Consider the following 69635-nt stretch of genomic DNA (forward strand, 5'->3'; position numbering starts at 1 on the left):
TTCTAACCAGCATGAAGGTGCCCAAGGGCCCTGCAGCCACTTGGTGAAACTGCTGTGACACGTCTCTCTTGAGGCAGGAAGGCTGGGACATGCCCCTCCTGAGCTAGGCAGAAGCAAGAGCCAGGATGCTAATGCTGAGGAGTTGATGGGAAGGCCCTAGACTCAGAGAGAGGTGCTTGTGGAGAGACGCCCAGGAGTGCTGCTAGAAAGTTCTAGGACCAGCTGCGCTGAGGGAACCGCCACTAGGTGTCAGATCACTAAGCATCCTCTCATAAGCTTGAACAAGCAGAGCTCACTGTGCAACGTCTTGACACTAATGTGGCTCTGGTGGGGATTTAATGAAATCAGACTACCCTCTGGGATTTCACTCAGCACAGCGCCTGTGTTTAATTAGTGAGAGTGAAATTGAATTTAAGTGGATGAGGTCCAGCTACCAGTTTTCTTAATAATCTGGAGGATTCATGTTAACATGACTGTGTAAAAGTGGGCATGGGGAAGAGGGACTAAAGGGATGAAGAGACTTCAATAACCACTACACACTCCTGGGGAATCTGGGACTCTGCACTCTGCAATAGAAAGGGTGACAGGGTGATCAGCCACCCAGGTCATAGCACTGGACAAGTTGCCAATCCTGGGAAGTTGGGCCAGGTGGTCAGAGCCATGGACTGCAGTGATGGCTCTGCCCTACTGCTTGGTGCATCTCCTATTTGATGTGGGATTTGACAAGTCAGGACTCAGAGAATTTCATGCCAGGAAGGTGTATGGTGTTGGGAGGGAGTTGGTAAAGGAATGGAAGAAAAGCTGATGAATCTATTGTTTAAGCTAACTTTGGACGAGGATGGAAAAACAGGCTCCTTTCAAACTGGTTCAGACAGGCAGAGAGCTTTAGATTTCTGCACTGAGCTCATTTTCAAATGATCAGATAACTCAGTTTCAAGTCCTTTCAGATTCCAAGGTGCTGTGGTTTATCACCAAATCTTGTCACCAGAAAGTTAGCCCAAAAACTCTTCAAGCTTCTTACTCTTTCCATTAATGACCTTGATCTACAGAATGCTGGTTCCCTAGACTATGGCTAAGAGTAGCCAAAAAACCAGTGAGCTAGGGGAAAAATGACCATCAGCATCCATTCTCCAGCCAAGAAGACATGACTTTGGATGTGTCCATTTGGGATTATTCATGGCACTACTTTCTATTTACCTCCAGGGTAGTGTGCTCGGCTAAAAGGGACTTTTACCCTCCAGGAATTCCCTTAACTCATGGCAGGAGATCATGAAGCAAATGGACTTGGCTCCTTCAGGTTTTTTCCGGGTTTTGTCTCTCTCACAGTTCTGCTTGTGTAACATGGAATCTGTTCTTTAACCCAAAGCCCTGGCTCAGTGATGTTTCTTCCCCACATGACCCTCCTACAATTCCACACTGTCTGCATGCAGGGATGAGGAAACCGTCTTAGCCACCATTTTTCTCCCATTGACCACCCCTCCCCAAGTCAAACCTCTCCCTCAGTCCACCTGGGCTGCTCATGGCCTTTCAGATGCAATGCACTTGTCCAGTCTGGATCACCTTCCAGGTCTCAAACCTTACCTCCCAGAGCCCAATGTATTTTATTTTGATTTTTTTAAATCAGGATTTTAATAACAGCTTATCTAAGTCATCCAGTTAAGCACATTATTGAATATAAGCATGTGGAATTAAACAGCAAAACAACTCTTATCGGCTTATATTTTTTCTCCTCCAGTTCAATTTCCATTTCTTAGGGGGAAAAGATAAAGCCGTAGAAGTCTCCCTCCCTCAGTGTCCAGCATTGAGCACTCCACACAATAGGCACTCAATTTTACACTCATTGAATAAGCCAATCTCTTCAGGCTTTGGGACATTCACTAGTCCAATGAATTCAAAGACTGGGATGTGGAGTGTGATGACTAATTAAAGGGTAGCCAACAAGGTGAAAATTGGGGCTGTCAGAGATCTGACTGTGTAGGCCAGTGGTTCTCAACCTTTCTAATGCCCTTTAATCGTAATGTAAATATCTGTGTTTTCTGATGATCTTAGGTGACCCCAATAGTGGTTCTCAACCTGTCAAAACCCACAGGTTGAGAACCGCTAGCGGGGTGACCTAAGACCATCGGAAAACACAGATATTTACATTATGATTCATAACAGTAGCAAAATTACAGTTATGAAGTAGCAACGAAAATGATTTTATGGTTTGGGGTCACCACAACATGAGGAACTGTATTAAAGGGTCGCGGCATTAGAAAGGTTGAGAACTACTGGTGTAAGCCAAAGAAAGGAAATCACCTGCAATTGCATTCCCTAGGAATCAGCTGGTGTGTGTGGGGGATGGGGTGGGGGTGGGGGTGGGGGCTGTGTATAGCCACAGTCACAACACTGTTGTCTGGAAACCCTCCTCTGCCTCCTTTCTTCTGCATCACAACTACCATCACCACTGTCATCATCACCACCAGCACTATCACTGAGCCCTTACTTGCCAGCCCCTAGAACAAGACCTGGCACAGAGAGGCAGTATGTGTGGAATACACACTGAAAGGTGCCAGGACCCCAGCCCTAGTCCTGGCTCTCCCCAGCCCATCACTTTGGAACATGGATGAGCTTAGTTCATTTCCAGCATTTTCCCAGGCACCTGAAACTGTTTTTTAACCATCCTACGTCTTCTTTAGATTTGAAGATCTAGCTTTGAACTTTTCCTACTTTGTAAATGTTCTTCTGAGAAGGTCTTTGGTAAGAGGTCCAGCTCTTCTAGCAGATGGAGCTCACACTCAGCCCCACAGTGGAGGTGCAGACTTGGTCCAGGAGACTCAGCCCACCAGAACCATGTGTATTTCCCATAGGGAGCCCCTCAGAGGTGGCGACTGGAGAAGGGGTCTAGAATAAAATAGCCCTGCTGAAAAGTGACTCTTTTCCTTCCCCTGCCCACCCCCATTTTGAGTGACTCTCTGAATTAGAGAAACATGGCCCAAAGAACTCAGAAGACCGTGGTTGACTCTCCTACCTCATATCAGAAAGTCTTTGCATTTCTGACTAATCTCTATGACATTATGTGGTGATGATGGTTAGAAGCAGGGACTGTGAAACCGGACACTCTTGAATTCCATCCCCAGCTCTGGTTTACTAGCTGAGTGACCTTAGGCAAGTTCCTGAATATCTCTAAGCCTCGGTTTCTTCAACTGTAAAGTGAAGTAGGTAAAATGAGAGTTAAATTAGAAATCTTTGTAGTGCTTGGCACAACGTTTAGCATGTGCAAAGTGAACATAAACATTGACTTCTATTGTTGTGATTGTCACTATGACCACAACTGATTGTATTGCTGCTACCATGGCTCCTCCTACTTCAGGTCATACTTCAATCCCCCCTGCCTGGGAGTGGCTACTCTGAGTCAGCTTCTGCGGCGGTTGCTGTTGGGGGTATAAAACTGGACTTCTGGAGACCCCTAAAATGCCAGTTAGATTTAGCCCCTCCTCCCCTGTGGACCTCTAATCCCTGTTTGCAATACATTCTTTTTGTTATTCTGGAACTTTGGCCCCAGATTTAAGTTCTTTTTGTGAATTCTGTTCATGGGTCTTCAGGTTCCTTGGGGGTTGGAGCCATATGTTAGTCATTCCCAATCAAGGGACTCTAGTTTGTTGATATTCAGAACATTAGGCTCACACACAATCTTTTTTAGAAAAGCACAAAACCCAGCTTCAGTTATGCCCTCTTATGCTCTCTCATCCTGGGCCCTGCCAGGAAGGTTGAGAGGCAGGGTCCCTGGAGAAGGAGCTTCCACTGCTGCCTCTGGGCTGAGAGGAGAACATGATGAAGGGAAAACCCTCTGAGGCAGCCAGGCCTATAGGCATCCTGGTGCCCAGCTCACTATCTCCCTCTTTCCCTTCCAGCAGCCAGAGCAGTTGTCTATTACCTTCTGGCTAATCCAAATGGGTCCAGGCTCCCCAACTTAGTTATAGAAATGGTCAGAGTCCTGCATTAGGGCAGCTACCAGGTGCCTGTTTTTAAAATAATTTTTAGCACTTTTAACTTACCACCACCCATTCTCAGAACTACCTGAACTTTATTATAAAGGACTGGTTTTTCTGTTCCAAGATTGAGTGGCTTCCTAAAATGATCAGGAAACTGGCAGAATAGCCCACCCTGAGCCCAGGAGTGAGCCTCAGGGTCTTCTGTACCTTGGGCACTGGGCATGGAGTGTTTCCCTAGGAAGTGTGAGGGCAGATGTTATCCCTGGAGAGAGAAGAGTGAATGTCCCAGCTCCTGAGGCTGCTCTATGGCCCAGCCTCCTAGGAAGGAAAGCTCACCCTGCCCAGGAGAAAAAAATTCAGCTGCAGGAACCGCCAGTTCCCTGGAAAGGTTCTCACTATTGAAAAGGCAACATCCAAGTCACCACTACCCAGGCCCTGCCCAGGATAGAAAGCCCCAGACAGCACCACTGCTGGAGGCCATACAGTCATTTCCACTATTTTCTTGGTTTCTGTTTATTGCTGGACAGCTGTGGTCCTTAGAGTGACCCAGAGAGTGGACCCTGGGATTTCTTTCTTGGGTCCAGATCTTTGAAGACCCACCATATTCTTTTCCAGTCTCTTCATCCCCTGCATGGACATCCCAGCTCCTCAATAAGACCAGCTTATAAGGAGATGGGGCCTCTGGGAGTTTGGGATGAGCCCTCTTGGAAAAAAGCCAGGCATTTCCCCTGCTGCTTGGTAATAGATAAGCTAGAGGGAGGCAGCACTGGAAAAGTGAAGGTAGGAGATCTGTGAAGGGGATAACTCTCCAGGTCCCTAATTAGGAGTACAGATAAATTTCTGATTAGACCCCTCCTGTCTGCAAGGGCAGCATATTCCTCTTGCTATCAGAGGTGCTTTGTTGCGGCAAAGGGCTTGGCGATCTCTGTTCCACAAATTGCCCATGGCCCCTGGCCCTTTAGCTGGAGAAAAGGATATGGTGGAGAGACGCCCTTTTCCGGTGTCCAGGGCTTGACAGGATAAAAGGAGCCAATGCTGTGGGCGTCCCTTCGTGTTCTCTATCAGTTGGTGACTGCTGTTCTCCAGCTCTATCAACTCCCTCTCTCCCATCATGAGTCGGCAACTGAGCATCACGTCTGGTGGTGACAAGGGTGGCTTCAGTGGGTACTCGGCAGTAGTGCTGAGGAAGGCTGTGGGCAGTGTGGCCTCTCACCGCAGAGCTGGCAAAGGAGCTGGGGCTGGCTTCGGAAGTCGGAGCCTCTACAGTCTCAGAGGGGATCGGTGTAGTTCCCTCCACTTGGCTGGTGGTGATGTTCGGACAGGAGGTTACAGCTTCTGCCCTGGCTCTGGGTATGGAAGAGGCCGGGCCCCTGGCTTTGCTGACAGCATGTTCGGTAGCGTTGCCCTGGGGCCAGTGTGCCCTTCCATGTGCCTACCTGGTGGCATCCACCAAGTCACTGTCAACAAGAGCCTCCTGGCACCCCTCAATGTGGAGCTGGACCCCAAGATCCAGAAAGTACGTGCCCAGGAGCGGGAACAGATCAAGGCGCTGAACAACAAGTTTGCCTCCTTCATTGATAAGGTAGGTCTCACAGGAGGAGGATAAGACAGTCGAGTAAGATATGAGTGGTTCCTGCTGCCTGGGGGTGGACAGGGCATTGCAAATAAAAAGGTTGCAGATGGGCCTCAAGAAGGACTCCCTGATCATAACAAAGAGAATAGGGCTGGAAGTTGGGTGGCACAAAGAAATAAATGAATGTGTTGCCCTCTTTGGGTATTTTACAGAGAAGGGTGGGAAATTGGGTAAGGGTAGCCATTTAGAAACCTTGAGAAACAAGTGATGGTTTTCTAAAGGATGGCGGATGAACCTCCAGGTCTTTAAAAAAGAAAAGGGGTTAACAGGCTCAGAATTATTCAGAGGAAGGACTCATGGTACAGAAGAAACATGTACAGACACAAGGAAGAGCAGCTCCTGGGTGCTGGCTCAGGTGACAGAAGAAAGCTATGGACTCACCTTTTTCAGTGGCTGATTTTGTACAGAAGGCTGTGGAATGAACACGCAAAGGGTCTAGTTTATGTGGAATTCCATGAGTAGAGTCAGGACTTGAGTCAAATGACTTTAGGAAAAATCTATATAACCTGGGGAGTCAATGGTGTATGTCCATGGGACATGATAGCATTTATTATGGTTGCAGGTGCGGTTCCTGGAACAGCAGAACCAGGTGCTGGAGACCAAGTGGGAGTTGTTACAGCAGCTGGACCTGAGCAATTGTCAGAAGAACCTGGAGCCCATCCTGGAGGGTTACATCAGTACCCAGCGGAAGCATCTGGAGATGCTGTTAGGGGACAGGGTGAGGCTGGACTCAGAGCTGAAGAGCATGCAGGTCCTGGTGGAGGACTACAAGAAGAGGTGAGCAGGTACCACCAAAGATCATGTTCACAGAAGCTCCTGGGCTCAGTCAATTTTTTGAGCCACTTTAGGAAGGAAGGGTCATGGCTCATACCCCTTCTCTGGTTGTGGGGGAAAGACCCTGTTTGATAACTTCCTATCTGGTTGATAGGAAAAGTTCCTATGTTCATTGATTCTCTGACTGGTTCAGTGGCCAGTTTGGGGAGCCTAATAGACACCTGTGTGAGAACCCCTTTCATGTCCAGCATGGTTCAGGGTTCAGGTTCAGGGTTTGGGTTCTGGAGGAGGCCACACACAAATGAAAGAGACTAGAAAAATATTAATTTGGCAATATTGAGGGCCAGGTGGGAGCCCAACTCTAGTGGGAGGATTACCCCCTTCCAGCCTTGCTACCCCTTTTATTAAGGTTTGGGATCCACTCATAGAGGCAGGCAATTCCAGTAATAACCAATCAGCAAGGATTTACATAAAAGACTGATAGGTGGAAGTAGCTTCAGCTACCATTGTTTCAACTATACAGTGAGTGGTTGACTCTGACCTTTCAGAGCTTCCAAGATTAAATAGCCTTCCAGGTTCCTTGTCCACACCTTTCTGCTAGTGGGGACAATGGTCGGTTTCTGACATACCTGAATGTTTTCCAGCAAGTGAAATGTAGATGAGGTATTCAGGGACATAGCACTGCCACCACCAGCTTCTGCACTGCTCACCTTTAGATCTTGTGGGGACTCTATATCCTGAGCACTTGCTCGATCAGAGGGAAGACAAGGCTACTTGGCTATTTGGACTGAGGTTTCCTCTATCTTCTTTCCTGGCCCACAGGTATGAGGTGGAGATTAATCGGCGCACAGCAGCTGAGAATGAATTTGTGGTGCTCAAGAAGGTAAGAGAGAGAAGAGTCTCCTTCTCTCTCCTTCTCTTTCCTTCTCTCTCCTTCTCTCTCCTTATAACCAGCTCTGCTCAGGACTTCAACCCAGGCCTCCTAAGGAGAGGCTGGTGCCTGAATGGGGATGGAGTCATAGTTCTGGTCTCCAGCAAATTGAAGAAACAGGGCATGCATCCAGGAAATGGACAAAGTCAAACAGGAGAGAATTCTGGTCTGGGAACTGGGAAACTTTGGTTCAGTTCAGCCTTTCTGTGTGACTTGAAGAAACTCACTCCACCTCCCTGGGCTTTTTTTTTTTTTCCTCCAGGTATAGCAGAGATTGAGTAGGCCTCATTCTCCTTTCCCTATTCCCAAAGATTCAGTGAGTCTGAGAGAAAAGCAATATTGAGTGATTGTATTCGTCAACGTGCTTTCCTTTGTGGGAAAAAAATACAGGAAATCAGATAGCTTTGGTCAGGGATAAGACAGCTGATGGGAAGGGGGTTATATTGACCAATGGCTTTGGTGCCTCTTGGCAGGATGCAGATGCAGCCTACATGGCCAAGGTGGAGCTCCAGGCCAAAGTGGACTCTCTGGAAAAAGACATTAAGTTCCTCAAGTGTCTGTATGATGAGGTAAGGACACTCCTCTTCTTCCCCATCCTAGCTCTCTCCAGCTGAGAATATCACCTGGCTCTTCCAGGAAGATGCCAATAGGAGGGTTTTAGGATAAACAGCATGAAGGCTGTTTTAATGGAAGAGTGCAAAACCCTGCACTGGGAGACTATGACAGTGTAGAATCCTGGTCCCTAGAGCCCATAGACACAGGAGACAATCTCATCTGAGCATTGAAAGTGACCTTGCTCACAGGCAGAAAAAAATGACCCCATGAAGTTCTGCTAAAGCATAATTTCTTGTGTCTGTAAATCATAGGATTTATGATTTACAGACTCAAGAAATGGCTCTCACTACCTGTTGCCTGTGTGTGGGAGGGGGGGGCAGGAGGGCAGGGGGTGTCCTGCTCCTGTGAGCCTTCTCCCTCGGCTCCACAGACAGATCTCCAGCAGGCACTTCCTGCCTCCACCTTAGCCCGTTCTGCCAGGGCTGCAGGCCCAGAGACTGATGAGCACAGTAGAGAAGTTGGGGGACCCTGACTCTGTCCTCACTTCCCAACTTAGGAGATAGCCCAGATCCAGACTCACGCCAGTGAGACCTCCATCATCCTGTCCATGGACAACAACCGGGACCTGAACTTGGACAGCATCATTGCTGAGGTCCGCACTCAGTATGAAAAGATTGCCCTGAAGAGCAAAGCCGAGGCTGAGGCCTTGTATCAGAGCAAGGTGGGCACTGGGGTGGGAATCTCCCTTTTCCACCAGCCCCTTCTTTCTTGGGAAGGTACAACTCCACCAGTGAATGGGAGAAATATCTTTGGAGATGTGCTGAATGAAAAAAAAAAAAAAAAAAAAAAAAAGAAGGTTATTACCAATGGCTTAGCGACATTCTATCCAAAAAGAATAACTGGCAGAGACCATCGTCAAAGATAATTTTTAAAAATGGTATGGATGGGAATATCCAATAGAAGATAGGTGATCCTCTGTTGGAATAAAAAAAGTGAGGTGTTCTTGTTATAAAACAAAGGTATTTCCAGGAGGTAGAACATGTTGTCATGGAGCAGAAGGAGAGTAACAGATATAAGGCACAGTGTATATGGGTGAACTGGGGTGGGCAGAGAAGAAGAGGAAGCCTAGAGCTCTTTTCTTTCTTTTTTAAAAAAATAATGAATAGGATTTTTTATTTGTTACATTATAAGTCTGAATTTTAAGTAGATTCTTGAAGGGGGAACTGATGTCTATCAGCTCAATCAACTTTAACATCTGGCTCATCCCCAATAGCTTTTCCAGAACTCTGCCTTCCCCATGAAGCTCCATGAGTTTTCACAATCCAAACTTGGGCTTCTTCAGAATTTGACTTTCTAACAAAGACATCATGGAGTGGATAAATACATTGTCAAGTCTTTTCTGTCTTTTCCAATGCTATCTCAAATTAACTGACCACTTTTTTTAGTCTTTTGCACTTCTGGGGTCATGAATTCCATCATCTTCTTCCAAATTTGGTGGACCTGTTGATCCTGAGAAAAATAGGTTTTCCTAATCTGATTGTTGTTTTAGTAAAACCAACACAGAATAGATGAAGCGAATACTCACTAGTAGTCTTGACATCAACATGAGCTTCAATCATGGCCTGCCATTTATTGACCAGGGAGCACATTTTGTCATGGATAAGAGCCATTCTGTGCAAATTGTTCAGGCAGTTTTTGTCCTGAACATCCTCATAATACTTCTATTGTAGAGGCATCTTTGCATGGCTTTAGTTTTCTAAGTGCAGTTCCACAATTCTGCAGATCAGCTAGTGTCACTTCAAAAACATGACCCTTGACACCATCAGATGCGATTTTGGTTCCTTGAGTTCTTGTGACTAGTGTTTTTCCAATATTCTTATATTGAATATATCTGGTGTTTTCACATCATACCAATTTTTCTTAGAAAATAGAGCACCCACTTTCTTCTTGGCTCTCTTTGTGCTGCCTTTCATGAGGTGCTCATTCTTGTCAATCACTGTGGTGGTGGTGTTCAGAGAGCAAAAAGGCCGGGAGCTCTTTTCTGTTCAGTGAAGGAGGGCTGCCAAGAGAAGAGAGGAGAGTGCTAGGTGCTTTCTAGGTAAGAGGAGCTCTGCTTTGGAGTAAAATGCTTTGAGGCTATCACTGAGAAGAAACTTCCCAGGGCTCTCAGCACTCACTCCTATCAGGTTCAGCACTCCCTTCTACAGTCATTAAAGCCCAAGAACAGCAAGGATACAGGTTCACTTGTCTCCATCCATAGCCACTTCAGCCCCTCTTCTCTGAAGAACTGGCCAAAGGGAAAGGGAAAGATTTGAGCTACAAGTCCTGAGCCCCAAATCACATCACCCCAAGCATATGTCCTGCCTCGGCTTCCTATCTACACGAAAGGGCTGTAGGACAATGTATGGTTCATGGGGGCAGAGACCTCTCTTCTATCCTGTTTACAGCTGTATCCCCAGTACCTGAACAGAACCTAGCCTTTAAAAGATGCCTCTACATAGAAGTATTAAATGAATGGAAAGAGTCAGAGCTCTTCATATATATATATATATATATATATATATATATATATATATTTTATTGATTTTTTCCAGAGAGGAAGGGAGAGAGATAGAGAGCTAGAAACATCGATGAGAGAAACATCGACCAGCTGCCTCTTGCACACCCCCTACCGGGGATGTGCCCGCAACCAATGTACATGCCCTTGCCCGGAATCGAACCTAGGACCTTTCAGTCCACAGACCGACGCTCTACCACTGAGCCAAACCGGCTTTGGCTCTTCTTATATTTTGGAAGTGCTTAATAAATAATATGAACTGCCTCTTTCCTTTATCCAACCCAAGACTGTATGCAGGATGGTGAGAAGGGAGGTTAGGCCCAGCAAACAGGTTCTGCTTAGAGAAGCAGGTGGACTTCTCAGTCAGAACCATCACCAAACAGCTAGAAGGATGCTCAGGTTCTGTCTCCATCACCTTCTGAAGCCACAACTCCTGGCTCGATTCAGAGGTGGAAATGTTTACTCGGGACCCTTCTCCTACCTTGAATGGGTTGAGAAGTCCTATCTTATCACCAACTTCCTATCTCTGGGAAACCAGATCCAGGAGCTGCAGCTGGCAGTGGGACGGCACGGTGATGACCTTAAGAAGACCAAGAACGAGATGTCAGAGCTGAACCGGCTTGTGCAGAGGATCCGCTGTGAGGTTGTCAATGTGAGGAAGCAGGTGGGCAGCAACCCCGCAGAGAACACCAGGGTCAATCTCACCCTCTGTGATGGAGAAATTGGAGTGCACCCTTCAATAAAAATCAAATCTTCCCCGCCTGGGCTTAGGAGCCCCTCAGCCATCCACAGTCTCTCCTTCCCACCCACCATCAGAGCAGGCACCTGCTCAGAATTTGGAGGGGCCTTGAGCTTATTTCATTTGATTCCTGGGCTGGAGAGAGAAGTGACTTATCCTGGATCCTCAACTGATTATTTTTTATTTTATTTTATTGATTGCTTTGCGAGAGAGAAACAAACAATGATTTGCTATTCTATTTATTTATGCATTCATTGGTTGATTGTTATATGTGCTCTGACTAGGGAACAAGTCTACAACTTTGTCATATCAGGATGACAACTCTAGCCAACTGTGCTGACAGCCAGGGCCCCAGCTGGTTATTAATAGAGCCAGGATTAAAATCCATGTTTTCCCTTTCTTTTTCCCTCTTTCTCAGATTTTTTCTGTGTGCAATGAACCTGGCCCATGTCCCCTCCAAGTATGACCCTCTGAGGGCAGCCCCCATGCCTCTTCCTCTCACTAGGCACTCAATACATGTGGGATGTGTGGGTGTGCATTCAGGGCCCCTCGGGGTGAGACAGGGTCTTGGTGGCTGAGTGAGATTGACAGCAGATGAAGCCCTCCGGGTCCCCTACCCTATGCCAAAGCTGTTTCTATTTCACAGGAGGGATCCTGTCTTACCTGGAAGCAGCAAACCTTAAGCACTGTCAGTGGGAAGACGATTTTAAGGGGTGGAAAATCCTTCCTGTGTTCTCCACAGAGAACAAACAATGATTTGCTATTCTCCACAGAGAACCAGGTCAACTCTGATAGTGACAGACTTGCCAAACTGAAAGACCAGAGCCCGCTCTCCTCCCCACACCTCACATCCTTCCACACCAGGCACAGGCTCCACGGAGTGCTCCTCCTTTGTTAGCACCTGTCATCACAGGACTGCCGGATGTCTGTCAGAGCCCAGTTTCTGGGGCCATGGCCTGATTTCAGGCCAGACCTGGGGACCATCTAGACAGACCATCCTCACAGAGTGCTCACTCTATTGCTAAATGGTAGAAAGGGTTTCCGATGAGAGCTGTCCTACAAGCAGAAATCCTATCACAATGGCATGGCACTTGGCTATCTTATCCTTAGAGGTATCCTGGCTGGCTCTCAGCTAGATTCTCTGGACTTGGCACACTTGGAACCTACAGCCATTGGTGGCTCCAACCCCAGGTGTTAGACAACTTTTCAAACATCGAAGTCTCTGCTTGCATTCCTGAAAGGCAACCACTCTGACAACTTTTCACAACAACTTTAAATATCCATCTGCAACAGAAAATAGGGGAGACCCGGCTTTTGGTGTTGGCTCTGCAGCTATTCCCTTTTGTCACTTGGGCCTCATCTGAAAAGTGAGGGGGTTTTGCTACCAAACCTTTAAGACCTAAAAATTATTTTGTGTGCTGATAATCTCCCTGTTCTTTGCCCTTTAGTGTGCCAATCTGGAGATGGCCATTGCCAATGCTGAGCAGAAGGGGGACAGTGCCCTGAAGGATGCCTGGGCCAAGCTTGACGAGCTGGAGGCTGCCCTGCACCAGGGCAAGGAGGAGCTGGCCCGGATGCTTCGTGAGTACCAGGAGCTCATGAGTCTGAAGCTGGCCCTGGACATGGAGATCGCCACCTACCGCAAGCTGCTGGAGGGCGAGGAGTGCCGGTGAGGGGGCAAAGGTGCCAGGAGAAAAGGGGCTGTGGGTGGCTCTTGGCTAGGCTGAGGGCCGTTTGGAAGCTTCCTGTAAGGGAGGGTCAGGTGTGAGCCATGAAGCACAAGTGGTTAGTGGTGCTGTGAAAAGAGCTAGTGGGGTCAGAGAGGCCTGGGTTTAATTGCTAGCTTTGCCGCTTACAGCTCTTTGGTTCTGGTAAATCATTTATTGTCCCTAGGTCTCTATTTTCTCATCTATAAAATGAGGATTATGAGCTGCATTTTATGGGTTGTTATACGGATGAATTAAAACAATATACACATAAAAGCAGGAGCCCGTTAAGGCTTAGCTGAATCTAGACATACCCCTGAGGTTTTCTCCTCTAACTTTCTGTCCTTCAGAATGTCTGGTGAGAATCCATCCTCTGTCAGCATCTGTGAGTATCCCTGTGAGATGGGTTGGGTGGGGATTCTGGTTGGATGGAAAGGCGGGGACCCCAGGATAAGGTGATGTCCCTTCTCCACTCACTGTTTCCTCCTAGCTGGGAGTTTCTGGAAATGTCTTGTGAAGCTTCTCTGGCTTCAAAGGAAACCTAGTCCCCTTTTGTCCCATGGAAATAGTGAATGAAGTAATGCCCACCCCATGTCCTTTCTAGCTCTCCCCTGGGCATCATCATTGAGAGAAAGAGTTGAGAATATGGCCTTTGGAGCCAATGGTTCTAGACTCTCCAGAAGGGTCTGTCCTGAGTGGTCCTTACCTCAGAGCACACTGGGCTCACCAGAGGGTCTCTCTTTATCTTTATGGTGTTTCTTGATGCTGAGGGTTGCTGTGGGACTAAGCGGGATGGCTCAGTTGCTGATGGACTCTGCTGCCCTCCTTTCCCGCTCTTGTCTCTGCCTCCTCAGCCTTCATCAGCAGTGCAAGCAGCTACCACCTTGGCTCCTCTGCCAGTACCACCCTTGGTGCCAGCAGTGTGGCGGGAAACTCTGGCAGCACCTGGAGTGAGCAGACCAGGACCAGAGAGGCACCAGGGGCAGACCCCAAGGACTCTCAAGGCAAGAGCATCCCAGTCAGTGCCTCAGCCAGGAAAGACACTCGATGAGCCAAATGGCCTCTTGCTTCAGCACCTCAGAGAAGAAATGCCCTTGTCCATGCCCTGCCTGAAGACAATTGCCACACCCCCAACCCTCTACCCTAAGGCCTAGAACCCTGGGCCATCATATCATGGCTTGTCTTACTGTCAAATTCTGATTAGAACCGTTACCTCCCTGTTTCCTCAGGTCCTGTGTACACTTTGTGACTTCTTGTTTTCTTTGCTGCCTTCAACTGGTGGGGATCTTAGCTAGAATTATCTTCCTGGTCTTAGCTCTGATCATCCCTCAGAGAGAGGAGAATCGGGAGAGGCAGAGGATGGAGGAGAGGGAGGGAGGGAGAAAGGTCTTTGCAGAACCACTCCATTATTTAGGAGAAAATTTGTCTAGTCTCAGACAGCAGCTGTGCCAATAGTCACAGGGCCAAGTGAAGGAGAATTGGGGATCTTCTGCCACCCACCACCTACCCTCTACCTTTATTCTCAGTAATAGCTTCTTCCACATGTCAAGAACCTACTACATGCCAAGCTCCCTACATGCCTTTCATTCTCATCCCTCTTGCAAGATGCAATAAGCATCCTTGGGACAGATGAGAAGACTCATTCTCTGAGAGGCTGCAGAACTTGCCTCCATCTACTCACTAAGCGTCAGGGTCTAGAGATGAGCCAGATCAGGCTGACCCCAGGATCTGTGTTATTTCCATGGCACAACACTGCCTGTTTAACAAAGGGAATGTCAAATTCATTATTCTTTTTGTGATTTGTGTTTGGTCTTCTCTCTGGGCTGTATCCTGCAGTAGTTTCTGACTCAGTTCTTCTTGCTATGAGTTGTGAGTTGTAAGTTGGCGCGGGAAGCTTGATCTGTTTCTGGTGGTACCTCCCAGCCCAGAAGCTATGGCCTTTGATGTAAATATGTCTAAGAATGGCAACACCCAGTTCCTCCTTTGTATGAGTCAGGGCTCTTGAATGTCTGCTGTATATTCAATAAATTGCCCTCGATTAATGTCAGAGCTGCACTCCTGCCAGTGTGTCAATTTCTCCAAATTGCCCACCCCATAATGATAATGTACCCCACCTAGCACATGTGCAAAAACCTTCTGGGAGGCTAGAGGCAGACCAGAACAGCCTTCTCCGGAGGTGAGGTCAGGCTGATAAAAGATATAGACACACATGCAAAACCACACACTTGTACAAATCAGGAATGGCAGTCCCATGCAGAAATGCTGAGAAGTGATCAGAATGGATGAGCTAAGCAAGGAAGACTTCCTGGAGGAAGAGGAGAGTTTAATCAAATAACCAGAAAGGTAGACACATAGATTCCTGGAGAGAGAACTTGCATTACTCCATTGCAGTAGGTTTGAGTGTTGTGAGCTTGTTTTGGCGAGGGGTGGGAGGGCTCAGATTTCTTGATGTCAGTAATGGGGTTGATTGAGTTTCCAAGTTCCTCAGATTTGGCTCGAAGAATTCAGCCTGTTAGTCAGCTTTCTTATTTGTCTAGTGTTACGAGCATGCACGCAGTTGTTCCCCCAACCCCCCTCAGGGCAACAGGGATGGGGCCTAGTAAGCACAGGGCCTCTGGTCCCAAGCTGCTGCCTCCATTGACCTCATTGTGCTTTCCAAGTATTAAGGAGGTCCTCTTCTGTGTGTCCCAGGATGCAATAAACCTTGGGAAGGACAAGATCCCAGGAGTCTGGTGGGCTTTCTGCCCAAATGCCTCTCTTTGATGTTTCTGGGTCATCTCTGTGGGTTTTTAGAACAGTGAGTGTACTGGGAGTTATGGGGGTTCTATTGCAATTTGGCCACTAGCCAGTCCTCTGCTATGCTCAGAGCAAATCCGTGGTTCTTAACCTGATGGGTCATGACATAATGAGATTTTATGAAAGCTATGGACCTTTTCCCTTAGAAAGTATACAGAATTATGTCTATATGTTCAGAAGTTTACAGCCTCCCCCCCGCCCCCCCCCCCCCAATCCAAAGCCTCCCTGGGTCATGAACTCCAGGACCAGATATCCTAAAGTCCTTCCTAGCACTGATGCTCTGCGTTTCACAAAAGGCCAAATTCCCAGTGACCCAGTAAGAGGGACTGGGTGTAGTAGAGTAGATGGGATCCACTTCTTGAAATAGGCTTTAGCAGAATCCATGAGCATCCATGGAATTGCCTCTTCCAGGGCCGTAATGCAGACACGCTTCTGACCCCTGAGCTGTGAGGCCTGAGTGCTATGTCCAGGCCTGGATGCACAGTGAAGGACCCAGACGTTACGTGGATGTGATCTTGGGGGAGAGAGATAATGTGTCCTGTGCTGGGATATGGAAGATGGCAGAGGGGCAGCTCTCCTGGTTGCAGCTTACTTCCATCAGAAATGGGGAGATTCTTTATCATATCGGGCTTAAGATCCTAAGAAGTGTACAGTGGTGACCATGTTATTGATTTAGGATTCAGTTTGAAGATGTTTTTGAAATCCAAAAGGGGAATGCATGGAATCAGGCCCAGTGGTGACCAACTTCAGTTCCATAGGTCAAGCTTCAGCATGCAAGGCAGAGACTAGAAGAAACAGAGGTGTGTGGGAGCTTGGGTTGGAGAGCAGCCCAGGGGAGTGAGGGAGCACCCATACTGTCTAGGAGGGTAAGTATCTGGTTCACTTGTTCTTTGGAGACCTCCAGTGAAGTTTCCAGTTAGGGTTGGGGTCATCTGGCTGAGTGATGTTCATGCTCACACAGTCCCTGTACATGGATTGTTATTTACATCTTTTATTGCCTGGACATTTTCTGCTTCTTTGAGACACTCCTTCTCCTGGAAGCCTTTGTGGACCCCCAGGCTGAATTGAGTGACCTTAAAAAGTCAGTTTGGCCATCCTTCTACCATTTGAAAGGATATTCTTACAGACCCAACTAGTCAGAACCTTTCCTGCTCTTATGTACTCAGAGATGTTGAATGAATGGATGACTCTGATTCCCTTACTTGATCACCAGCTGTGTTTCACCACATCCCTTCATGACTATTATTAAAAATGAATATAGTGAAAACAAGACAATTGGCTCTTGCTTGTTTGCCACTAGTAGAGAAGAATGGAAATATGGAGGTCTGCAAGCAATAGCTAATTCAAGATGGGGCCCATTGTCTGGTCGATGGTCATCAGAAACCTGTATACACATGCATAGACATGTGCTCATTGTCTCACCAGTTCATGTTTATAGAAGATATTGAAAATTTTAACAATTGGCGAAACCAGTTTAGCTCAATGGATAGAGCGTCGGCCTGCGAACTGAAAGGTCCCAGGTTCGATTCCGGTCAAGGGCATGTACTTTGGTTGTGGGCACAACCCCAGTAGGGGGTGTGCAAGAGGCAGCTGATTGATGATTCTCTCTCATCGATGTTTCTAACTCTCTCTTCCTCTCTGTAAAAAATCAATAAAATATATTTTTTTAAAAAGAAAGAAAATATTTAACAATTGGTATTCTGCTCATGTCCATGTTCAGGTCCATCCAATATAGATTTGTATTCACACACGTACTCCAACATGTTGGGGCATCTGTCAGCTGGGAGAAGTCAGAGTAGACCTGCAGGATGAGGGTCAGATGGACAGACAGGAGAGGACTGCCCAAGAGGCTACTGCCTGAATTCCAGAGGGAGAGAGGATCGGGTGCATCCTGAGCCATGGCAGTGGTGATAGATACAGAGGAGCTGGGGCAAAAGAGGACAGGTGACTTCTTGAGGGCGGGGAGCACCTGCAAGGATGGCCATGAGCACGTATCTCATGACAGAGCTCATGTGGGATAGGAAGCATGAACTCAGTTTTCCACACTGTGGTGCAGATGTAGGAAGGACAGCAGGAAATCAGAACTGGAGCTTGTGGAAAGCTAGAGTTGAGCATATGCACCTGGAATTGGACAGGCACCTGCTGGGCATTTGTACGTGAGGAAGCCAGGATGGTGTGGAGACTAATAGTACACATTGCAGGCAGGCTGCCTGGGTTGAACCCTAGCTCAGCTACTCACTAACTGTGCGACCTTGGGTAAGTTACTTAACTTCCTGTGCCTCAGTATCTTCATCTGTAAAATGGGGATAATAACACTACCTGCCTCATAGGGCTGTTGTGAGAATTAAATGAGCTAATATAGGTGAAGTGCTCAGAGCAGCGCCTGGCAGAGCTCACACTGTGTGTTAGCTACTACTACTATCATCATCATCATCATCATCATCATCATCATCATCATTATTTACAAGCTGTCTGCCATCCTCCTTGGGGAGTAGGTGGAATAGGTATTAGTATCCTCCTTTTTAGAGATGTGAAAACAGAGGTTTAGGAAGTTGCGAGACCTTCCCTTGGTCACGCGGCAGGCCCAATGGTCAGAGCCCTTAAGGGTATACACTTTGCCAGAGGCTTGGAGTGAGGATGGAGGAAGGAGATGGCCAGCAAAGTTCAAAGGAGGTGCTTCCAGCCTCAGAACTGAGCGAGGGGCTGGCTGCTTTGGAGGGCACCTCTGGCAGCCACACTGCAGCATGGGAGCAGAGCTGAGTGCCTGGCAGGACGGCGCTCCTCTGTCCCTTATATCCCAGCTCCTCTGGGGTGAGCTCACATTTGGCCGTGGCGGCTGCCAACCTGCTGAACAGCTGTTCTGCCCCTGGATGAGCGGCTCTGATTATGGCCACGTCCCCCAGGGACTGTGCTCTCTTCAGCTGGTTTGGGGCTGAGCACCCTGCCTGCCTGCAACTCCAGGAGGATGTGGGGGCACAAGGAGGGGGTTTGTGGGTGTTCACATACAGCATGCTCCTTTCCTGGGTCTGTGTGCTGAGGAGGGCTGGCAGGGCTTGAGATGATGTCATCCAAATCGCCCAGCTCATTCTCTCTAATTTTGGAGACAATTATTTCCTTAGTGCACCACCTGCCACTCTCGGCACCTTCAGCCTCTCCCCACCCCCATTGCTTCTACCCACACAGCAGTTAGATTCTGCTTCCTCGAGCATGTGTGGTTCAGACTCTGCCTGGCTCACAAGCCCTCAGTGGCCCCCTCCCACTTGCCCCATCCCATGTACTGCTTGGGACCTAGGGTCCCTCCCCACCATGGTCACCCTTCAATCTTATGATGGCTTCAGCCCAAAGGGCCCTTTTCCTCAATACACTTCCTCCTGCCAGCCTGGGCCATTCTCACATTTCCTCTTCGCCAGTCCACCCATGCCTTCTCCCTGTAAAGGACCCTTTCCTTTGGGCAGCCCTTGTGGACTTAGTGTCCTCAGGTCTTGCCTCTCTTCTGAGCATTCCCTTTTCTTCTTACTCAGCCATTACCGTATGGACTAAATGACTAAATGTTCTTGCCTAGCACTTTTCAAGACCTTTTCTGGAGACTTCTCAGACCCCAGAAGACTGAGGTGGTGCAAGTGGGCCCCTATTGGGTCCAAGGGATCACAACAAATGTGGCAAAGTGATCATCACCATAGAGGTAGAAATAAAATTTCAAAGTTACAAATTGTGTGAACCAAATAAAACATTTTGCCTATGAAACCAAAAGACATACAAAACATAATTTATTTAATACACAATTTAAATTTTCCCTTGAATGTTCAAACTAGATGATCCTGGTAGCTCAGACACACTCCCATCCACTGTTTCACAGATGAGTTAAACTGCAGTTCAGTGATTTCCATGCCTGGCCAAGGATCGCTCAGAATTTCATTCCCACCTAGCATTTGGGAGAACCTAAATACAGTAGATCCCATTGTCCACCAGCCCAAGAGGACTCCCAAAGCAAGGGCCTCTGTCTCCTTCTGCCCTGAGGCTCCCCAAATCTCAGTTAAGGCCTTGGAAACCTCAGCGAACTGTGGCCCTGCCCCGGTTTCCTTCTGTCCCTCCTCTTTCCCTCCAGCAAAAAACCAAGCAGCCCAGGAGCCCCACCTGGGCCCACCCTTCCTGTGGGTGGCCTAGAACTCTCCTCCTTCCTGTTCTATCATCATCCCCATCAACAACATTGGGTGTTTCTCACCTAACAGCCAGGATCCGATTAATTCATGATAAGGTGTTAATGACTTGTTAATAGCTTGATGAGATGCTTTTCCCTGGAACACAGTATTTGGAGGGATGCAGAAACCAAATCTTTGAGGGCAGGGTACTTTGCATCACCCCCTCAGCACTTGGTAAGTGCTAGTAAATATTTGACAAGTGGATCATACCAAGAGACTTGGCTCAACAGAGGTTTAGCAAAGGGAGAACATAAGAGTGGGAGGGAAGGAAGGAGGAATATGGTAGATGGTCTCTGATCTGGAGAACCTCTACTTTTCTTACAAAAAAAACTGAAATGACATGTGACACAACCTTCAGAGGAACTTCATGGCAGCTGCCACAGAGTCACTATCTTTCCAGCACATACCAAGACCATGCTGAGGGCTGAGGCAGAGGAGGAGAGTGCAGACCTGGGCTAGGCTGACCCAGAAAGACCCCTGGGAAGAGGGCAGGTAGGGGAGCAATAAAAGGAGAGGTGGAAAAAGAGATGGGGAAGGATGGATAGAAGATGGAGAGGAGCGATGAGGAGGGATGGAGAGAGAAGGCAGGAAATAGAAATTCTGATGGTTTCGATAAGAGCCATGAAGACAAAATGGTAGGGGAAAGGGATTCCAGGTCAACCCCTAGGCAAAGTGAGAGAGAATCCCACTTCAGCCTGTCTCCAAATTATCCTCCCTCCTGTGACCACTGCCAGTCAGGAGTCACAGGGCCCAGCAGGGATCTCTGGGCAAGGGCAATCTCCAGGGGAAGAAAAGGGGCCACAGCAGTCACGTGGGAGAACCAGGACCACCCCAGAGCCGGGGACACAGGATAGAGGCAGCAGGCAGAATGTAGGACAGGGATCACAGGGACCACAGGACCATTTGGAGCAGGATGGCACCATGCTCATTGGGTCACCTTCTTCGGGAGGCCCGCACTGCCCCCCCACCCCTTCCATCCCCCGCAAGCCTGTATTCCTGGCTCCCATGGGTCTGGGGAAATGCAGCAGTTCAGTCTCAAGTTGACAAGTTTCTTCTATTTGAACTCTAAACACAGGTTCCTGTCCTACACATTGAAGGGAAGACAAATGGTCAAATGGGACCTGTCCCCCTTGAAACCTCCAGGCTCTGAGCGAGCCTCTCTTTGTCCTCCCATTTCTCCTCCCAGATGACTCCCTGAATTTCTCGGCCACCTTCCCCAACTCCATCCTCCTTTCCTCTTCCTCTTTCTGTCTAGTGCTTGAAGGACCAGACATCAATTGTCACTTGCCTCATTGCGGGAGTTTGAGAGACGTAAAGTGTGGACACCCTTTCTCTGGGGAACTTGCAGAAGCACATGGCCCCCCTGTGTCCATGGCTGACTGTGGCCTGGGCTGTTCATGTCTCATGCAGGGGAGAGGGCTCACTCCACCCCAATAGCCCAGCAGAGAGAACTGCTGTCTCTGTGGGTTAGGAGAAGAGGCCATGGGTGGGTTGTGCCTCCAGGATGTGTGGGCGAAGGGTGCCTGACTGAATGGCCTGCCCCTTTTTGGGAAAGAGGAGGACACTGCTATGGCTGGAGTCCCCACATATTCTATCTACCCTGTGGCCTTCTCTGTCCAGAGCAGCTCATCTCTTCCCACCCTCCTGAGTCCCTGAGAGGAAGCCCACAACCCAGAGATGAATCAGGATAGGGATAAAGGGCCAGCAACATCCCCCTGGAGAGGCTGGGCCTGTGGCAAATTGCCCTATGACAACAGGTTAATTAGATAAGACCCAAATTACATGAGCAAGGCTTGCAAGCCCAGCACTTTGAAGGTTTCATGTTGTCTCAGAGGTGGGGAGGGCTTGGTCTCTAGCTCAGCATAGAGAAAATGACTTCTTGCTCCCAGGCACGCCAAACCCACGAATTAAGCTCTTGACTGCCCATCCACAAGCCCCAGTGCCAAGCACATATAAGGAAGAGCACCTGTTGGTCTTCGCAGCAACCTGTGGAACCCGTGTGGGATTTTGCCTTCCTCCCTCCTGAGTCTGCGTTCCGCCTCCATCAGCAGCATGAGCCGCCAGTTCACCTGCAAGTCTGGAGCTGCCGCCAAGGGGGGCTTCAGCGGCTGCTCCGCTGTGCTCTCAGGGGGTAGCTCACCCTCCTTCCGGGCAGGGGGCAAAGGGCTCAGCGGGGGCTTTGGCAGCCGGAGCCTCTACAGCCTGGGGGGCTCCCGGGGCATCTCCTACAACGTGACCAGTGTCAACGGGCGAACAGGAGCCTATGGATTTGGCCGGGGCCGGGCCAGTGGTTTTGCTGGCAGCATGTTTGGCAGTGTGGCCTTAGGACCTGTATGCCCAACTGTGTGCCCGCCTGGAGGCATCCACCAGGTCACTGTCAATGAGAGCCTCCTGGCCCCCCTCAACGTGGAGCTGGACCCTGAGATCCAGAAAGTGCGCGCCCAGGAGCGGGAACAGATCAAAGCGCTGAACAACAAGTTCGCCTCCTTCATCGACAAGGTGGGTCTGCTAGGACCTGGGGAACCAGTAGGCAGTGTCTCTTCTTGGAATGTGAGCTTTGGTTACAGCATGAGAAATTGAGGTTAAGGATGGAGAGGCATTCACTATGGACAAGACAGGTATTTTCTAATATCAGTGTGACTTGTGTAAGGTTCCTTCTGTAGTCTTTCCCCAGAAAAGACAGAGGCAGGTCAATCTCTACTGGCAGGGGCTTATCAGGGCTAGTGGCAGGAGAGCCTAAGGGAATAATCTTGCTTCTTACTCTCAAGGGCTAGATTGGTACCATTGCTAAGCCTGGGTCTATGCAAATTGTGTGCGGAAAATGACCCACGGAGAAGGAATCTGTCCCAGAGTAACCAGGGAAACTGGCCTCCCATCCAAAGCCAGCTGATCTCGTGCACTAGTTGTTTGACTGAAGCTCAGGAGCATCAGGGCTGGTCATTCACGATGGCTCTGCTCAGTAGGCTGAGGCCTTTCTCAAGGCAGAATAGTGCACTGGGAAAGTCAGACCTGGCTTCCGCCCTGGCCCATCACTTACCAGTTGTGTGCTTGGGGAAAGTTGTTTGTCCTGTCGGTGCCTCTGTTTTCTCGTCTCTACAATGGAGACAATACTTACCTTTTGGGGTCATTGTCAGGTTTATAAAGAAAATGCATGGGAAGATCTTGGCACAATGCCTGACACGTACTAAATACTCACAGTGATTGCTATTGTTACTATCATTTTAATCTCCGGAGAGCGAGGGGGAAGAAGAGCATCAAAGGGCTGGAAGAGACCTCAAGGGATCATCCAGTCCAGACAGGCCCCTGACTTTCGGTAGATAAGAAATTATTGCTCCCATTTTATGAGTCAGCAAAAGCATGGAGATGAAGTCCATGCCCAAGGTCATCTGAGGGAGAGAAGGTGGGGCTGGACACTCAGCCTCCTGCTTCCAAATCAAGTACTTGTGACTGGAGGGCTATGTTAGCTACATCACAGTGACACACCAAGGACAGGTCAGCCCAGGACAAAGCCAATGGTTGAGATGGTCAACAGCCACCAGAGCCTATCTACACCCTCACACCTCCAACTCCTTGCAGCTCTCATCTCCTCCTGATCAGGGAAGGATTCCCTGCTGCCCCTGCTCACCTAAGGGGCCAATACCACTTCTGTGGCTTCTTACTTCTCTAAGTCATTTGGAAGATCAAGGTGTTCTGAGGTATGGGGCTGAGGGATGGGGGTGAACTGAACGTTGGCTGGGCTGGTCAAACACCATTAAAGGATGAACTCTGGAGAAGTGGAAAGAAAGACAAACACAAAGACAGTCACTTCTATGAACAAAAGTTGTCTGACTGGGGTGAGAAAAAAATAGACTCAAAGGCCTGGGCAGTTCCCAAACCATTTTAGTCTCCAGAAAAATACAGAGAAAGTAGTACATCCTATCAGAGATCCAGATATGTATTATGGTGTCCTAGGTGTAGGGCTTACTCTATGGTTAATGCTCGGCCTTATGGGTACACATGAAAAAGTCAAGACTGGTTAGTCCAAACCAAATGCTGGCTGACCTGCTGGAGGCAAGCTGTTTGGTGGCTAACCCATCCTAACACTGAGTCCCAGACGGTTTCTCAAGGTCCTGTGTTTCTGACTTTAGAGATTCAACCTCATTTAAAGAGTAGTGCTCCTTTCCCTTCCCCCAAACCAAATAAGAGAGGCATATGCAGGTCCACCCCTCTGGTTAGGGTCCTGGCCCAGTGTGGCCATGGTGGCAGCAGGAGCCCCCTCTGTCCATTGGGAAAATGGTTCTGAGGAGCAGGACAAGGGGAGGAGGAAGTGGCCGTGAGCCCAGTAGAGCTGGGCCTCTCAAGAGTTTAGAATAACAGAAGCTCTTGGGCCACTGAGTCTTGCTGAGCTTGATGTGTTATAAAATGAACAGCAGACCAATCTCCAGAGAGGTCAACCTTCCTAAAACTGGATCCAGCCTGACTGTCCTGGCACCTTCAGGCACATCCCTGTCCTGTGATGATTTGGCCACTGTGGGTTCTGAGTGACTAGATGCATGAGTTACAGGACCCATGTCTGGGTTTAGTCCTGGGCTCCACCAATTACAATATTAACCATTAGATCTTGGAAAGAGGCTACTAGTAAACTCTACACCTCAGTTTCCTCTCCACTAAATACAGTTAAGGACTCGCCCATCTCATGCAGCTGTTGTGAGGGCTAGAGAGCTTTGCACAGTGCCCTGTGAGTGACAGGTGTGACTGTTTCTGTGGGGCTCAACAGTTTCTGGGCTTCGTGTTCCAGGTGCGGTTCCTGGAGCAACAGAACCAGGTGCTGGAGACCAAGTGGGATCTGCTGCAGCAGCTGGACCTGAACAACTGCAAGAACAACCTGGAGCCCATCCTGGAGGGCTACATCAGTAACTTGCGGAAGCAGCTGGAGACACTGTCAGGGGACAGGGTGAGGCTGGACTCGGAGCTGAGGAACGTGCGGGACGTGGTGGAGGACTACAAGAAGAGGTGAGCAAGAGGGGGTCCCCTGCAGCTCAACAGCTGCCCTGTCCCTCTGAATGCATCCTGCCCTTGGGGCCCTGGCAGCTACCTCAGCTTAAAGTTTTTGGAGGTGGGGGGCAGTGCCATCTGCACATGAAGCAGAATCACCCTCCAGAACAAAATTCCAGAACTTGCTCTCTGCCCCTCCAGCCCCTGGCCTGACACTTGGGACAAATGTCCAGCTTAGTTAGTTGGACAGTGGTCAGAGGATTAACTCCAGCTCTAGGGTGAGGGTAACCTTGGGTAACCACTATGTTTCCCCAAGCTTCTGTGTCCTCATTGGTTAAAGAGGATTAAGCCCATTGACCTCCCAGAACTGCTATGAGGAGTAACTTCAAAAACACTCCCATTCACTTGTAAGGCTTTATTTAAATGTCGAGGGAGATGATTGCTTCTTGCTTCCTCTGGGATTTCCCACAGGACATTCAATCTACATGCTCTTTCTTAATTTTTGAAGCTGAATCTTTAACAATTTCCTTCTTCCAAACTTGGTTACCAGGTCCCCTCCCTCAGGAAGCCTTGATTGCCTGGCTGGCCCCTCTGGCCCAGTTACTCCACAGCCCCTCAGCACCTGTGCCCTCTGACAAGCACACTACCCCTTATTCAGGGTCTTCCCTGGGCAAATGAGGTTCCTCAGTGAGACATATTAACCAACCAAGCCCTGGCATTTCCACAGGTATGAGGAAGAAATCAACAGGCGGACAGCTGCAGAGAATGAGTTTGTGCTGCTCAAGAAGGTGAGTGGAGGCAGACCCTGAGTCCGGGAGGCTGCCTGGAACCCGGAGAGCCTGCAGTGTGCTCTGCTCTCAGAGAAAGTGAGCTGATTCAGAAACAGTGAGGAGAAGGCAGGGAACCGAGATGAAAAACTACTCAGAAAAGAGAATACAAAGGCAGGAGGATGATGGCCTTTCTGATGTTTCCCATGGTGGGTCTGTCCATAGTGAAGAGCAGCCAAGGGTGACACACAGGTTCCCCCTGCAGCCTCAGGGTCTGTTCATACATCACACAGATGATGGACAACAGCCTTGCTGAGGCCTCCTTCCTTTAGGGGTGCCTATCCCTGCTGATGGGGAAGAGTTTCAGGATGCTCCTTCCTCTCCTTTCCCATGGGCCCCTCAAGGAGAAGAAGGGGCCACTCACCTGTGCAGGGCACCCAGGCTGGGGCAGTTGTTGCCTCTGTGGGTACACTGGCAGTGACCAGGGGATGGCTGGGGCATCTTTCAGGACGTGGACGCAGCTTATGCCAATAAGGTGGAACTGCAGGCCAAGGTGGACTCCATGGACCAGGAGATCAAGTTCTTCAAGTGTCTCTTTGAAGCCGTGAGTCTGTCTCTCCACTCTATTCCTCTGAGGGCAGGCAGTGGGTAAAACTCTATTCTGGGGGCTGGGAGAGGCAAGGAGGCCCTCGCTCTCAAGGAGGTTCCCTGGTTAGTCATTCATCGCTGATCTTGGCCCTGATAGGCTCCTCAATCTCCACCTTCTGGGTGAGAAGGAAATGGACACAGTACTGGCTCTATGGTGGCAGGAATCTGGGGCCCAGAGGGAACTCGCCAAGCCCAGGGAGCAACAGACTTGGTTGGGAACCTCATGTTTGACATCACCAGGATTTTCTCACCTTCCTTGGGAAAGGTTTAGGCCTTTGACAGTCAAGTCCTGAGACTATCTTTGTTTCCCTGCAGGAGATCACTCAGATCCAGTCCCACATCAGTGACATGTCTGTCATCCTGTCCATGGACAACAACCGGGACCTGAACCTGGACAGCATCATAGACGAGGTTCGGGCCCAATACGAGGAGATTGCCCACAAGAGCAAGGCTGAGGCCGAGGCCCTGTACCAGACCAAGGTGAGCTGGGCCTGAGAGGGCAACCCCAGCAAGCATGAGGGCTGGGAAGTGTCCAGTCAAGTGTTCAGTGTGCCCTGCCCCGTGACATCACCAACCCGAGACATCGGGTGCTCCCACATCGTGTTTACCATGCTCATCCTTGACTCTGTGTTCTGGGGTCCCCAGTTCCAGGAACTGCAGCTGGCAGCTGGGCGGCATGGGGACGACCTGAAAAACACCAAGAATGAAATCTCGGACCTCACCCGGCTCATCCAGAGAATCCGCTCAGAGATTGAGAATGTGAAGAAACAGGTGAGGGGTCAGGTTGCCTGTGGCTTGGGGCGGGTGGGCACAATTGAAGGGGAGATGAGTTTCCTGAGGTTGGCAACCTCCTAAAATCTCCACCTATGAGAGGAAAGGGGCCAGATGAGGTCGCTGCCTCAAACATTTAGAGCAGTCATCCCTATATGTCTTGGGCCCCCCTGGCATCTGAGTGACTAGGCACTCAGGTTCCAAAATAGAGGTCCTTGGCTGAGTAGGTTTTTGGCCACAAAAAAGGCTAAAGACCTACTCAGCCAAGGACCTCTATTTTGAAACCCCCATCCTCAGGAAGCATTCTCTCATCCCCCAGGCTGAGTGTGGTGCCAGGCGCCCTGTCCCCCTGTCCTAATCAATGTGCTGTCTTGGTACTAGTGCTTTTCCTGAACTTGTCACACTTCTATAATTACACCTGTCCATCACTTCTTCTACTGGACTGAAGGAGGCAGAGAGCTGGCTGTTTTGTTCCCTATTGTTTTTCCAACATCTAGTATAGTGCCTGGCATATAGGCTGCAGCCTCTGCTTTAGGAGGTGGCAAGACAAGATGCAGGTACATAATAATAACAACAGAATTTTCTATAAACTGAGGCTCAGAGAGGTTAAGCAGGTTACACTGCTGGTAAGTGGCAGAGCTGTGATCTAAACCAAAGTCTCCTGACTCCTAGTCCAGTGCTCTTCCCATTCTCCGATCAGCTTTAACACTTAGGAGCTCTGTGACATTGGGCAAGTCACTTGTCCTCACTGTATAGGGTGTGATAAGGATTAGATAAGCTTAGGTGTTTAAAGGTGGATAAAGGGCTGAGTGTTGTGCCAGGCAGATGGTAAGCACTTGGGAAATAGGAGTTGGTCCTTCCCTGTCCCCTCACTGTGGTCCCACACACCTGGTCAGGCACTGTCATTGTAGCTGTAACACCATATTCCAGGGATTTCTCTTCCCAGACTTAAAACAACTCAGGAGCAGAAAGCCAATGTGACTCTCACTCATTTTGTGTCCTTGGCCAAGTAAAGGTTTTTGCATTTATCTGAAGTGGTGGTGAATTAGCCATCATCTCGGGAGGGCAGGAGGCACTCTATTTGTTATCACCACCAATGTCTAAACACAGGGGAGTGGAGATAGAGCTGAGAAAGGACTGGCTGATGCCAGGAGGGGCCCAGACTAGAAGAGGAGCAGGAGGTGTGAAGGCTGCAGGTGGGCATCTCTGCTTGGAATCTCAAAGAATGAGTGGAATTTGGATGTAAGTGCTTCTAATGACCCCTTTCTTCCAATGTCTCCAATTCCCTATTTAGGCTTCCAACCTGGAGACGGCCATCGCAGATGCCGAGCAGCGGGGGGACAATGCCCTGAAGGATGCCCGGGCCAAGCTTGACGAGCTGGAGGCTGCCCTGCACCAGGGCAAGGAGGAGCTGGCCCGGATGCTGCGCGAGTACCAGGAGCTCATGAGCCTGAAGCTGGCCCTGGACATGGAGATCGCCACCTACCGCAAGCTGCTGGAGAGCGAGGAGTGCCGGTGAGGGGGGTGTGCTTGGCAGGAAAGGATTTGGGGAGGACCTCAGGAGAAAGCCTAACACATCAGAACCCAGAAAAGATCAGTTCTTGGGGAGTGAAGGGGCGGTGATGATGGAGTAATTATAATAGCAATAGTTATTAACAAGTAAGTACTCAAGCCCTACTTCATACCAGGCACTGTGCTCTGTGGATGAACTCATCCAACCCTCACAACCTCCCTGGTATTACCCCCCCCCCCCCCGCCCCTTCTCACTAACAAAACAAAACAAAACAAAACAAAACAAAACAAAAAACCAAAAAAAACAACAACAACTCACTACTATGTTAGGTCTTCTTGTTTAAATCTCCTTACCTGCCTAGGTACAAGATGAGCTTGTAGAAGTTGTTCCATTCTGGCTTCCCCAATGCTCTTGGGAGATGGAAAGACTCAGTACCTAGCCCTGGCCCTTGGGAAGTGTGCCTACCACCCCCACATGTGCCCCTCACATGAACCACTTTTTGACTTGGATTGCTGCCTGGTTACCACAAATATTCAGGGGCAGCTCCCCAACTTCTTTGGCTCTGCTTGTGCCAAAGAAAACCTGGAATGTCCATAGGTGCCCATAGGGCTTAGAAACCCACATCAGGCCAGTGGAGGCACCAACTCTGAGGTTAATAGATCGTGGGTTGTATGGTTGCATGCTCTCATTTTATTTTTCTCCCTAATAGGATGTCGGGAGAATATCCCTCCCCTGTCAGCATCTGTAAGTACTTGTATGTTTGGACCTAAAATTGCAGAATCTGCAGACCGGAAAGGGGCTTAGTCACACCTATGTGTTGATGAGCAATCTAAGACCCAGAGAGGGAAAACCTTTGCCCGAGATTACAGAGCTAGATAGCAGAGGCATGGCCAGAAACCAGGCCTCCTGACTCCCCGCCCAGGGCTCCTTCCTCCTTTTCACTCCATCTACTGTCCCCGAGGGCTGGCAGCTAGGAACAGGGAGACATGCCACTGGGATGGGGAAACAAAGGAAATGTTGCAAGAAAATAAATATGGGTGTAGGTGAGGCTTGGGGAGCCACGTCTGCAAGTTGTGATCAGACCTGGACTAGGGACTTAGAGGGGCTGGAATTAGTGAACGGGGACCTTGGAGGTCCAGCCGACAGTGCTAGGTCTCTGGGTTTCTCAGTGGGGCTAACAGTGTTAAACCAGAGCTTTGAAAGATTGCATCTGTGGGACAGTTAGCAGGGAGGAGAGGTTGGAGGATGGGAAATTTAGCAAAAAAGGTTAATAGAAAGGGCAGAAGGTAGTGTCCAGAGTGACAGGTGGATATATTGGTGCCTGGACAAAATATATGGGCTTCTGAGAGTTAAGAAGCAGCCAGAGTGGTTATAGCTGGGCAAGCCAAGGGCAGGATATGGGCGAACCTGTCTAGGAGATATTCCCCACACCCCCAGGGAAGGGTCAGATGTGATCAGAGCCCCCACCCAACCCACTGCTCCAAGAGGTGCCCCCAGCTCTGGCCGAGGGGTACTGACCGGCTCTTCCCCTGCAGCCATCATCAGCAGCACCAGTGGCAGCGGTGGCTATGGCTTTCGGCCCAGCTCCGTCAGTGGCGGCTACGTGGCCAGCAGCGGCAGCTGTATCTCTGGAGTGTGCAGCGTCCGTGGCGGGGATGCCCGGAGCCGGGGCAGCGCCAGTGACTACAAGGATACCCTGGGGAAAGGCTCCAGCCTGAGTGCCCCCTCCAAGAAAGCCAGTCGGTAGAGAGGGCTGCTGATGCCCTCCTGCCACCCCTGCTTCCCCAGCAGGGGCTCTGGCTCCCACATATGCTCTGCCCAGCCCACTGTCAGCCCTGCCCCCACCTGCTGGCCCTGCTCTTGTACCCCAGCCTCTGGCCTTGGCCACCTCACTTCTCCCAACCTGTGTCTTCCGGAGCCTGGACAGGTGTGGACGACTAACCTTGTGAAATTCCTCCTGCACATGCCCGGTATCCTTGGCTGTGGTCCCCCAGCCATGCCGTCAGCTCAGCCCCTGGCTCCAGGCTCTGGCTCAGCCTCCAACTACTCTGTCTGGGCTCTGGATCTCAGACCAAGGCCCCTCTCACACTGGGGCCTTTATCCCAAATCCTGACTACGCTAGGAGCTGGCTCTCTGTCCAAGAAAAGGAGGACTAAAGGACAAACAACCGAGAGGCCTAGTCCCCACCTTACCCGCTCAGACTCGCAACTCATTCTGAATGAAACCAAGCATAGTGCAGCGTCTCTCTTCACTCTCTGCGTCCGGCAGCAGAGAAGAGGAGGCCTGTTCACTTCTTTCTTCTCACAGGCCCACCTACCACATCCTCAATAAACAGCACAATCTGATGGTGGTCTCTCTGAGGATCGCTGTGTACACCGACTCCCTGAGGGATGCTCACATGAGCAGGCCCCACACACTCCACAGACACATAGGGACACACAGAACACATATCACACTAGGTTAATTTCCCTGTAGAGTGGAAACAGAAGCAGCTCCCAGAGCAGACATGGCAGGAGGGCTGCTAACACCACTGGGCTGCAGGGAGAGGAACATGGCACAGAGTTTGGAAGGTGGGGGAGGGTTTGTTGGGGAAGAAGGAGTCACATGGGGAGGGTGTGTGCCACCTGGTTGGTGCCCAATGGCAGAATTGGTCCTCTTTCTAAGAACTGGGTCTTCCCTAGAAGGGAGGATGGGGGGTTGGCAGACAGGAATCTGCATCTGTTCAACCCTTTCCTCTCTGCTCAGAGGCCTGGCCTCCTGGAGGGTAGAGTGGGGTGGGGGGCACACCCTCTGCTGGAAACTTAAGACAGGAAACAAGATTTTAGAACCTGAGGTGGAGTGAGTTGGGGGTTGGGCAGGCTGTGATTTTCAGTGACTGTCGTTGGCACCTCCCCAAACACCTGTTCACCCTGAAATCACTGTGGTGGTGGCCAGTCCTGCCCTGTGGTGAGGAGGAAGGTGGGGAGGACAGGTGGGCAGGTTCCCAGTGGCCAGCACGAGCCCACAAACTTCAGCAGGGAGATCCTTGGGGCCCTAGAGGCTTCTGAGGTTCTATCCGGAGGTGGAGAAATTGGAGGAAGGCTGGGTGGGCTGGGTTGGCTGGGTTGGCAGATAGAACTTCATAGTGGTGGCTGGAGCTTACAGCAAGGTCACTGAGCCAGACTCCAACCTTCCACCACCCAGAAGGTGACCTTCAGCCAGAGTCTCATGGCTGCCCTCAACCTGGAAGTAAACATCAATATTCTGCAGATATGGATGGAAGAAAGAGGGTAGATCAAGACCCAGAAACAAGTTTGCTTTCCTGGAGACAAGGAGAGGCCTGGTGCCTGCGCGCATGTGTGTGTGTGTGTGCGTGCGCGTGTGCATGCATGTGTGTGTGTGTGTGTGTGTGTGTGTGTGTGTGTGTGTGTTTTCAGAACTGGGTGGAGACACTGCCATATCCTCAGCAAAGGATCCACACACACCTGTTGCTTCTGTTACCTCACTCACTTTGCAGCAGTAAGGACTGAAGTGGGATAGCAGAAAGAACTTTGCAGTCAGAGGCTTAGAAGAAATGCTGGATTCACAGGTGTTGGGGTGAAGGCTGCTGCTGGGGAGGCTGCTGGTCCATCTCCAGATCCAGGGAGGGAGTGGAGAACTCTCCTGTATCTCTTTGTGCCCGGGGATTACTGGGGTCTCCTAAATGGGTAGGGTTTTCCTGTCCCAAGTCTGTTCTTGAGCAGCAGATGGAGGTGTTGGAGACAGTAGGACTGCCTGCTATCAGTTTGACAGGTCCCAGAATGACAGGGCTAGGTTGGGTGTGGGTGACAGACCAGGCAGGGCTTGGTGGATGATTTTTGGAAAACAGAGGCCCTAGGAAAAGGTGTGAATGATAATGACTAGCAGGAAGGGTGGCCATTACGTTAGATGCAGCTACGAGGTCACTTGATTATGGTTACCAAGAGCAGTGGTTCTACACACAGGCTGAAAAATAAGCTGGGAACTTCACAATTTTCTCATGTCTGAGCCCTTACCCTAAACCAATTAATGCAGGCCACTGGGGTGGGGTCCAAGCATTCCCTGGTGTCTTAAAAGTTATCAAGGGGATTCTGGCTATTGCCATTTCACAGATAAAACATTGAGACTCAGATCCCCTGCCTCCATACAACCACCCTGGGATGGAGAAGATCCCAAGGGTACCCTGTCCATTGCCTGCCCTTTGGGGACTGGATGAAGAGTGGGTGCCAGGTCTGGCTCCAGCTGTGAGTCAAGACAGGAGTCTGTCCTTGGCAGTGCTGCCCCGCCTGCATGTCCCGCTGGGTGGGTTCTAAGAGGAACTGGACTGCAGGGTAAACGTGAAAGGGGGTCCAGGGCTTCTGTGACTCCTCACTCAGCCCTGATACCCTGATGTGGGGCCCTCTCTGCTGCACAGCAGGATCTGCTCTATCTATTTCATCACCAGAGGAGCTGAGACTCAGGCAGGAGCAGGGGTCTCTTCCAAGGTCACCTGGATTGTCAGGGGCAGAGCCAGGCTCAGTCCCCAAAGCTCTGTGGCACTGCTCTTCAGTATGGGTGAGGTGGTCATGTCCCTGAGTGAGCAGGTCGGGTAGTCTCAGGAGCAGAGGGGATGCTGAACACAACTTTATCTTGGTCAATGGCACTCAGTGGGGTGGGAGGGGGGTGCAGGTGGGGCCTGAGGCAGCGGTGGAGGGGAGGCAGGGCAGCTGTCTGGGAAACCAGAGGGTGAATGATGTATAGTTAGTTGGCTCATTCCTACTCAATCCTTGCCCCATGAAGCCCAGGAGGAGCAAGCTATCTGGAGATAATGCAAGGCAGAGGAAAGGGAGTTTAAGTTCACACTACAGTGGGGATGATGCCCATGGCCTTTCTTCCCCTCAAGGTGTAGAGGCCTGCAGCAGGAGGGTGGACTGAGGCCCAGAGGAGGAGCTGAGCAGGGGACCAGCTTCTCAGGAGCGTCACTGGGGCTGCCCCAGGGAGAGTTACAGCTGGGCCAGTCCTGGTCTCTCCCGGACAGCGCAGGTCTTTGGGGCCCTTGAGTTGTGCACAACCTGGTTTCCTCTGCTGCTCAGCTGCTTCCTTCTTCCCCTAGAACCACATGCAGAGGCTGTGCCTCATGCCCAGTTCCCACACACCTATGCTGAAGCCAGAAAGGGTCCCAGCCCAGGCCTCTGAGTCCAAACCCAATGGCTCCCACATGTCACTACTTGCCATAACAATGCCTGCTCGATCCCCACACCCAGCTACCATGAGGACCAAAAGGGCAAAGCCTGCTCGCAAGCATCCAAAGCATGAAGTGCCGCCCTCATCAGGGAGCTCCCCGTGCTGCTGTGCCAGGAAAGTGGCCTATTGGCCTGGGGCTGAGCTTCCCATGGTCTTGTAGGCGGGGACAGATCATCCATGTTCCTCTCCATGGTAATAAGCCACTCCTGGACTGGCTGCGTCATCGTGAGGGGCACACGCATGAGAACATGGCCCAGAGGCAGGAGGCCCAGGCCAGATCCTAGAAGACCAGAGCCTCCGCTGGACTTCCTCTGCCTCCTGAAATCCAGGCTGGAAAGACACCAGGCGGTGGGAAGATTAATAATATCAGTGAAATCTGGGCAGGAAAATTCACCGAAATGAGATCTCCCTTAACCTGAGTGGGTTTCTATGGATTTGGGATTGGGGTGTATTCCTGGGGTGCTAACTGTAGGGACCGAGTCCCTGTAGCCCTGGTTGGGTGAAAGTAAGAGATGAGAAGTGAGAAAGCTGAGGATGAAGGTGAAGTGGGGCACCTTGCACTGAAGGGCTGGTTGGTGTAGACTAAGCTCAGGTTAGAATGGGCCCTTTAAGTGACAGGGTGCTCATCGTTGCTGGAGGTGTTCAAGAACAGACTCAACAGCTCTTGATGGGTATTATAGGGGACTCAAGAGTTGCAAGGATGGTTTGATTAGACCAATGCTTCTCAAATTATAATTTGCATATCCCGTTTCTGGGGATCTCATTATAAAGCACCTTATGCTTCAGTAGGTCCACATTGGCAGCCCAGGGTCCACTCGAGGGGGCTGAGGCCTCTTGGCCTTGACTGAAGCTCAACTCCTTTTTTTCCATCTGTGAAGCTTCATCTCCATTACCCTCTCCCAGCTCCCAGGCCCAGGTACCATGTGGGGTCTGAAGGGAAGGAATGGAAACTGGTGTTTATGAGGCACCTTCTGTGGACCAGAGTCTCCCTGCATTGGGCACGCCACCCATGCCACCTCCCCTGAGCCAATTCTCCAAGGAGGATGCTGTTATTCCTAAGACAGAAGCATGCTAAACCCCGGACCAAAGAGCCAGTGCATAGAGCCAGGATTCCGTGAGGTTGTTTTCTCCAAAGCCCACACTCTTTCCATATTGCCACCCTGCTTCTGGGTCTGGGAGCCATCTGTCTCTGCCCACCCAGCTGCTGTGCCTTTCCACCCTGCCCTGACATCCTGTGGGCTCTCTTCCCATTGTCTGTCGAAACGTCCATCCATCATATTCTGTCATCTGAAGCCTGAAGTCTCTGATTCCTGGGCGCTTGGCTGTGTGTGTTCCCTTTCCCTGTGGTTGCCATGTAACCCATCTCAGGTTTATCCTGCCAGAGGCTAGCCGCAGAGGCTGTGGCCCCATTGTCACTGTTCAGTTATAGAAGCTTCTCCTCTCATTGTTGGGGACATCAGGGCAGCACCTAATGGACAGCATGGTCCTTTCTCTTTTTTTGTTTTTTGTTTTTTCCTTTTTTTAAAAAAAATTAAATTATTATCTGTGTACATATCTTACTATTACTCTCCCCCCTCCCATACATGCCTTCCCTCCCCAGAGTTTTGTGTCCATTGGTTGTACTTATATGCATATATACAAGTCCTTCGGTTGATCTCTTATCTCCCCCAGATATCCCTACCCTCCCCACTGTAATTTGACAGTCTGCTTGTTGCTTTACTGTCTCTATATCTATCTTTTGGTTCATCAGTTTATAATTTTCTTTATTATCCATAAATGAGTGAGGTCATGTAGTGTTTCTCTTTCATTGACTGGTTCATTTCACTCAGCATGATGTTCTCCAATTCCATCCAGGTTGCTGCAAATGATAAGAATTCCTTCTTTTTTATGGCAGCATAGTATTCCATTGTGTAGATGTACCATAGTTTTTGGATCCAATCATCTGCTGATGGGCACCTAGGCTGTTTCCAAATCCTAGCTATTGTAAATTGTGCTGCTATGAACATAGGGGTGCATATATCCTTTCTGATTGGTGTCTCTAGTTTCTTGGGATATATTCCTAGGAGTGGGATTACTGGGTCAAATGGGAGTTCCATTTTCAGTTTTTTGAGGAAACTCCATACTGCTCACCACAGTGGTTGCACCAGTCATGGTCCTTTCTCTTAACATTGATGGGTTGACCAGTCCAGCCACCCCTGTAGCCACCCCAACAGAGGAGTCTCTGCTTCTCATGAGGACCTCCTGAGGAGACTCCAGAGCCCTCATGTTTCACAGCCTGGCCTTAGGAAAGTTCTGTTTTCTGTCTGACTGTCACCCCTACAGCTACACGGAACTTGGACTCCCTGTCAAGTAAGTGTTGCCTAGGATGTGAGGGCGATCTGGCTGCGACATCTGTCACCCCATTGATCGCCAGGGTTGATTCGGCTGATCTGGCTGGCTAGGCGGGTGTCCCCCTCCCTCACCGATCTATGTGCGTCCCTCCCGAAGCTGCGTGCTCGGTCGAAGAGGACGACTTTCCCCCAAGAGGAGAGGACCGGTCTTCGGTCAAGGGTATACGAGTAGCTGCGCTCCCCTGCTAGAACCTCCAAACAAGCTCTCAAGGTCCATTTGTAGGAGAACGTAGGGTAGTCAAGTAAGTGTTGCCTTGCCCAGTGATAAAGACCGTTTCTTACCTGCTTCACTCACCCATCAGCCTTCTCAGGGTTAGAGGTTCTCAGTCATGTAGCCTGACCCCAGATCTCTAAGTGCCCTCATTCAATGGCTCCCTTGTCACAACACCAGCTCTAGGAGAGAAGATGATTTTCAAGTCCAAGTCTCTTCCTATCTCTGCCTTAGCAATTTCTTGTTCCTCCCATTCTAGTCTGGAATGTAAGCACTGCCCATGGCCAGTGCTGGTGGAAGAGGGAGAAAAAGCCATCCAAAACCAAAGCCGAGGCCAGACAACATCATTCAGAAGCCTAGATGACCCAGGAATTCAGTACAAGTAGAAAACACATGTCTTCTAGGAACTAGTGTTTACTGGTTTGAATAGAATTTTGATGGTCCTGGAAAACAGCCAAATCAAGAGAGAGGTTACCATGGCAAATCCTCAAAACAAATAAAAGGTGGATGAATCATGGCTTTGATTGCCCCGGGAATGGATGGGACAGGTGTGGATTGTGGGAAGATTCTTGTTGACTTTCTCCCCCGGTCCAGAAGACAGAATGTTGGGGGAAGGGGCTGCATAAAAGCTGAGGCAGGTTAGTAATAGAGGGTTGGTAAGGACACCGCATCTTCTTAAACCAGAAAGATGAGGGTATTCCTTCTGACATCCTCAGTTGGAAAGTCAGCCCAGGCCCTGTGCTCTCTGAGACCCCTTTGTCCACGGTCAGGAGGAACGGAGGGCATCTTCCCAACTCGGCGGGAGGCAGGTTGGCACCACCCTTTGAGCATCCTCTTTATTTCCTCAGCAGTGTAGGCGCCCCAGGATAAGTGCCCTGGCTGGGAGAGGTGTGCGGTGAGCACTGAGGAAGTCCCAGGACACCCGCCTAGCCAGCCAGATCAGCCGAATCATAGTGTGGGACGTGGAGAGGATTTCAAATCAGTTGTCAGGGCTGCCAGTCTTCTATTAATTTTTTTAAAGGACATTAAAAAAAGCAACAATTTCCAGCTACTACCTTCATCATTTTATAAAGGAAGGGCACAAAGGAAGGACACTCTCTAAGAATAAGTTCGGTCCTTTAGATTAATACATTTAGTCACACTTATTTTCCTCCATTCGCTCTAGATTAGTGCATGGCTCCTGTCTCAGCATTTACTGTGCAACCTCTTTGTATCTCAGTGTCCTCGTCTAAACAATGAGAATAAAACCACTGAGGCAATTGCTCACCATTTAGAAAACCAGAGAAAGGGATAGTGAAGGGAAAACCTGTAGAAAAATGGCATGAACTACGGAATGAAGGCATGATGGGGTATCCTGAAGAGGATTCAGATCCCAGACTCCATCCTGCAGGGCTGTGCCTTACAGCAAGTAAATTATCCTGTCCGTGTCTGTTTCCTATTCTGCAAAAATGGGAATAATAACAATAATAATAACTACCTCCTGGCATTGCTGTGGTTGAGACATAACATGCCAGGACCATAATAAACGTTAGCTATTATTATATTGTCATCATTGTTATTACTGTTATTAGAGACAATGAGAACCACCTAGGAAACCACGAGTAGTTTTAGGGATTCATTGGAGACTCTGATCCTAATTTGACTTCCCAGCAGCAAGAGTCCCTATCACCTCCTTTCTTCATCTTCTATCCCAGACTGAAGTATTTGAGCTCATGTTTTGAAAACATCGCCTCCTCCGGGGAGCTCGCCCAGATCTTCAGAGCCCACCACAGCTTCCTTCTCAGTCTCTCCCAACTGTAACGGAGCTCGTGCCCTGTACTTTATCCTGAACCAAAGCCCTGGAATCTCCGAAAGCCAGGCCTTGCCCCTGATATGTATGTGTTGCTAAGTTTTTGGTTCACTTTAAACAGGACTGCTAGTTTGATCCCCAAGTGCCCACCAGCCTTAGATGAGAATAGTTTCTTCCAGGGGTCCCTGGTGGGCAAAGCCTGGGAAGTGCCTTGTTTTCTTGGGCAGCGTTCAGGACAGAACTGCCCCCAGGCTGCAGAGGGGTTTTCGATGAGGGTGGGCCCAAGAAACCTGTGGAGCTGTGTCCCCAGCGCTCTGAACACCGCTCATCTGCACCACACACCCCTCTGTGCTCACTCGCCACCCTGTCTCACTGCAGACCTATCCTCCATGGGGCTGGGAAGGATCACCTGACAGCCCTGAGGGCCAGGTGTGCCAGTAGTCACTGCCAAAGCTGTCTTTTAGCTGCAAGGGTCTCAGGGCAAGAGCAGGCAGGCAGGGCTCTGGCTCAGTGCCACGCCCGGGAGTAGAATTTCCATGGCTCCGTGATTGACTTTTCAGGGCTGCTGTCTGGAAACTGGGGTTTGAGCCAGGATGAGTGAGAGGAGAAATGGACTGAAGAGTCTTCCTGAATGAAATAGAGCACAAGGGCAGGGAAGAGAGGAGCTGGAGGGGTCTCTTTCCACATCTCTGAGCTTTGCAGCTTTGGAAAGTGAAGGATGGATTGGAACGTCTGCCAGTGTCCCCAAGGCCAGGGCCTGGGGAGTGCCCTGGGGTAGCAGGAAGCTTGGAGACAGTGTATGCTGGTAAATGCTTAGCAAGGAGCTCTCTGAAAAAAAAAAATGTGTATATACATTATAAACACACTCATATGCATAGATGTAAATATGTATACACACATATTACATATTTGTATGTATGTACATAAGTTTACTATAAGTTGTACTGATATATACATAGCTCACAATTTACAAAGTATAATAAAATATTTATCACTCTTTATTGTAAGCCCCGTGACACCACTGAATCTCATAAAATGCTTTCAGCTGTGTTTTGCTAAGCTCGTATACCCATAACTAGCTCATGGTTACACTTGACAAGTCCAGCTCCACCTCTCACCCTGGCCCATATTTTCGTCCCATATGCGGACTGAACTGCCCCCAGGCTGCCCATAAAGCTGGAAGTAAAGGTGGACATTGGAACTTCCCTTGTTCCGCAGTGATGTGAGTGGCCACATTTTTGCTAAATCAAATGGCAGTTTTTAAATACTGGAAGAGTATTTTGTCAGTTTTATTTTTACCTGTTCACAATATAATGGCTACAGACACACATACTTTTAAGTTTAATCCTCTTAAAATTTTCTTCATCACTTAATTAAATTTAGACTAGGGCTGTCCAACAGAAGCATAATGCATGCCATACATGGAATTTTAAGTTTTCTGGTAACCATATTTAAAACACAGCTGAAATTGGTTCTAATTCTATAGTATACTTAACCCTAGATGTAAAAAATGTTATGACTTCAACATATTATCAGTATGAAACTATTAATGATATGTTTTTCATGCTAAGTCTTTGAAATCCAGTGTGTATTTTACATTTATATATTTAAATGTAAATTTGAACTGCCCACATTTCAAGTGCTCAGTAGCTACATGTGGCTGATAGCAACTGTGATTGAAAGTTTGTCTCTGGACAATCCACAAAACAATAAATGAAGATCTGATTGGCAGTGTTTGGCAATTCTTTTGGTGTAAATGCTTCCACAATAATGATTTCAAGCTACCAACAAGATGTCACTGATTAGATTTGCAAAGAGATATGCAATGGGACATGATCACATAGCATTTCCACTATAGAGACGCAATAGATGTAAATAACTTCAATAGCTTAGGCTGGGGATGAGTGAAGACTGAGTAGGGAATTCTGGGGTCTTAGCTGGTCTGAAGGGGAGTATGGATCCAGATGTGGTAGCTGCTGTGGCCATGAAGATTCCTTCTCTGTGGGGAGAGAACAGCTGGAAGGGGCCAGAGCAGGGCCTACTAAAGTGGGGCCAGAGCAGTAGCCCTTGTGACTAAGTATAAGGATGTTCTTGGATAGAGGACCCATGTTTGGGACATGGGCTAGAGTAAAACTAGGCACTGAGGCCAAGCTCTGGGTCAAAGGTCAGGAGGATGGAGCAGCCATAGGGGGAGTGTTGAGCTCATGAAGGAGATGGGAAATAAGTACAGAGAGAAGCATGGAAGATAGAAATAATGATAACAACTATTGTCTATTGAGAGTGTCCTGTATGCCAAAACATGGGCTAGGCTAATTTTTCAAGTTAATATTTCTTTTTTTTTTAAATATATTTTATTGATTTTTCACAGAAAGGAAGAGAGAGGAATAGAGAGTTAGAAACATTGATGAGAGAGAAACCTCGATCAGCTGCCTCTTGCACATCCCCTCCTGGGGACATGCCCGCAACCAAGGTACATGCCCTTGACCGGAATCTAACCCGGGAACTTTCAGTCCGCAAGCTGCTGCTCTATCCACTGAGCCAAACTGGTTTCGGCAAGTTAATATTTCTTATTAAATTCTCATGGACAACTCTATTAGCACCCCCATTCTACAATATATAAGTAGGGAAACTTAGGGCCAGAGAGACTATGAAACATGCTTAGTGTCACGAGCCAGAAGTCTGGTGGGGTCAGCAGCCTCACACTCTCCTACCCTGACAGTGTGTTGGAGAAGGGGAGAGGGAACATCACTGTGCCCTCTTGTGTCTGCTCCAGGGCTTGCTCTGTCTCCAGGAGCCAGATGGTGTTGGCAGAGGTATCCCAGAGAATAATGACTACAGAGAAGTTGGAGATTGTGTGGGACCCATGATATGGGTCTGGGAGGAAAAAGGGTTGACTGGGCAGGACTACCAGACAAGGTCAAGGCCATCTAAGGGTCCAAATGCCCATGTGGTCAGGGCCATCGTTAGGGGGTGGCCAGTGTGGCCTTGAGACTGGTGCAATAGTGACAGGGCAACTCCTCAAAGTGAGTTACTTTTCAGAAATTTCTCCAAGGTCTTTCATTTGGTGAGTGAGAGTGGTTTTCAACATCTCTAAATAGGTGCTACCTATCACAGGGGAGGGAAGGTTGGGTGACTCTTCCCTGACACACACCTGGGCCGAACCACCCTACAGCCCCAGTTGTTTTGTCTGCCTGGTCAGAAGCTGCCGCTTGCTACACTCACCCTCTAGGGCTGTAATTTGGCTTCCCAGGTGCTCATTTGTGGTTTGCAGACACTCGATGATATAATTACAAAAATGGACTAGCCACCTCCCTGACTCTGGGTCAGGTGTACTTGTTGGTCAATGTGCAGCTGTACATTCTGAGAGTGAAAGCAGCCTAGGTATTGCCCCTTGCCCCTCCTAAGTGCCACAAAGGGGGCTCTGTTTTATGGGAAATGAGGTGTAAGAGCAGAGAGCAAGGTCTGGTCTTGCAGCCGGAGAGTAGATGCAAAGAACCAGGAACCAAAATCTCTATTCCCATTCCCCTGGGCCCTAGAAGAGGTCTGTGAGGGAGGAGTCTGGGCCAGGGCTTGAGGATGGGGACAGGGGAGTAGGGAGGGGTCCTGAAACACAGCTAACTCCCTGCAGACGTGTTAAAGCTGTGTTTCCCAAAGCAGAGCCAACCAGCACCTCTGGCACACAAACTCATCCCAGGCTCTAGCTCAGCTGCTTTACAGTCCTGGCATTTTACGGATGTGTATCAGAAAAGATGGCATCCAGTAGTTAACAAAGTTGTCTTATAAAAATAAATATATTAGATAAGCTCACAAGCTGGTTTAAATGAAAATAAATTTAAAGAAAATAACAGTATAGGTGGTTTGCAGATTTGGGCAAAATACTGAGGGTGGCACTTGAATGACTGTCATTTGGGAAATATTTAAGGAGTTGTAACTCATTAGAGAGGAGCAAGAAGGCAATGGCCGGAGAGGCTAGATCCCAGCATGGGTTGGGCAGATTTGAGGCCTGCAGCCAGCTTCAGAGGGCTGCGAGAAGGGCAGTGGGGCAATCTGTTGCAGTGTGGCTCGCGGGGGGTATACCACATTATTCTCCCTGAGGGTCAGTGTCCTCTGAGTTGTGACTAAGAAATGACCCCAAACAGAGAAATTTTTCCAAAGGGTAAGAGGAATTTAATCCTGTTTTTCAGAAATCCATTGAACAGAACCACGACTGAGAAGCAAATGTTGGGAGGAGGCCGATTTCAACTCACAATGAGGAAGAACTTTCTTCTAATGAGACCTGTCTGAAAATGGGCTGGTGGTTCTGAGGAGAGAAGAGCTCCTCTCACTGACCTGTAGTGGGGCTGGGGGAGGGCACCCTCTCTGGTTCCTCCCAGCAAGTGCAGTGTGCCTTCCAATGAGGGAAGGTAGAAGGGATATAACTATTGTGTTCTGAGACAGGCTGCTACCAGAGGACTGGGGGCCAGTGCTCCCAGGGCCCAGCCACCTGCCTGACCCAGGGAAGATACTTAAGAATCCAGTTGAAGGCCTATTCCAGGTGCTGGGAGTGGGGTGAACAAGAGCAGGGAGACTGAGGCTCTGTGAAAGCTGAGAGAAGGTGCTCTTTCCCTCAGCCTTCGGGGGACCTGTGGACACAGACCCTGCCTCAGGCATGTCAGGATCTTGTCCATGGAAAACCACCACGACCTGGATCTGAGATATCAGAGTGAAGAATGTGGCCAACCTTCTGCCAGCCCAAGGCTCAGCTGGAATCCTAGAACCAGGACCAAAGCAGATAATTGATGGCACTGGAGGCCTTGGAAGATCCTGCCCAACTGACTCACAAGGTGGCACCCAATTGGTTAATCTGAACTCCATGATAGGGAGTTAGAACATCCATGCTGAATTGGTTTCCTTAGGATTGAACCCAAAATATGATTTACTCTGCTCCTTCCACTTCTATCTGGGGCTGCCCACCACCAGTGGGAGAGCCATAACCCGTGCTCATTTCCCTGGAGGGATGTGAAGAGGTCATGGGCTGTGGGAATCCTCATGAGGGTGTAGGGTGAATTAGAGGGCAGAATTCCTGAGAAGCCCAGAGCTATTTTCAGGTGAAAGACTGTCTTTAGTTTATGCTCCCAGCTGAGGTCCTTATGGGATGAACTCATTAGGCATGACCCCGTTCTCCTTCAGGAATCCACCTCTGTCAAAATTCTAACACAAAGAGTGCTCTCTGCTCTTACCAACCAAGAAGACTATGGGCCTTTGGGAAGATAGACAGAGCCTGTTCTGTTTGAGGTGAGCCCTCAAGGGATGCTTAGAGAAAGGTGAGGCTGGTTTCCACTGCCTCCCTCACAAGGAGCTAGACCACTAGGAAATGTCAGCATTTGTTCACCAGTACAAGATCTTCATGGAGACACCAACCATGATGTCACATTCCAGGACACATTCCTCACCATCCCGCAGAAACTTGCCCTTACAAACTACCACCATGTCTTTCTTTCTTTCTTTCTTTCTTTCTTTCTTTCTTTCTTTCTTTCTTTCTTTCTTTCTTTCTTCTTTTTAAAAAATATTTTTATCAATTTGAGAGAGGAAAGGAGAAGGAGAGAGATAGAAGCATCAATGATGAGAGAGAATCATTGATTGGCTGCCTCCTGCACTCCTCCTACTGGGGACTGAGCCCGCAACCCAGGGATGTGGAAAGAATCGAACCCAGGACCCTTCAGTTCACGGGCCAAGCTCTGTCCACTGAGCCAAACCAGCTAGGGCCCATCTTGCCTTTCTTGACCTCACTAACATGAAGACCTGTAGCTGACAGCAGGAGATAGGGGGAGAACTTATGGCAGACAAATGTAGCAATGGGCGAAATCAACTGGCCAGTAAATGAGGCCACCAAGAGACTAATCCCTCCAAAAAGCATAATGAAGCCTGGCAAAATGGGGTGCTCTTCAACAAGCAGATCAAGCAGCCTGGGTCCACCCTAAGAGGCCAGGCCCCAGGATGAAGCAGGCATGGGCTTACTGGATCACTCTCATCAAGTAGTAACCAATGGATGGGTCTACTACAGCCTGCATCCTTCTCAACCTCAGCCAATGAGGGAGCACCTGTGACTGTCGGTTCATGATGAACACTGCTCCTGCTAAGCCTTGGAGCAAGGAGATTGAGAGATGTCAGGAGGGAAAAGTCTGTACTGAGGAAGATAGACTCAGTGGCCTAATCCAGAGCGAACATATGTGGACAGAAAGCCAGAATGCATACAGACCCTGGGACAGGAAAACATGCATCCAACAGAGGCTCCCCAGTAGATGGTGAGTGTAGCCTGTGCACTGTTGTTCCATGGACCTAGTCCAGGGACTGGTGGCACAACATGTGGAATGAGCACATAATGAGATGAAAAGTGAGCCTCTGCAATGGGCAGCTTTTGGAGGGGATCTGTGAGGAGCAGAATTCAGGAAGGGCTAGCAGGGCTGGGTAGAGGAGGCAGGGAAGAGACACTGGGAGAGGGTAACTTAAGGTGTGGAGGATGTAGAGTAGATTTCCTTAGCCAAAGCAGACTCTGGATAGAGATGATGTACTTATTGCCCATTGCTGCTATAACAAGTAACCAAAAACAAATTTATTATCTCGGAGATCTGGAGATCAGAATTTGAAATAAATATCAGTGGGCTAAAATCAAGGTGTTGACAAGGTTGCATTTCTTCTGGAAGCCCTAAGGGAGAGTCCCTGCCTTTCCCAGCTTCTAAGGCTGCCCACATTCCTTGGCTCATGGTTCCTCCCTTCTTCAAAGTTGGCAACAACGATGAAGTTCTTTTCACATGGCATCACTCTGACCTCCTCTCTGCCTCCCTCTTGCACATTTAAGGGCTTTGGGATTACATTGGACCTACTTAGGTAGTCTAGGATAATTCCCCTATTTTAAGGTTAGCAGATTAGCAACCTTAATTCCTTCTGCAGCCTTAATTTCCCTTTGCTATGTAGTAAAATGTATCCACAGGTTATGGGGATTAAGGTTTGGATATCTTTGGGGGCCATTATTCTACTACCACATGTGGTAGAAGGGATGGCGAGAAACAGGGCCCCAGAGGAATGAGGAGATGAGAATAAGGCTAATAGGTAGCTACTGTGTGTTCTTGAGCAAAGAAGAGCTACGCTTCACTTAGTGATTAGAGATAACCTCAATTCTCAGGGTTAGCATGAGATCATTTTTTTTTCCAGACTCCAAACAATGAAGCCATGTTATGTCTGAGGTCTTGCAGACCATAAAGTGTTATTGTTCTCTGCTTAGGGCAGTGTGCCAACCTGCAGGAGGCCACAACTGGTGCCAGACTGAGGGGGCCCAGCCCTCTGGGATGACCAGGTCAGCTGGAAGCTGGAGACGGTCCAAAAGCCTCTAATAAGTCATGATGTTTTGGCTGTGAGACACCAAGTGTTTTCCTAGCCCTGGACAGTGAGGCTGCCCCTTCTGGGGAAGGCCCGGAGGGTGAGGAGGCTGATGGATCAGACAAGCCCTTGGGACAAACTCAGAAACCTGTTGGGAGTCCTGGATTGCTGAGGAGAGAAGCAGGGTATGGTGGGGGTGGGAGGAGGGTCATTGTAAATGGAGCTTTGTTCACTCCTTGGCACATAACCTGCCTGGGAATGCTGATGGCTAAGTGGAGAACACTAGGGCCTCAGAGATCCAGAGAGGTATGAAGTTCCATCTTGCAGGGACACTGTGGCAACACCCTAGTGGTACCTCCAGAATTTCTTCATGGGTGGGCATGAGGTTCAGAGGCTAGGGTCTAGTTAGAAAGAGGCTATAGGGTATGAGGTGGCAGACCTGTCTCAAAGCTGGTTTGCAGAGGAGCACATGGTTTTCATTTAGGTGGTCTCTTTAGTTGAGGATGCTTTGATGTGTGGGCTTCTCGTGGAGATTATTGGGTTGGTGGTTGCCCTGAAGTGCCCGGGGCATCACCGTGTATGTTCTGGTTGAGAACATAGGCTCTGTAAGCAAATATCAGGTTCAACCCTTATTAACTGTGTGACCTTAAATAAAACACATTTCCTTTATGAGCTTCAGAAAACAGGGGCAATAATAGTGCTTAATACCATTGGATAATGTAAGACAACGCATGTTAAAGCTTAGCACCATCTCTGGCATATAGTAAGTACTCTAGTCGCCATTTATTTCAAAGAGGGACTGGAGGAAATCAGGCCCAATGTTGCCAAAAGAAATGAGGCTGCATGTTTGAATGAAAGGGGGTTAATTTCTTTTCAGAGTGGGAAGCAGCCTCATGCAGCCTCTAATCCCTATGAGACCACTGGGTAGCTTGGCCCATCCCAAAGGATCAAAAATGCCAAATAACCCCCAGGCTGGGCCATCCTTATTGTCTTCTCCTGTTCATGGCCTCTACTCATTCAGAGTAAAGTTCTGTGGGGCCCTGTCTGGGTATCTTGCCATAAGGAGTTTTGGATCAGGAAAAATGAGAATTAGAAAGAAAAGCTGAAGGCTGACCTGAGACTCTGGACCACACATCAGGTGTTGGGGAAGTGATCATCAGACACTTCTTGGCCATTAGGAAGAGATGGCCACAGAGGCACTTAGGCCTTTGCCCTGTGTCTGGGGCCAGGGAAGTAGGGAGAGGAGTGACAGTAGGTGATCTCCAATGTGCATGGCCAGAAACATTGTATAGGTGACCCCAATCCACTGGAGTTTTCTTCAGAGTCCATGGGCTCTGACAGTCCAAAGAGAGGAAAAGTCTCCCCAAGGATCCACCCACCACTTTCACTCAAGATAGAGCTTCCTGTCTCCAAGGTTGTAGGAAGATGCTGAGACTCACTGACTGCCGAATGGCATCTAAAACCCGCTGGTCTCACAGAAGACCAGAGCCATTGTTGCAATCCTTCTCTTCAGGGTTAAGTCAGGGACTTGGAGGATAACTGAACTATGGTGAAGACAAGGGCTTTTGGAGCCACACTTGCCTGCGTCAATATCTAGACTCTGTCACTTACCAGCTACTTATCCTCTTTGGGCCTCAGTTTCCTCATCTGCAAAATAGGGATAATGATAGGTCTGCCTCATGAGGCTATAAAGATTAAATGAGTTAATAAACCCTGAGCTGTGATGGGTACATTCAGAACAATGTAAGTGTGGCTTCTGTGTCACCTCCTATCACGTCTCAGAGCACACCCTGGGCACTGGCACATGCCATATTTTGAGCTGCATTGGGATTATGGAAAGTCCAGAGTTTCAGAAAGGTGCCCTGTCCAGCAATTGTCAGACGCATCTCCTCACCCATTTAGAAAAGATGCCTGAGAATGCATCCTGGTCTCTGCCTCATGTTTTGTGGCAAGGAAGCCAAGATGGTGAGAAACAGAGACAGAAGAGAGACAGAGCAAGCACTCTGAGTAAATGCCCATCTTAGCATGAAAGCAGGGAGTGGGTAGGCCCTGGGGTGAGGGTAAGACTGAACCCATCTTGCTGGAGGTGCAGGATTGAGGCTGATCAGCCATGGAAACCCAGAAACTGGTAGTGGCATGAGGGCTATGGAAGCCCTTGAAAACTGTTTCAGAGGATATTGATTTGACTGTGGGCTTCCAAATACCAAGTCACGTGTGAATTATCACTCCTTTTATCAGTTGGTTGGAGTGGGGAAAGACAGAACGGGGTTTCCACCACCTATTGCTCTTCCCACCTGTGTCAGCACCCACAGGCAAGCGCCTTAGGGGAATGGGCCCTGGTGCTGACTTTGGCTCAGAGGCTAGTCTCCACCCTGGAAAGGCCCAGGTCCATGCCAGAAATTCTCAGGGCTCTGGGCAAGGAGAGGTGGAAAACAGTAAAACCACATTCTCTCATGACAGCCGCTGGTCAGCTGTCTGATACACACAGGCCTCCTTCCACACGGGCCTCGGGAAGTTATTCTCTGAAGGTGACAGAGACATGCAGCCTTGGAGTGGGACTTGAGTGGCTCTTGCTAAAAAGCCCAGGCAAGGCAGTGCAGCACAACGGATGGCATGCAGGACAGGACCAGACCTAGTCCTGGCCCTGAGCCTGCTTCATTGAGGGATTTGGGATTGGGGCTTTGCCTCTCTGAACTCTGCCTCTTCCTATATGAATGAATCACTGAAGGACACCTGGCCACGGCTGGGAGGGTATGGGGAGGAATTAGTCAGGCCATAGGAAAGGGGTCATGGCTTGCCTTGAATGGCTTATGAGCACTGAGTTTCTCCTGAAACCAAGTCAGAAAGGATTCCCTAACCCAGTCTTTCAATGTCCACTCTGTCACCAGGTGAGTGGTGGGCCTGGAAAGGAGACCTAGGAGACCCAGCTCTGTCCTCAGACCCTTCGTTACCCCCACAGGCCTGTCCCATTCACTATTGTACCCCCACTGTGGCAGCCCAGTACATGGCACCCCACAATTGCTGAAAACACATTTTTCTCTCTGTCTGTTGCCTTTGATGCCGTGTCTCTCTTGGAAAAGCTAACCTATTTTCTTCCTTTTTTTCTTCCTTTCTTTTTAAGAGAGAAACATCAATGGACCCCAGTGGGGATCAAGTCTATAACCCAGGCACATGCCCCGACTGGGAATCAGCAACTCTTCAGTGCACGGGATGACACCCAACCAACTGAGCCACACCAGCCAGGGCAAAGCTAACCTATTTCCCAAGCCCTCGATAGTGCCTGTTGGTCCCAGTGGACAGTGAGCAAGGCCAGCGGTCTATGTGCCTATGCGACGTGGAAAGGAATGTGCAGCTGGGCCAGGAAGGTGTCTGTTTGTCTCCAGATGTTCTGAGGTTGACCCCGGGAGCAGCAACATTTCCCTCCTCAGGGCAGCCCTCTCTTTTCTTCCAGTCCCTAACCCAGTCACTGTCTGCACTGACTCACCCCGTGCGATTGGAGCTCACCCAAAGCTGAAAAGAAAGTCAGATGGGAACCAGACTCTGTCCCCTGCACCTTGCCCTAAAGCTACTCGGGATGAGGACACGGTGTGCCAAGCAGAGGCTCTGAGAGGGCAGCTCCAGTCTCTACCTCCACCTTCCCATCCCTGTTGTGGCTCCGGTGGCGGGAGCAGCAATGGGCAGGGAGGAAAGGAACATGAGCTGGCTAAGAATGTACACACGCTCCCTTGCACACCTCCAATGAGTCCAGGCATCGAAGCTGGTATAAATGAATCACGTCCCTGCCTCTCCATTGTAGGGACAGGCTGCACATTTCCAGAGTGCCAGGCACCACATGGAAGGACCAAAGCAAATGCCAAGAAAATGGTAAAAAAAACAAACAAAAAAACCCCAACTTTTCTTATTCACCATTTTAGGTTTATAGATTCACAGTTTGTAGGAGCCTGGCCTGTGGTAAGTCCCATACCAGCGTTTACTAAAAAAGATAAAACCACCCTCCCTGAGAAAGCCAAGGGCAGAGGCTTTTTCTGCATACACTTTTTTTTTTTAGTTCCTCTGACTAATTAAAGTATTTGTTGATTTCCAGCCCACAGTTTCAATCCACCGAGGGGGATTTTTTTAGGACTTTGGTATGCCATTGGCAAAACACCTTCCAGTGAGGGAAGAACATTCCCCAGACATGCAGGGACCTGCTGGAGGGAGGCTGAGTGCTCTGCTCTGTAGTCTCGCCCCGCAAGTGCTAATCGCCTGCTATATCTGAGGGGTGGGGGCCAAGGCTGCTCCTCACATCCCCTTGCATGTGTACCCCACCCTTCCTGCCCAACCCTAGCCAGCTCCAAATGAAAATTCCAGCCCTCATGGCCTCCTCCGAGGAGCCCAGGCCCTTTCCCTTCTTCGCCTGCAGATTGCTTATCTCCCAGCACCTGGGTGGAAAACTGCAGTGAGAGGTTGACCTATGTGTCCAGGATCCCCACAATTCAAGGAACAAGACCGGCCCAGAGTGGGCCGGCTGGCTCTTGAACCTATGCTGTGATCCACCATTTGTGTGAAAGCCTTGCACAGGAAAGCGCAACTCAAGGGCCCACTTGTTACTAGGAGCCACAGAACAAGCAGAAGGGGGCCACCTGAGCCTGGTTAGGGGTGGGGCCTGAACGTCCTAGAGAAGTTGTTGGAGTTCCCAGCATCCCAGGGCAATCTTGGCCACACATGGCACATGAGAGAGGTCTAGGGTACCCAGCTTCCCAGTCCACAGAGGGCCAGTCTCCTCTAGGCCATCACCACCCTGAGAATCCTGCCAAGATCAAAGCTGGGACCCAGAGCTGGGTGTGGGCAGAATTCCTGCTGGGTTTGTTGAAGGCAGAAGAATTCTTCCCTCAACTCCCCCCTGAGGCAAGGGTTTTGTGCAGAGTTGCTGGGGCTCGTGCTGCTCCACCTGCCCTTCCCCATCCTGCCGATTCTGGCTGAACACTGGCCATGGGGCTGCCAACCATCGCCCTGGGAATAGGTGACTCATGCCTCAGCTATTGCTCCTACTTTGCATTTGCAAAGATGAAGATAGAGCAGCTTTCTTTCTCTCCTGGAGGGGGACATGGTGGCTGGGGGATCCTAGGGAGCTCAGGTGGAGAGTGGCTTCAGGGCAGGGATAGGGGGAAGGAATGAAGGGAAGCCCAAAGAATGAAAAGTCATGAACTATGTCCTCAGAGAGTGCCCAGGCAGAAGGGGACAAGAGACCTGCCCTCTGGACATGGATTCAGGGGGGAAAAGCAGGGGAACAACACTCTGGGATTTGGCATGAACTGGACAGGGCCTCACACAAAAATCTAGGAGTAGAGGGAGATGACCTATGTCTGTCAGTTTCATTTAAAAAGTGTTTGCTGACACCTCCAGTGTGCAGGATCGGCCATGTGAGGGGGAGCCAGATATGTCTCTTAACCTTGGGAAGTGTACTGTCCTGTGAGACCTGGAGAACATGTGCAAAACAGTAAGTGTCTGTGTTACCTCCATACCCCCTCTATGAAAGGCATGCAGGCTGCTGTGGCAAATCCTAGGAGGGAGCCCTGGGCTGGTATTGCAGGATTTACCTAATCCTTGCCCCATGGATGCTTGGGCCAGCCTACTCCCTGCCAGGTCTGGGAGGTGCGCCCCTTTTTAGAAACACTGCCCCTCTTCTCCGTCCCTGTGCACCTCTGTGAGGAAGGCCTGGGCAGTCCTTCTGGTCCCCCTCTGCAGGGACGCCTGCCTGCAGGGTCAGCCATGACAGCTCACTTAGCCTTGCACTCGTCTTTTGTGGATGAGAAAAATGATGCCTGGTACAGTTAAAATGTGTCCTGCCAAGTCTTGGTAACTGTCTCTGTGGGCACTGGGTGAGCTCCGTGCAATCCCTCTGTTCCTGCCACAGTGAAATTCCAGGCTGGGGCGGGACTCTCCCACACTGCCTGTGAGTGCCTGGCTGCCCTCAGGGGAGCCTCTCCATTGTTCATAGCTGTCCGGTCTGGCATCGTGGGAGGGGCTGCCCTGCCTGCTGGGGGAGAGGGCTCCCACAAAGCTGGACAGAATAGTGTTGCTGCTCCACTGCCCCCCAGTGAGGCACCCAGACACCCCCTGCCACAATTCCTTGCCACCCACACACCATTAGTCCCTGTCATCTGAATGAGCGCTTGACACAATCTAGTGATTCTCAGGCTGGCCAGAAGGCATTCCTGTTCCACCAGGTCCTTCCTCTTGCACAGCACAGCGGGGAGGAGGATGAACGGAGAGAAGAAAATGTCCCAGCATCTCAAGAGGGTGGAGCTCCTGCAAGGGCAGTGAGGAGTGTGGCACAACACCCAGGACCTCTCTGTGTGGGACATACCCTGAGGGTGACTTTCCAGTGGAGAAGAGAACTCATACTAGTCCCCAGACATCTGCTTTAAGCTCGCATCGATTCTATCAAGGGCTGAAGGGCCACCCCCCACCCCCCATATGCCTCAGGGCCTCTGAGACACTCACATATGTTCCCTGAGAGGCCACAACATGTAAAATTGGTAAACTCATTAAAATTCACCTCTGAGAGTCTCAAGAATTTCCCAGGCAGGGAGGCAGCCTAACCTCATTGCCCAGAACCTGTAAGGTAGCTCTGGCCATCGATCTGTCTATCTGGATTTACCTGTCCGCTGCTTTCCCATCACAGCCCCCGGTGAGCAATCACAGCCCCAGCAGCTCCGAGTGATTTTCCCACAGCTGTACCTTCCTCGAGGCCAAAGGACAGGCCCTGACTAGAGATGCCAGAGCTCAGGCTGGGTCCCCACTCCTTTACTCTTAAGAACATAGCTGCTCAGCTCTGAGGCTTCCAAGCCATTCCCACCCCACCCCTACCTCCAACCCCAGCCCAGAGGTGCCCCCCCATAGCTCTTAATGACCCAAGCGCTGCCTGAGAGCCCTGCTTTTGTTTGGGGGAGGCAAAGAGGTGGCTCCATTCAGGTCTGTAGCCAAAAAGAGGAGGTGTGGTTTAGGACAGACATTTGCCGAAGCCTAACAGACCCCTCTCTTCCACCTGGTGCCACAGCCCACCCAAACAAGCTTTGCAGAGGAACACATAAGGGGCCTCCCCTCAAACAACTGGGGCAGGTGGTTATGCCAGCTCCCTGTACCCCTAACCTGCTCTGTCTAGTCTCGCTGGCAGGACAACCCGAAGACTTAGAATTTAGTTTTCCATTGCCCGGGCCCCAAAGGAGACTTTGGGCCTGAGCCCAGAGAAAGCGCAGCAGTTCCCGCTGCTCGAGCGGGCGGTTCTCCGTTATAACAGGCCGGCGGATTCTCAACATGTTCCTGATGAGATTAGAAGCTCCTGCAGGTATGTGTTTGTGGCGGCCCTCAGCCTGTATCAACAGATACTCAATGACTCATTCCTTGCTAGTGGCATAACCCAGGGCTTGCTGGAACACACCTGGGGGGCTGGGATCAGGCAGAGCAGCTCCCCCTGAAGAGGGACGTGACTGTCAGGCTGAGTCTCAGGACTTCTGGGAGAGATCGCAGGAACCCCTGGGTTTGCTCACCCTGCGGGGTCCTGTCCAGGTCCACATGCCAGGGACAAGGTCAAACGCCACAGAAAATGATGAATCAAGAGGAGCTGTGGAGGGAGGGCTGCCCCTGCGGAGAGCAGAGTAGTACAAATCAGGGACTGAGCTTGGAGCTCAGAGAGCCTTTCTGGCCCGAACCTTGCAGGAGAATCTTCCCCTGGGCCTGGGGGGATGACTGTGCCTCCCCCAAGTAAGGACGTTCTGCAGCAAAGAATAGATCTATTTTCCTCCAGTTCATAGCTGAGATATCAGGCCATAGGTGCCTGCCAAGTGCTGAAAATCCTTGCAGCAACCTCCTGTCCAGGAGAGTGAGAAGGACAGATTACTACAACTGGGGACTCACTTTGTCTGCCACTCACGGAAAGTGCATACTGTGCTGGGACGGTTGACAACGCCCCTGGTCCTGTAAGGATCTCTCGGGACATTGGCCAAATGCCCCCTTGCTTCCTGGCATATCTGTCTTGGGCTGGTCCCAGCTTTGGGCCCCTAAGGGGAAGTGCAACTTGCTGCCAAGGCATCAGCGCTGCAAGGCAGAGTTATTCCTAACTGAGCGGAGCCTGCCAGGAAGACAGAGTTTGCACTCCGCACCATCTGCAGGTGTGACGGTGAGCTCACAGCTGCCCCCCAGGCGTGCCCAGCCCACTTAATCATTTCACAGCTCCACAACTGTCCCGCCCAGCCCTGTTCTAGTATAAAAGGGGGAGTGCAGGGCCAGGTAACAGAGCCACCTTCTGCATCCTGCTGAGCTCTATTCTCTCCCGCATTCCAACCTCCAATCTCTAGTGCCCTATCGTCTTGCTCCTCCAGGAACAAGCCATCATGTCTCGCCAGTCAAGTGTGTCCTTCCGGAGTGGGGGCAGCCGCAGCTTCAGCGCCGCCTCTGCCATCACCCCATCTGTCTCTCGCACCAGTTTCACCTCTGTGTCCCGATCCGGGGGTGGTGGTGGTGGTGGCTTCGGCAGGGTCAGCATTCGGAGTGCTGGTGGGGCTGGAGGCTATGGCAGCCGGAGCCTCTACAACCTGGGGGGCTCCAAGAGGATCTCCATGAGCAGTAGTGGTGGTGGCTTTAGAAACCGACTTGGTGCCGGTGTTGGAGGTGGCTATGGCTTTGGAGGTGGAGCCGGGAGCGGATTTGGTTTAGGCGGTGGATCTGGTGGTGGCTTTGGGCTCGGTGGAGGCGGTGGCTATGGGTTCATGGGAGGCGCTGGTCTTGGAGGTGGCTATGGGGGTGCTGGCTTCCCCGTCTGTCCCCCTGGAGGCATCCAAGAGGTCACTATCAACCAGAGTCTCCTGACTCCCCTAAACCTTCAAATCGACCCCACCATCCAGCGGGTGCGGACTGAGGAGCGGGAGCAGATCAAGACCCTCAACAACAAGTTTGCCTCCTTCATCGACAAGGTAGGACCTGATCCTTTGTGAAAAATTGCTATGAGTGTGGAGCAAATACCAAAGAATGTAGGAAGAAGAACAACTTCTGCCTTTGTGCAAATACCTTCGTAGTCGGCAGTTGATGTGTTTCTACTTGTTTCTGTCCCGGAGTTGTGGCTCACTTTCCTAACTAGACTGGCAGCTTGGAAGACAGGGTCTTAGTTCTTCCTGTTTAATTACTCCATGCGGGCTCCTTGGTTACTATTGCGCAAAGAAAGGAATTCTGTGCTTCATGGAATGGGGCTGCTTGCAAAGAAAGGTGGATGAGTTCATCGAGCAGTAGCCCAAGTGCCTTCACAGCCACCACTACTCTGGACCCCACTCTGCCCAGCCGTGCCCAGTACTATCTGTGCCCTGACTCCCCATAAGAGTGAGGTTAGGTGCTTCACTCTGTGCCTCCCCTCCCAGGGCCCAGCGCCAGGGACTGCCATGGGAAATGTTTAGGAGGAGAGCATGAGAAGGGAGAGAAGCTGGTGATGATCATTGAGACATGAAATCCAGGTTTCTCCATCCTCAGACTCTGTGCCTTCCAGGTGCGCTTCCTGGAGCAGCAGAACAAGGTCCTGGACACCAAATGGACCCTGCTGCAGGAGCAGGGCACCAAGACCGTGAGGCAGAACCTGGAGCCTTTGTTCGAGCAGTACATCAACAACCTCAGGAGACAGCTGGATGGTGTCCTGGGGGAGAGGGGCCGCCTGGACTCAGAGCTGAGGAACATGCAGGATCTGGTGGAGGACTTCAAGAACAAGTGAGATGGGGTGGAGTGGAGACTAATGTCTTCTTGGCACCAGATGTACTTGATAACCAGATTACCGCTTATGCCTTCCCCGGGGGCTAGGCACGTATGCCTTCCATGGACACCTGAAGTACTGAAATAAAATCCAGGTCCATGTCTAGAAAGTTCCAGCCCCAAGCTCAATCCCTTTGCAAGGCACTTAGCCCCTGGCCAGAGCAACAAGCTTGATGCCCCTGGGGAAATATCAAGCAGTGTATTTCCTGCTCTTTGGGGCTTTCCTCCCCAGTACACTCAGAGTACACACCATGGGCTGTGTGATGGATTGCCTCCAATGCAAGAACTGATGCCATGACTCACCTTGATGGCTCCAGTAATTTTTTTAGTCCCCGTGCTGCTAGTTGTTTGTTGTCGTTGTTTTAAAAAGTGTGAAAGCTGAAAAAAGCATCAGGGAAATTGACTAGATGTGGAGCAGGGAAGAAACAGCACAAGATTCTATAAGCATATTCTTCAAGCAACTGAATTACAGCAATAATAGTTAAAATAGATGGGCAGTTAAAAAGGAAATGGTGATCCTAATGAGTAAGGACCTTTCCCAGGAGGTCACACTCCCAGTGCCCCCTCCCTCCCTGCTTTCATGATGTAAGGAGAGAGGCCCCTTTCCAGAGGGGAAGCAGGCTCACTGATGACCTTCTGCAATAAAGACCCTAGGCTTCACCTGCCCCTCATCTTCTAATAAGCCTTCTATTTCCTTTACCCCCAGGTATGAAGATGAAATCAACAAGCGCACCACTGCTGAGAATGAGTTTGTGATGCTGAAAAAGGTGCGTGGGTAGAAGAGAACCTGTTGCCTGTGGCTATGCTCTCTTAGGGTGGCATTAATTTTAGTCAGGGTGGAAATCGGGTGTAGTGCCAACCATCCCTGTATCTCCAGGATGTGGACGCCGCCTACATGAGCAAGGTGGAGCTGGAGGCCAAGGTCGATGCACTGATGGATGAGATCAACTTCTTGAAGATGTTCTTTGAGGCGGTAAGAAATGCCCCCTACTTGGGCCCCAAAAAGATGGTCACTGGATCACCACCAGGGATTAGGGTATCCAGATTAAGTGACTTTCAGTGGCTCTGAAGCTGTGGACACATCCTTGTCCTTTTTATCCCTTTAGTACTATTCACACTATTACTTATAAAGACAATCCTTTTTTTTTTTTAAGCCAAATTTAAAGCAAATTCTTCAGCCATCATTTTGACGAGTGAGATCTAGAGTAAGTTATAGGCACAGTATGCCTTTCCCAAACCTCCCCTCTCTAGTTTGTCCCAGTGTGGCAGACCAGTCAACTAGATTCTTTTAAAATAAGTTCTGACCCAAGAAGATGGGTCATAACTCACATCTGAGAGATTACACAGTAGGAATTTCTAGGAGGTTCAGAGTGGTTAAAGTTTTTTAATGATGGTTTGTATTATTAACATAACTAGATGTTTGATATAGGTGGTTATTACTTTTTCTCAAGCTAACATACCACAATGAGTGGAATATTTGAATGGACCTGACATAAAATAACACAGATTCATATGACTGACTTCAAGTCTCCTTGCAGGAGCTGTCCCAGATGCACACGCACATCTCAGACACATCTGTGGTGCTGTCCATGGACAACAACCGCTCCCTGGACCTGGATAGCATCATTGCCGAGGTCAAGGCCCAATATGAGGACATTGCTAACCGAAGCCGGACAGAAGCCGAGTCCTGGTACCAGACCAAGGTGAGTGCTGTGGTGAATGTATCCTGAGTGAGGGGATGGACTTGTGTCTGGGCATTCCAGGCCACCGCAACATGCTAAGGTCTCCTGAGACCTGCTGAATACTCTTGGGTTGAGTTATAAGAACAGTCACATGTGCCTTTGCCACAAAAATTCAAGAACCTTAAGGAGAATCTCACACCAGTGTCCCCAGGAGAGCAAAAGCACTAAAGAGGAATTTTTCTAAGACCAGGCCCACCTCAATAAAGTCGAAAGTAGCCCCAGGCCTCAGATAACACCACCACTTGCCACCTCTTGGTAGCTCCTGCCCATGAACATTGGGAAAGTGCTTCCATCCTCATATAAATGGAACTCTTTCTCTTTTCTGGTGGCCCCAGTACGAGGAGCTGCAGCAGACAGCTGGTCGGCACGGCGAAGATCTCCGCAGCACCAAGCATGAGATCTCTGAGATGAACCGCATGATCCAGAGGCTGAGAGCGGAGATCGATAACGTCAAGAAGCAGGTAGGGAGAGGTCAAAAGAAGGCAACGAGGAGACCTGAGTTCTGAATATGGTGTGTGTGTGTGTGTGTGTGTGTGTGTGTGTGTGTGTGTGTGTTTAAAACATTTTCCTTGTTTTAAACACACACACACACACACACACAGGCACACATGCACGCATGCACACAGAGCTGGAACAAGAACCAGCGTTTCAATGTTCTCCCATCTACAATGACCAGGATAAATGTACTGACTTCTCTGTGGGAACTCAGAAAGAGACACCACAGGCCCAGCTCACTACTAATGTGTCCACTCCACTTTTCTTCCTTTCCCTGTGTAGTGCGCCAACCTGCAGAATGCCATCGCTGAAGCCGAGCAGCGTGGGGAGATGGCCCTCAAGGACGCCAGGAACAAGCTGGCAGAACTGGAGGACGCCCTGCAGAAGGCCAAGCAGGACATGGCCCGGCTGCTGCGTGACTACCAGGAGCTCATGAACACCAAGCTGGCCCTGGACGTGGAGATTGCCACGTACAGGAAGCTGCTGGAGGGCGAGGAGTGCAGGTGGGCAACGTAGGGCTGACATTACAAGCCCGGGATGGCCTCACATTTGATAAGTGGAGCTTCTTCTCCAGGATAGAGTGTAAAACACACACACGGAGCACTATCTTGTGCATGATAATTAACCATCATTAGTCTGGATTCAATATGACACCTGGGCATACAGCTGACCTACACAAAAGGGTCCCAATTCAATTTTCTAACCCAATTCCCACCACTGGTATTTTCAGATGCTGCCCCTTTCAAACAATTAAGAACTCAATCAATGTCCTACCCACTTTTTCAAGTACCTCTTCCTTCAGAAGCCTTGCATGTTCCCTCCAGCCAAGTTAAATCCACCTGCCTTTGGATTCTCAAGCTACTCTTTTTTCTTCAATCTTCTAACACTGCCCTCTGCCTACTTTCTCGTAGAAATATTTTTGTCCATGCCAAGTCCTCTCACAGAGTGTAAGCTCCTGCAAAGCAAAACCTGCTTCATACATTCTCATAGCTCCCGCAGTCTCTTAGCCATACTTTTCATACAATGGGTGGAGGAGAATGTGAATTACAATTTTCCCTTTGATAACCTGGTTTTAGGCCAGGTCCTTTTCTTTGGGAAGTCCCTTCAGAGATTTATATTTTTCTCTAAATTTAAGCAAAGTTGTGGGGTGGGGTTTTTTGTTTGTTTGTTTGTTTGTTTGTTTGTTTTTGTGGGTATGTTTTTGGTGTTTTTTTGTGTGTTTTGTGTGTGTGTGTGGTTTTTTTTGTTGTTGTTGTTTTGCGCATATGGCTGGCAGCTTATAGATCAAGCTTTAAACATGACTATGGGTGTTGTCTTTGGAGGAGTTTTTAACTCTTATTTCAATTGTTTCCTTTCAGACTGAGTGGAGAAGGAGTTGGACCAGTCAACATCTGTAAGTAACTTTAAACAAATATTAACAGTGATAATAATAATATGCAGTGTTTGGTGCCACCTCAGAATCTTGCTATTTCTGGATTCCAAATAGTCCCCATCCCAATAATTGGTCATTTCATACACTTAGTGGGGGGAAAGGATACATTTTGAGACTTGAAGTTATCTTATCTCTTAAAGGGTAGGACTGTATCTTACACATCTTGTACCCTGCCCCCCTGCCATGGTCCCCCCTTCTCCGCCCCTCCTACCCCCTCCCCCTGAACTTAGCACCATCCCTTGTCTACCATGTTCACCAACTTCCTGTTGGGGACCTTAAGTAAAAGACTTAGTTCTCCTGGGTCTCATTTGCTATGCTGTAAAGGGGCCAGGTACAGTGCTTATACTTGCAGGATCAAATATTTTGGACTTGAAGGATCAATCTGGCAGACTGCTCTCACCAAGTTCTCCTTCCTTTCTCTGCAGCTGTCGTCACCAGCAATGTCTCCTCTGGCTACGGAGGTAGCTATGGTGGCTATATGCCTGGCACTGGCCTGGGCAGCGGCCTCGGTGGAGGTCTTGGCGGCGGCCTTGGCGGCGGCCTTGGCGGCGGCCTCGGTGGAGGTCTTGGTGGTGGCAGTGGAGGTGGTTATGGAGTAGGTCTTAGTACTGGAGGTATTAGCAGTGGGCTCGGTATGGGGAACTCTAGCTTCAGTTCGAGCAGTGGCCGAAACATGGGGATCAGCGGCAGCGGTGGAGGAGGCAGCAGCTCCAGCGTTAAATTTGTCTCCACCACCTCCTCCTCCCGGAAGAGCTTCAAGAGTTAAGAGCCTGCTTACTGCAAATCACTGCCACCCCCGGCAGCAACCGGCCCCTGGAGACTGCCTCTTCTAGGTAGTTACCAAGCCAAGATTTCTCTTTTGCTGACGTGTAGTTCAGAACAAGCCTATAGCAGAACCACAGTCTTTGGTTCCCTAAATGTCCAATCCCTGGTCTCTAATCTCCTAGATCCTATATTCTTCAAATCAGCCTTTCGTGGTCCTTGATGAGAGAAAAAATCCAAAGTTTTCCAGTATCTAAATCATCAAAACAGAGACCCCCCCCACCCCAATTCAAAAATTTTGTTCTGGTTCTGACTGCCTTCAGAGTGTGTTCAATAAAATGCTTTTATAATATAAATTGCTGTGCCGAATTATTTTTTCAGCCTACAGTCCTCAGGGTCACTCTGTCCATGTGTGATTGGTTTCTTTGATGATTCACAGGGAGAATGGGGTGTGGTCATCCTGAGTGGTCCAGAGGCTCCAGGAGGTATGAGAGGAGCTTGCTGATGCTTCAGGAATGAAGGACTTTCTGGAGGGGATGAATGGGAGTGTCCATTGTATTGCAATTTGGACAAACTGTAGATTTGTTAAGAAATAGCTATTGATTTTTTTCAGCACCCACAATATTAGAGCAGGCCCAACATCTTTTAGGCCTTTTTGGGTTCTGAAGAAACCATATTCCGAATATAAATTTTACTTATGCCAATTAATACTGTTACTTGAATGTATATTTCTCTCGATACTAATAAAGCTTTCTGAAAAGAGCAAGCTGGTCCAAATATGCTGGGAAAGAGCAGGAAAGGAGACTATAGTGGAATTTTTATGGTGGTTGGGTTGGGGCCAGGTTTGAAGTTCCCACCAGACACAAAGAAGGGATTACTCAGGCTTTCTTATTCATTTTCTCAGATGTCAGTAGAAGAGGGAGAGGGAAGAGTGGAGCTTAGAAGCCCTCAAATGCCAAACATCAGTGCAGTAAGGCTAGTTTGACATTTTTGAAAAATAATGTAATGCACAACTTTAATAGAATAAAAGAAATCAAATGGTCATCTCTTTCCCAAACCAGACAACATGCATTATCCTTAATAGTGAATGATCAAGTTTCTCATTGACATTAGAAAGGAAGCAAAGATAACTATAATCATCAGAGTTATTCAGCATTATACTGGATGTGATAGCCAGTGAAATAAGACAAGACAAAGAAATAAACATCTTAAGAATTAGAAAGAAATAAAGCAAATTATAGTTATTCACAAATAACATAATTATATACATAGAAAATAAAAAGTTCTCCAAACTATTAGAATTAGTAAGTGAATTCATCAAGGTCACTAGAAAAACAATTCAAAAACTATTGTATTTCTGCATACTAGCAAGAAACAATTAGGAAATAAAATTTAAGGTACTATTTCCAATAGCATCAAAAGTATCTAATATCTATCCCACATGAATGGCTCAGTTGGTTGAGCATCGTCCTGTGCACTGAAAGGTCATTGGTTCAATTCCTGTTAGGGCATGTTCAGAAGACAACTGATCAATATTTCTTTCTCACATTGATGTTTCTTCTGTGTATCTTCTTTGGACAAGTGTCTGTAGTGTTTGGCCTATTTTCTAATTGGGTTATTAAGTTTTCTTACTGTTGAGTTTTATTTTTTTATTTTTTAAAAATATATTTTATTGATTTTTCACAGAGAGAAAGGGAGAGGGATAGAGAGCTAGAAACATCAATGAGACAGAAACATCGATCAGCTGCCTCTTGCACACCCTCTACTGGGGATGTGCCCGCAACCAAGGTACATGCTCTTGACCGGAATCCAACCTGGGACCTTTCAGTCCGCAGGCTGACGCTCTATCCACTGAGCCAAACCGGTTTAGGCTTATTGTTGAGTTTTAAATATTCTCTCTTTCTCCTTCTTTAAAATCAATAAAAAAGCCGAAACCGGTTTGGCTCAATGGATAGAGCGTCGGCTTGGGGACTGAAAGATCCCTGGTTCGATTCTGGTCAAGGGCATGTACCTTGGTTGCGGGCATATCCCCAGTAGGGGGTGTGCAAGAGGCAGCTGATCGATGACGCTCTCTCATCGATGTTTCTAACTCTCTATCTCTCTCCCTTCCTCTCTGTACAAAATCAATAAAATATATTAAAAAAAATAAAATCAATAAAAAATATATTTTTAAAAATTGTATACCTACATCTCACTCATATATAGAAAACCACAAAAGCTTATTGGAAATGACTAACGAAAACTTAAAAACACATACACATAAACAGAGGTATATGCCACATGTATGAATTGGAAAGCTTAATTTGCAAACATGTCAGTTTCCCCCAATTGAATTATGGACTCAAAGCAATTTCAATAAAATTTCGGCCAGTATTTTATAAAAATTGATATGCCTATTCTAAAATTTATATGGAAATAAAAAGATCTAAAACAGACAAAACAATCTTGAAAAAAAAAAAAAAGAACAAAGTTCTTTTAGTTCCAAATACTGAGATTTTTATAAAGATATTGTAATTAAGAAAGTGTAGCCGAAACCGGTTTGGCTCAGTGGATAGAGCGTCAGCCTGCGGACTCAAGGGTCCTGGGTTCGATTCCGGTCAAGGGCATGTACCTTGGTTGCAGGCACATCCCCGGTAGAGGGTGTGGAAGAGGCGGCTGATCGATGTTTCTCTCTCATCAATGTTTCTGACTTTCTATCCCACTCCCTTCCTCTCTGTAAAAAATCAATAAAATATATTTTTAAAAAAGAAAAAAAGAAAAGAAAGTGTGGTATTGAGGAAATGACTGAAAAATGGGCCAATGAAACAATATATAGAATTTTCCCCGCAAAAGACACTGTCCAAAGAATAAGAAGTCAGGCTACAGACTGGGAGAAAATATTGCAAATGACAGATGCAATGAAAAGGCTGTTATATGAAATATATAGAATATTTAAAACTTAACAACCCAATTAGAAAATAGGCCGAACACTACAGACACTTGTCCAAAGAAGATACACAGATGACAAGTAAGCACATGAAAAGATAATCCACATCATAGGTCATCAGGGACATGCAGGTTAAAACAGAAAGAGAGCACTACATACCTATTAGAAAGCTGAAGACCCCAAACTGACAACAGTAAATGCTGACAAGGATGTCAAGCAAGAGCTCTCATTCATTGCTAGTGGGAATGCAAAATAGTACACCACGCTGAAGACAATTTGGCAGTTTCTTACAAAACTAAACATACTCTGACCATACAATCCAACAATTATGCTTCTTAATATTTACCCAAATGAGCTGAAAACTTATCCTATATAATAAAAGGGTAATATGCAAATTGACCCTAACCATGGAATGACCAAGAACAACTGGTTGCTATGACGTGCACTGACCACCAGTGTGTTTCCACAGGAGGAGCATTGCTCAGCCAGAAGCCAGATCAGAATTAGCCGGATCAGAAGCAGCGGTAGTAGCAGCGCTAGCCATTATTCAAACATCCCCCAAGGGCTCTCAGGGCTGCCAGAGGAGTGTCTGACTGCTAGCTTAGGCCCGATTCCCCTAGGAGTGGGCCTAAGCTGGCAGGTGGATATCCCCTGAGGGCTCCTGGACTTCCAGAGGGATCCTGGACTGCCAGACCAGGAGTCCTGGTCTGAGGGACACCCCCCCCCCCCCAGTGCACTAATTTTGTGCATGGGGCCTCTATTATATACACAAAAACCTACACATGATGTTTATAGCAGCACTAGAGGCCCAGTGCACGAACTCATGCACCAGTGGGGTCCCTTGGCCTGGCCTGTGGGATCAGGCCAAACTGGCTCTCTGACATTCCCCAAGGGGTCCTGAATTGCTAGAGGGTGCAGGCCAGGCCAAAGGACCCCACTGGTGCATGATTGGGGCCAGGGAGGCATTCCAGAGGTTGACCAGCCAAGGAGGGACCACAGGTGGACCCCAGGGTGTGTCCAGCCCATCTCACTCAGTCCTGATCAGTCAGACCCTAGCAGCAAGCTAACCTACTGATTGAAGTGTCTGCCCCCTAGTGGTCACTGCACATCATAGCTAGTGGTTGAGTGGCTTTAGCATATCATTAGCATATTATGCTTTGATTGGTTGAATGGCCAACTGGATGACCAAACACTTAGTATATTAGCTTTTATTATATAGGATGGATTCATCAATTGTTACAAATGTACACTGCTATGGGATGTGGATATTGGGGGGGGGGGGGGGGCTATTGTGTGAGTGGGGAGTGGGTATAGGGGAACTCTCTGGTCTCTATACTTTCTGCTCAATATTGCTGTGAACCTACACAGCTCTAAAAATTAAACTTCATTATTAAAAATAGTACAACCATTTGAAACACTAATAAACATTTACGTGTGTGTGTGTGTGTGTGTGTGTGTGTGTGTATGTGTGTGTATAATGTGCCTGTGGCTGGGCTGACCATACGTTTACTCTTGATGCAGCAATTCTATTCCTAGGTATTTACTTGCACAAAATAAAAACATGCACCACACAAAAGTTCACAAGTATGTTCAGAACTGCTTCATATAAGGTAACCCCAAACTGGAAATATCTTAGGAATGCACCAGTCTGAATGGTAAAGAAACTGTGGTATATTCATACAATGGCACATCACTCAGCAATAAAAAAGAATGAACTGTCAAATATCACAACAATCTATATGAATGTCAAAAACATTTTGCTGCGCCACACACACACACACACACACACACACACACACACACAATTAAAGTATATGCTCTATGATTCCACTTACATAAAGTTCTAAAGTAAATTAATCCTAGAGGGGAAAAAATCAAAACAATGATTACGTGGGGCAATGGGATTAAAGGGAAAGGACACAAAGGAATTCCCTAGAGCAGTGTTTCCCAACCTTCTCTCATGATGAGAATCACCTGGTGGAGTTGTTAAAACACAGATTCCTGAATCCCAACTAAGAAGTGCTAAACTAGAATTTTTGAGAACATATAGGTAAAATTGCATACCTAACTTAGTGCTCTGTATATAAAATCTGTCTTAGAGCACTAGTTAAGTATACAATTTTACCTATATGTTCCCAAAAATTCTAGTTTAGCACTTCTTAGTTGGGATTCAGGAATCTGTGTTTTAACAACTCCACCAGGTGATTATCATCATGAGAGAAGGTTGGGAAACACTGCCCTAGAGTAATGGAAGTGTTCTATATCCTGATATTGTGTGAGCTATAGAAGTGCATAAGTTTGTCAAAATGGATTAAACTCTACTTAAGATCTGTAGATCTGTGCATTTCACTGTGTGTACATTATAGATCTAAAAACCAAATGTTTCTAAAAGAAAGAATATTTCACTTTTCAAGTTTCTATAGTAGAAACGGGGAAGAAAGAAGTGAGTTGGGAATGGAATCTAGATTGTACCACAGAGTGCAAACCTCCGTAGCCCCCTAGCCATATCGGGTATTCTTCTGTCTCTTCAAAAAGTTCAGACTATTTCCCAGAAGCAGCTGAGGGAGGGTCAGCGAGAAATCAGAAGGAAGTTAACTTTATTAGATTCCCCTGAGACCCCCTTTACAACTTTAATTTCACAGACTCATGCCAGGTTATCAATGACCTGTTACTAATTCCAACCCTAGGCTAAAAGTGAGATTATAAGGGATTTACAGATGGAAGTAGCCACTCAATGTGAAGGAACCTCAGAGGAAACTTTCTGATGCACGTTTGCTCTCTAGGATATTCATGCTCTAAGAATAAGATGATGTTGAGATAACTTATTCCAAATCACCCTGAATTTGAGGGAATCGTGCAGTACATTAACAATTAACTAGATGTATCCCTTTCTTGAAATAAAGAGAGTTTCACCAGAAAGCAAATGAAGTGAGGCATTGTTCCATAAGGCTGCATCCCATTCAATCATTTACACTATTTAAGTCAGGTACTTGTGTATCTCACTAGAGAATTATTGGAATATGTTTTAGCCAACTACACTTTTTAAAATGACATAGTACAGGGAGGCAGACCTTCGGTGGTGAGGAGGTAGAAACCAGAAGGTCAGAATGGAAGCAGGATTAAGAAGGGAGGCTGGTTTGGCTCAATGGATAGAGCGTCAGTCTATGGACTGAGGGGTCCCGGGTTCGATTCCGGTCAAGGGCATGTGCCTTGGTTGCGGGCACATCCCCAGTAGGGGGTGTGCAAGAGGTAGCTGATTGGTGATTCTTTCTCATCGATGTTTCTAACTCTCTATCCCTCTCTCTTCCTCTCTGTAGAAAATCAATAAAATATATTTAAAAAAGGGGGGGGGAGGTAGGGAACATGATGGATGAAGTAGGGAGAAAAATATACCATTCACCTGTTATTTCTTCTCAGATTTTTTATTGCTCTCCCCTCTCCCCCCAGAGCTCTGGTGTGGCTCTCTTCAACCCCTGTTCTTGTCAAAGACCTCAAATACAGACAGAAGGAGACTCTGGCACCTCGTTCCCTCATCCATGCCTTTTTGCCCTGCTCATCCCAGGCATGATATACACTAGCCCTGCTTTTCAGCTCATTCTCTTTCCACCCTCCATCTGCTCTAAAGCACTTCTCTTCACTGCCAATAGCACTTGCCTCTGAGCATCTAAATGCCTCTCTTATATTTACACATTGCTCCTCCTCCTCCAACTAGCTCCCCCTCATTGGCTAGGAAAGCCGAGGGTGGCCCCCTTTGTCTGAATATGTCCTTCAGTCCCCAGTCCAATTGTGCACTTACCAGTTATTTAAGCATTCAAGTGTACCACCTATCCAGTATCAGTATGTACATGGTAAGTCTAAAAAAAATGAACGCTTTTAAAAAGGTATTACTCAGGAACTAGGTTTTCTAGGAATATGAGCAAAAATTAGTTAAATTCATAGTTTTTTCCATAATTGTATAAATACTCAAGGCACATGACACGCTTTAATTCTGTAGGCTAATGATTGGACCTCGGTTCATCCCAGACCCTGTGTTGCATGTTGTTGTTGTTGGTTGAAATGGCAACCACAATGCTTCCCACATCTCCTCCAGTCCATGAGGACCAGGTGGGGAAAATATGAGGTTCTTTTTTTTTTTTTTTTTTAATGTTTTTATTGATTCAGAGAGATGAAGGGAAAGGAAGAGAGATATAGGAACTGCCTCCTGCAGGCCCCCTCCTGGGGGTTGACCCCACAGCTGGGCATGTGCCCTGACCATGAACCAAACTATGATCTCCTGGTCAATCGCTTAGCCATGCCGGCCTGGCCAAATATGAGGTTCTTGACTTATCCCCACTAGAAGCCACATGGAGTGACATTTAGGGATTTGGGATCGCAGTTCCAGAGGCAAGTCAATGCTTTGAATGGAGCACTCATCGAGCACTGAAAGGTGTTCTTTCAGTGGCCTCTGGACCCCACGGTTGACCTAAAGTAGAGCCCCATCCTGCTTGAAAATGGATCTGTCAGAAACTTCCAGCAGCTGTGGACAAAGCCCACTCAGGTTCATGTCCAGAGACACAATCCCGGTCACTGTGTTCTATGCGAAAAGTGGTTGGACCATGTGAGAAATAAAGGAAAATGCTGCAGTTTGGTGCATAATGCATGTTCATAAACAGCCTAGTGATTAAGTAGTGAAATTTTGAAAGTTTCTATCTATACTTTTGAACCACTCTATATGTCACAGAAGGCTACCTTTTCTACTCCAACATTGGTGCTACTGTCTTATGTTCTTTATAAACGTGTGGCTGCATGTTTCTCTTTCAACGGGTGCTCCCTAGGGACAGGACTGGGTCTGTGGGATTTCCTCTGAACAGCATCATCCTGCAGGAGTAGGCACTTAGTGTTAAGCTTTTGATAGGTGATGACAAAAGCCTACATCCCTCATTCTCATCTGTCAGCTCCACCCAGGGAGGCAGAAAGACAAGGCAAATCCTTCTGAGGCAGATTTTCCATGAGCTCAGACATCAGGGGTTCCCTCCTGCTTTCAGCTATGCTGGGGCAAATGCAGTACAAATTAATCCCTGGCCTTAGACCACAGGTCTTCCTCATCCCCTGGCAATAAGAGACAACACCGGACTGCAAGGAGGCTCTCCTGGGAGAGAGTAGAGGCTGGGCTCAGCAAGCTGCTGGGGAGGCCAGCTGTCATTGGACTTACTCACACTGCTTGCTTCAGCCTCTCTCACATAGTTGTCTGAACTATCACTCTTTGCTCTAATCTAGTTAGGAAGATCTGGCCTTCCACGCCCTGTTACTCTGGGAAGATATAACTCCTCTGGGCTCTACTATAGAACATGATTCAGGATCAGTGTGGAGTTTTAAGTCAATTCTCTAGCCATCCAGTAAGCCCCACCACCTATGAACACAACTCACTCCTGGATGCCAAAGCAGAGGGCTAGACTCCAGAGGAGGAAAGAAGTACTACTTAGCTTAGTTGGGGGAGACCTGTCTAAAAGTGAATTAGGAAACACAGAGCATCTCCTCAAACCCAAGAAAGATATAGAAAATCAAGAGTAAATGAATCAAGTACAAAGTTGACCTTAACGGTGATGGGACCAGAAAAGAGTGGAATCAGAAATGGATCTGCCACAGGGTCGCTTCTCTCCAGCTCCTCCTTTACTGTCTCAGGAGCCCTCGCCATCTCCCATGAGCCCTCTCAACTGACCTTACTCATGCTCAGTCTCACTGGAATTGGACCCCAGGGCATCATTCTCTGGCAGGTGGTAATGGAAATTTTGAAGAAAAAAAAAGTATTTCGTTATAATATACTACATAATATGTAGATTAGAGAATGTCTTATAAATCTACCAAGAGGTGAAATACTTGTATTAGAAAATTGAACGATACTTTATATTGATGGTGCTGTCTGGTGTGCATGTCAAACTTGGGATTGGGTAATATGTTGAAGTTAAACCATCTTCTATGCTAACTGGTTGAATGTGAGGTTCCTGCTGCAATTAAATTATGTACTTCATTCAGAGATGAGTCCACCCTATCCTGGAAATAGATACAATCAGTTCTGATCTGGTCACCTGTGCTGGTTGATGGTAGCCTCCCCTGTGTGCACACAGCAGAGGACAGATGAGGACCCAACAGAGGAGCCTGACTCCAGAGGAGGGAAGCAGCAGCCTGCTGGGTTCCCGCCAATGACTCTGATTCTCCCTCTGACTTGTACTACTGCTACTTTCCAGCAACTTGGGCAAGATGTTGCCTAGGCATCTGCCTATGTGTGACTTCTAGGTGCTTACTAATGCTACTTTCATTTTCTTTCACTCCACCCCCTCATCTCTCTCTCTCTCTCTCTCTCTCTCTCTCTCTCTCTCTCTCTCTCTCTCACACACACACACACACACACACACACACACACACACATTCACACACACACACACAAGCTGCACCTGTGTTCTAGTTCTTGAAGCTTCTGGTGGGTGCCTGGATACACCAAGTCTTTTCCATACTTCCATTATAATAATGATATTAGCTCATCTTTATAGAGAACTTATGTACATGTACTGCTAAGGCCTTTACATTAATTATTTCCTGTAATCCTCACAACAATGAGAGATAGGTACATTTCTCACCCCCAGTTGACATCTGTAAAAATGAGTAATTTGCAGACAGACACATGAGAGTCTGAAGACTAGGTCTTCAGAGCCCATGCTTTTAACCAGGGTTTGGCAATTTTTTTCTTTTTTAGAATATATTTTTATTGATTTCAGAGAGGAAGGGAGAGGGAGAGATAGAAACATCCATGATGAGAGAGAATCATTGATCAGCTACCTCCTGCATGCCCCCTACTGAGGATTAAACCTGCAACCCCCTGGGGCATGTGCCCTGACCAGAATCAAACTATGATCTCCTGGTCTAGAGCTCAACAGTCAAACACTGAGCCACACCGACTGGGAGGCAGACTTTTTCCTGAAAGGGCCAAATAGTAAGAACTTTAGGCTTTGCGAGTCATACATTCT

The 69635-nt window shown here is 48.6% G+C and overlaps 3 protein-coding genes and 1 pseudogene across 4 annotated transcripts; 3 read left to right on the forward strand and 1 right to left on the reverse strand.

The window, feature by feature from the left end:
* The first annotated feature begins 5044 nt into the window (after positions 1 to 5044).
* LOC311619260 (keratin, type II cytoskeletal 74-like) lies at positions 5045 to 14212 on the forward strand. Its single transcript, XM_084877447.1, has 9 exons — positions 5045 to 5556; positions 6170 to 6384; positions 7204 to 7264; positions 7786 to 7881; positions 8424 to 8588; positions 10963 to 11088; positions 12612 to 12832; positions 13220 to 13254; positions 13724 to 14212. Exons 1-9 carry the CDS (start codon positions 5086 to 5088, stop codon positions 13918 to 13920), a joined length of 1587 nt encoding a protein of 528 aa, XP_084733573.1. The 5' UTR covers positions 5045 to 5085; the 3' UTR covers positions 13921 to 14212.
* On the reverse strand, positions 9106 to 10078 carry LOC311618649 (small ribosomal subunit protein eS1-like; annotated as a pseudogene). The gene is made up of 2 exons: positions 10045 to 10078; positions 9106 to 9863 (listed from the first exon to the last, which is right to left on the reverse strand). The product of its transcript is annotated as a small ribosomal subunit protein eS1-like (transcript).
* A 7614-nt stretch (positions 14213 to 21826) lies between the features above and the next one.
* LOC311619262 (keratin, type II cytoskeletal 71) lies at positions 21827 to 30822 on the forward strand. The gene is made up of 9 exons (XM_084877449.1): positions 21827 to 22363; positions 24642 to 24856; positions 25566 to 25626; positions 26114 to 26209; positions 26569 to 26733; positions 26899 to 27024; positions 28319 to 28539; positions 29247 to 29281; positions 30073 to 30822. Exons 1-9 carry the CDS (start codon positions 21917 to 21919, stop codon positions 30282 to 30284), a joined length of 1578 nt encoding a protein of 525 aa, XP_084733575.1. The 5' UTR covers positions 21827 to 21916; the 3' UTR covers positions 30285 to 30822.
* A 22960-nt stretch (positions 30823 to 53782) lies between these two features.
* On the forward strand, positions 53783 to 60061 carry KRT5 (keratin 5). The gene is made up of 9 exons (XM_084877410.1): positions 53783 to 54457; positions 55021 to 55235; positions 55984 to 56044; positions 56155 to 56250; positions 56816 to 56980; positions 57355 to 57480; positions 57797 to 58017; positions 58873 to 58907; positions 59372 to 60061. The coding sequence occupies exons 1-9, from the start codon at positions 53879 to 53881 to the stop codon at positions 59710 to 59712; spliced, it is 1839 nt and encodes a 612-aa protein (XP_084733536.1). The 5' UTR covers positions 53783 to 53878; the 3' UTR covers positions 59713 to 60061.
* The last annotated feature ends 9574 nt before the right edge of the window (positions 60062 to 69635 follow it).

Source organism: Pipistrellus hanaki, assembly GCF_964339955.1.
Source record: "Pipistrellus hanaki genome assembly, chromosome: 3".
Taxonomy (NCBI): Eukaryota; Metazoa; Chordata; class Mammalia; order Chiroptera; family Vespertilionidae; genus Pipistrellus; species Pipistrellus hanaki.

What these genes read in the sequence shown, in the direction of transcription:
- LOC311619260 (XM_084877447.1), top strand. Translation starts at nt 5,086, where the DNA reads ATGAGTCGGCAACTGAGCATCACGTCTGGTGGTGACAAGGGTGGCTTC. An exon ending in TCAAGTGTCTGTATGATGAG is followed by an intron (nt 7,882 to 8,423) that starts GTAAGGACACTC and finishes TTCCCAACTTAG; the next exon opens with GAGATAGCCCAGATCCAGAC. An exon ending in CTGGAGGGCGAGGAGTGCCG is followed by an intron (nt 12,833 to 13,219) that starts GTGAGGGGGCAA and finishes TCTGTCCTTCAG; the next exon opens with AATGTCTGGTGAGAATCCAT.
- LOC311619262 (XM_084877449.1), top strand. Translation starts at nt 21,917, where the DNA reads ATGAGCCGCCAGTTCACCTGCAAGTCTGGAGCTGCCGCCAAGGGGGGC. An exon ending in CTGGAGAGCGAGGAGTGCCG is followed by an intron (nt 28,540 to 29,246) that starts GTGAGGGGGGTG and finishes TCTCCCTAATAG; the next exon opens with GATGTCGGGAGAATATCCCT. An exon ending in TCCCTCCCCTGTCAGCATCT is followed by an intron (nt 29,282 to 30,072) that starts GTAAGTACTTGT and finishes CTTCCCCTGCAG; the next exon opens with CCATCATCAGCAGCACCAGT.
- KRT5 (XM_084877410.1), top strand. Translation starts at nt 53,879, where the DNA reads ATGTCTCGCCAGTCAAGTGTGTCCTTCCGGAGTGGGGGCAGCCGCAGC. An exon ending in CTGGAGGGCGAGGAGTGCAG is followed by an intron (nt 58,018 to 58,872) that starts GTGGGCAACGTA and finishes GTTTCCTTTCAG; the next exon opens with ACTGAGTGGAGAAGGAGTTG. An exon ending in AGTTGGACCAGTCAACATCT is followed by an intron (nt 58,908 to 59,371) that starts GTAAGTAACTTT and finishes CTTTCTCTGCAG; the next exon opens with CTGTCGTCACCAGCAATGTC.